Source organism: Neofelis nebulosa, chromosome 6 (genome assembly GCF_028018385.1).
Source record: "Neofelis nebulosa isolate mNeoNeb1 chromosome 6, mNeoNeb1.pri, whole genome shotgun sequence".
Classification (NCBI taxonomy): Eukaryota; Metazoa; Chordata; class Mammalia; order Carnivora; family Felidae; genus Neofelis; species Neofelis nebulosa.
The window spans coordinates 56,750,208-56,811,155 of record NC_080787.1 but is presented as its reverse complement, the minus strand read 5'-3'; the positions used below and the strand labels follow the sequence as shown (position 1 = coordinate 56,811,155).

Sequence of the window (60,948 nt, the reverse complement as noted above, 5' to 3'; positions counted from 1 at the left end):
CTCTCTCTCAAAAATAAATAAAATGTAAAATAAATAAATAAAATGAATGAGATTTGATATGAGAAGAGTTCAATTTAAGCAAGTTAGGTGGAATTAGATGTCAGTGTAGAAAAATAAGTTCAATATTTTCCTTTTTATTTCTTTTTCACTACCCAACCCTTAACTATGTCAGAGTTAAAGGAAATGAATTAAACCTTTAACAGGTGTTTTACAAATGCCAAGACATCAACAGAAGCCAATATTCACTCTTTTAAAAAATAGCAAATTTGTTACTTATTTTCTGGTTTGACAGGAAGCATATATTTATCATATGGCAGACAACTAAAAAACCAAGAAAGGACAAAAATATCCCATTTAAACTACCAGTTAGAGGAAACTACTATTAACATAGTGATGTATCACTTTATAGACATTTGTGTGTATAAGCATATGAAAACATTAGTACTTTGCAGATATTTGTGTGTGCATGCTTTTGAGAGTGTTGCTATTTAAAAAATTGATTCATACTCTTTTTGTAATATTATTTTTTCATTTAATTCCAGGAGATAAGCTGTCTTTGTTTTATTCACTGATGTATCCTAGTGCCTGATACATAGTAACCATCAGCAATTATTTATTGAACTCGCTGGTACAGTATGACTTATTCGTGTATCAGTAAGTATTTTTTGAATATATTATACTTAATGGCTGTATGGCAGTGCATTATAGCTTAAATAGTAAACATACTACTGCTGGGAATTTAGATTTTTTTCCAATTTTTGATGCATAAAATTCCAGGACACCTTTTGTTCATGATTCCTTTTTCTGTACAACTTTGATTATTTGAAACAAATTTAAAGAACTAGAATTATTTGAAATTCTCCATGTTAAAAAAGCTTCTATAAAAAATTGACTCCTACGCCTCCTTCATGGAAATAGTATTTTCTATTTCCTTTGATGGACCCTCCCTCTGATATTCTCATCCAGAAGGTATTAGAGGGATTGGCCCCATCTCTGAAGCCATTCTCTGGGCCACAGTGAATGGGCCATGACTCAGGAATGGATACATAATTTAATTCCAGCCATTGAGGTGAGAAATATTGACTATTGGGAAAATAATTTCTTGGCTCCTTTGTGGAAAGGAGAAAGAATACAGCTATGAGAATTATTGTGTATTGGGGTTAACTTTAGGGTAAACACTACTGAAGCAAAGACATGGCAGAGAGAATCTGGATTTTTGTGCACTGGGGCTAGTTCTCACTTGAAGCTTGACCTAACTTGGAAATTTTTAGTACCTGAACTGAAAAATTTCCTCCTTTCTCACTATGAGGTAAGTTTTCTATTTGCTATAATATAAATATCCTGATACAATGATAATTCCTCACAGCATAAAAAGAGATAATTTTCCCAAAATCTACTCAGTATTGGTTGTCATTATATATTGGCTGATTTCATAGGAAGCACATTATATCTCACAATGTTTTGTGTTTTATACAACTCCTAGTGAAGTCGAATATTTTGCTTATGATCATTAGCACTATTTAATTCTTGTATGGTTCTAATTCCTTGTAAGGCATTCCAAACACTTAGGTTCCATGAGATACATCAATATCCTTTTGTTTATTTTAATCCTTTATTTTGGAATAATTTTAGATTTGCACAAATATTGCAAAGATACTGCAGGGGGTTCCCGTATGCTCTTCAGTCTTCTTTCCCTGACATCAACATCTCACAAAATCATGCTGCATTTGTCAAACTAAGAAATAAACATTGGTACAGTACTATTAACTAAATTACAGACTCTTTTTGGGTTTCAACAGTTTTTCCATTAATGTTGTTTTTCTGTTCCACGATCCAATCAAAAGTTATATTTAGAACATTTATCCTTGTTAGTGAATTTCCCTCTGAAGGTCTTCAAATTCTTGCAATAGAATTTCACTTGCCTAAGTCCATCGTGAACATACAAAGTGCTAAGTGATTTTTAACATTAAGCTAATTTGAGAAAGAACTTCCTATGATAATGCATTCATTACTTTTGTTTTTATTGTCTTGTCTGTAATAACATTCAGCGAGTATCTCGAATGATACAGAGAAGATTGACTCCGTGTTTGGCTAATAAATAGGCTGATGCTAAGTTGTGGGTACAAGATGAGTACCACAATTTCGGAGGTCCCCTCCAAATTTACATTTGCTTTGGAATAAGAAGGGCTGAATTTCAAATACTAGAACATGTACCCGCTGTGTATGATTGTGGGCAACTTACTTAAATATCGACTTTGGGTTCCTTGTGTGTAAACTCTCACTGGATTAGGCATTCCAAACGTAACATGCTGAACTAGGAATATTCGATTCCTTCTCCCTTCGCTTCCTTGTGCTCCCAGCTGTTGCCTCTTAGTGAACAGTATCACCTTCAATCCTCTGGAAGCCCTGTAGGTGTCATGCACTCATTCCTGTCTTCCTCATCCTCCACATGTGGCCCGTCACCATGTCCACCCCCCACCCACAGCTGACTTTCCCAAGAGACCTCAAATTTATCAATTTCTTTGCTTCCACTATTAACATCCCAGTTCACGTGATTTTCACCTCTTATTTGGATTACTGCAACAGCTTCCTCATTATCCTTTCTGATTCTAATTTTACTCTTATAATCCATTCACCACATTGTACTCAGGTACTATTTAAAAAATGTAAATCACAGCTTGATTTTTTAACTTAAAATTTTTTACTTAAAAATTATTTTACTTAAAAATTTCCAATGGCTTCTCACCTCCCTTAGAATAAAATCTGATTTCCTTTTTGCTGTCTGAAAATCGCTGTGAGAGCTGAGTCCTGACTTCCTCCTAATAATCTCCCATTATTCTTCCCTTCACTCAGGAGGGAAGCTGCACTGGCTTTTGGTTTGTTTCTTGAACAAGCTTCACTTTGTGCAACCTTAGGGCCTCTTGTCCTTGCTATTTTCTCCCCTGGAATATGTTTCCCTTAGACTATTTCAAGGCTGGATTTTTTTCTTCTTATTATTACTGAACATCACTTCCAGCTTAAAGAGGTCCTTCCTGTTTGAAATTTTTGTGGTGTATATTTTTACATTTATTTTCTCTTTGTCCGTCTTATGCCTCTAAAGTGTAAGCTCCCTGAGAGCAGGAAACGTGTCTGTATTTTGCTCTTTGGTGCTAGTATAGTGAGTGGGACCTAACAAGCTCTCAACAAATGTTTGCTGACTGAAAAATGAAGGATAAAATGATGCCAGTTTAACATTCTGCTGAAGTTGGGAGGAGAAAAGGGAGAGAAAATACGACTTTAAAACATGTATTTAACGGAGACTCTTGCCTACTAGATTTTTTTCATGACATATCTGGAATGACCTAAATTGGTACCTTATGGCTAATTAATGAGCTTCCCTTCTTGGAAAACACTCACATTTTCCAAATTGTATCAGTTGTGAACAAACAAGGAATTGCTAAGTGATTCAGTTCCAGGAAACACTCTTTGTCAATCAGCAATTAGGGGGTTTGCACATGTAAGGAAAAAGTGTGTGCTTTTGAGGCTGTGGATTTGGTGGTCAGCTCAAGGCATTTTGTTCCAAAAATATAAAAATATAAACAGAATGATGTGGTCCTTTCATTAGCACGTGTTCTTGATAGCAGCCATAATGGAATATGTGATTGCAGTGTTTCAGCTAAAATATACTTTTCATTTGGATGCTATTCTTTTCTGGGAAATCTTGTTTATGTTCTATGGATTGTTAACATTTTAAGATTAAAACTGAATTCTAATCCCTACTATTTAATTTACTTATATACTTTTAGATTTTAATTTTTTTTAACATTTATTGATTTTTTGAGACATAGAGTCAGAGTGTGAGCAAGGGAGGGGCAGAGAGAGTGGGAGACACAGAATCAGAAGCAGGCTCCAGGCTCCGAGCTGTGAGCACAGAGCTGGACGCGGGGCTCGAACCCATGAACCGTGAGATCATGACCTGAGCCAAAGTCGGACACTTAACCAACTGAGCCACCCAGGTGCCCCAACTTATATACTTTTAGATTTTAAAAGAGGCTTTCATGCTTGTTCCTGCAGCTGTTGTCTTCCTCCAAAATACCCCTGTACCCTACCCTCAATACATGTGTATAGGCATCTTTTAATATATTTAATCTATTTTGGTTTCCATGAACACTGGTAGGTAATTAACAGTGTTTGATTTTTGAGAGGATGTTGGCCTGGAGACTTCTTCTGTATCCACTGACTATCAGGCCTTGTGCCATGCACTGACAATATTGGGTGAGAAAAAAATAGAAGCATTTTCTGCCCTCATGTAGCTTATAGATAATAGGAAGTAGGCATTTCTCACAGGAGCACATGAATATCCAACCACAGTGGAGGACATATGCTGTGAAGGAACAGTTCAAGCTGCTCTTAGTTCTGAGAGGCAGGGGCTGGCCAATGGTAGCAGATGTACTTGCGGAGGAAGTTGACATTTGTCTGAGACCTGTAAGTGCAGATGGGAGTAGATGGGGTGTGGAATGGGGTAAGGTGGGCATCAAGGGCTGTGGGAGGTGTGGAGAAATTTCCAGGCCGAGACTAGTATGTGCAGTAGCTTTGAGGAGTGATGAAGGCACGAACTAGGATTCCAAAGTGAGCAGATAGGTTCAAGAGAGAAAGGAAGAGGAAGCTTCCTGTCAATAAGAACCTGAGAGGCTCAGAGAGATGGATGAGAGACATCACTGAGTGCTGGGCCTGAGGACATGGGGTGGACATGTGTGTGGATGTAGTAGGGAATTTTATTTGAGGTCAGCCTTGCCCTGATGTCCATTAGATATTCTATTAAAACTTTCATACATGGGGTCTAATCATGATAAAAACATCAGACAAACCCAAATTGAGTACATTCTAAAAATAACTAACAAGTATTATTCATAACTGACCCATCACAACTGTGCCCATCACGTGTCATCGAAAACAAGGGAAGTCTGAGAAACTGACAGAGCCAGGAGGAGTCTGAGGGGATATAACAAATAAATGTAAAATGGTATCCTGGTGGGATTCTGGAACAGAAAAAGAACGTTAGGTACAAACTAAGGAAATGTGAATAAAGTATAGACTTTAGTTCATAATAATGTATCGGTACCGGTTCATTAATTATAACAAATGTATTTATATTAATGTGAAGATGTGAACAAACTAACATCTTTGCTACACATCTTGATTAACTCAACTAAAATTTCTTACTTTAAGTTTTGTATTCTACTCATGGTAAGCCATTTTCAGTTCTCTCAAGTCGGGCTATCTCAGACATTTATTCTCCTCAGTTCTTCCCTCTACCAGAACATATTTCTGTCTTTTCTGGGCCATAGTAACTCCTACTCATCCTTCAAGGTTCAGCTTTTGTGTTGTTTCCTCCGGGAGGCCATCTGTGATTTCCTCAGACTGGAGTGGGCTCCCTATTCCCTCATAGCAACTTGTGCCTCATGGATTACATCACTCATCACATTATCGTGGGGCCAACAACTTACTGTCTGTAAGCTCCTTCAGCACAGGGGTTCATATTTATGTTTCTATACTCCATGTCCATCACGATGCTTACAACTACCTCAAGACACTCTAGAAGAGTTTGCTGAATGAATCCCTGAATAAAAGCTGCTAATTCTTTTAGGCTACCTTGAATCACAATGCTACAGAAATACCCAAGAATAGCTTCTAAAAAACATCTCTTGTTCATCTTGAGATGCTGTGATGAGGCAATTTTGGTTATAAAAATCAATAGCTCTGTGAGGTTATTGAATGGATCAGTTGATATCCTGGAGTTGGTATTACAATGGCTTTTAGTCTTCTTCTAAAATGAAATAAGCTGGAGAATAAACCACCCTCTTCCTCTCCCCCCAGATGGAAATTGAGAACAAGGGTATTTGGCAAAGTTTATTGTGGACTTGGATAATTATCTCCAAACTCCTTTTTTTTTTTTTTGAAGGGATCCACCCTTGAGAAGTACAGTTACTGCTCTATTTAATGATGTGACTCACTATATCAGAGGAGGCAGAGGTACCACCCAAATTACAAAGCAGCCAGGAGGCAGTTGGGAAATTTTTGTGCTACTTTATGAATTCAAGCTATCTGACAAAAGTCTGATAATTTGTCTTTGCCCTGGAGAGAAGTGTCCTTTGTCCACCAGTCTGCCTGGGTCATAAGGGCCCTATGGGACTTGGGGCACCAGCTGGCTTTTGTCCCCAACTCACACAAGAGCCATGTTTAGGAAAGGAGGGCTGTGCTTCTCATCAACTATGTTGCTGAAGCCCCCTCCCCTTCCTTGAGTATTATACAGATAGAATGAATCCGGTTTATGGTACTGTGCAGGTAGGTTGAGAATGGGTAGGGAAAGTGGTTGGATATTGTGAATAGGAAATTGAGTGTTTCCAAAAGTAGAATGGAGAGTCTCATGGGGGAATGGAGAGAGTCATAGGGGAGCCAAGGAAGAGTTATTTTGGAGAGTGCACAAAAAAGGAGACAGAGGGTAGGGCCTAATTTTTTAGAATTCTCCCTTTGGGCCATAAAAGTGAATGTAGTTTGCATTGTTTCCTCTGGAACCCACAAGAAGATAGCAGTGCTTACTTAGGGGACTTTGGAGTGTGGCAGGCTGTGAGCCGCTCAACTGACAGTGGCTCATGGCTGGAGGTGGGTGTGAGAAAGAAGAGAGCAATGAGGAGCAGGGCAGGGGAGTTTGCAGTAGGTGCCCATGGAAGGTAACTCTGCAAAGAGGTGGGAATGATGTTTGCATTAAACAATAATGAATCTGTTAAAGTCCAAATTGGCATAAATCAATACTAAACCTTCGTCCTTTATCATTTTACATAAGAATAGAAATGAAAGCCAAGATGAACATGGCAAATGAAATTAAGAAACTTTGGGCAGTCTATATTCTTTTTTTGACTTCTATAAGGATTCTTATATTGGCTTTCAACTATGCATTACCAAATTCACATATCAACGTACTACTTACTACTTAGAACATGAAGTTGTCTAAATTGAGACTTCATTTCCTGGAATATACATTCCAGGAAAATGATCAACACTGATGAGTAAAAGCAGTACTTTAACATTAATCTTTGTAGAAGAGAACCTGCACCAATGGGCAGAAAATTGTCCATTTGTGTAGTGTTTGGCTTCTAATTGGCACCATTCAAAGATGGATCTTGCTAGTTGGGAGTCAAGAAGAAACAGGAAAAGACCAGAGGTAGAGGTCACATTTGGGGTTTCAATGAGGTTAGTCTTCCAGAGGATATATTTTCAGATTTCTCTTATGAAGCTATAGCTTTTCTTAGAATTAACCTGTCCCATCCAGCCCCAAAGTAACTGCACTCTTTTTCTCCTTATCTTCTCCATGAAGTGTGAACATGTAGACACCATCTCTGTAGAGAGAGGTTCTCCTGACTTGGGCCCTGCATTCCGTATTCTTCTCCTGCCTGTGTGATCAGTCTTTCTCAGTCACCTTCTTTCCTCTTAGGCTAAAATGTTGTTGTTTCTCAAGGTGCTGACTTTGGCCTTATTCTCTTTGTACTCTATATACCATTCTTGGCCTCTTTGCTTAAATTCTCAGCTATCCATAGATGCCTCTAAATGCATGATCTAGTCTGAACCTGCCTCTTGAGAGCTCCACTGGAATTTCTGACTGCTTTTGAGATATTTACATATGAATACTACATAGGTCCTCAACACAACTCATTCTTCTTAGAATTTATCATCCTTGTACCACATCCTCAAATTATTCCCCTTCTTGAATTTCTAATTTCATTTGCTGATACTATTATTCAACTAGTCCCTAAGCCAACAAGGTAGAGACAGAACATTCATTCCCTTTCACCTTCTACATCTAATCTGTCACCAAATCACATTGATTCTACTTCCTGTATCTTTTCCTCTGTATTTTAAAAATTCTATAATTAATACATAACTATTATTAAACATGACTCAACTTGGAAGTATAGGAGTAGAAAGATAAAATTCCCCTTCCATTTCTCTTGCCCATAAATCTGAGCCTGCACAATGAAACTCTGTCTACATTCTAAAGAAATAGCCTCCCATCAGCTAGCCTTTGGGTCTAAAGGTATCCACACTCACAGCACAATCTGCTCAGGTAAGATGTGCTCAGAGAAGCAGACCACACAGCCTCAGAATGTGGATTCCAGTTAATTCTGTGTCTGAGTTATCCAAAGCGTGATGTAAAAGGGTGATCATAGACTTTAGGTGGCCATGTTGTGTTGACCACTGAAGGAAGAAGAGAGGGTATTCTAGCCTGATGGAGAAGGGGTGCAACTTGAGGAGGGCAAGTGGAGCCTGCAGAAGTGCAGGTCCTGAGACAGGGGAACCTCTTGCTTAAGGGAAGTACTAGTTCCTAGGGTAGTACCAGGTTTCATGTGAATTAATTCAGAAATTGGGCAAGGCTGAGACTACAGATCATTTAATTTCTTCATGAAATATTTGAATTGTTACTATTAACTGGATCCTATACATGTACTGAAGAAACAACTGGTTAACAAGACACAGTTCCTGCTTTCAGGGAGTTCTCATTCATAGAGGGTACCATCTATTTTCATGCAGGTCTTCTGCAGTGGGGCTGTGTAGGCAGAAACTTACATGTTAATTAATATTTATAATTTAGTGGTGACTGTTTCTAGAAATATTCTAAATACATGCCATATTGCTAATATCAGAATAAAATTTTGTAATTATAGAGGTTAAAGTAAACTTATAGTCTATTGTTATTCTTTTTTAATTTTTTAAAAATTTTTATTCATTTTTTGACAGAGACAGAGTGCATGGGCGAGGGGCAGAGAACAAGGGAAACACAGAACCTGAAGTAGGCTCCAGGCTCTGAGCTGTCAGCACAGAGCCCAACGTGGGGCTTGAACTCACTAACTGCATGATCATGACCTAAGCTGAGGTGGGCCACTTAACTAACTGAACTACCCAGGCACCCCTATTCTATTGTTATTCTTAGATAAATTTGACCTTCAAGTGAAACAGCTTTGGAGACCACTGAAGTCCATTATTTAGATTGTACTGCCCTCTGGTGGTTAAACTACAGTTTTCTTTCTTTCTTTCTTTCTTTCTTTCTTTCTTTCTTTCTTTCTTTCTTTCTTCTTCTTTCTCTTCTTTCTTCTTTCTTTCTTTCTTTCTCTTTCTTTCTTTCTTTCTTTCTTTCTTTCTTTCTTTCTTTCTTCTCTTCTTCTCTTCCTTCCTTCCTTCCTTCCTTCCTTCCTTCCTTCCTTCCTTCCTTCCTTCCTTCCTTTCCTTCCTTCCTTCCTTTCTTTCTTTCTTTCTTTCTTTCTTTCTTTCTTTCTTTCTTTCTTTCTTTCTTTCTTTCTTTCTTTCTTTCTTTCTTTCTTTCTTCAGTTTACCAGAGGTTCCCTGGAAAGACCCATGGGTCTTTTGTTTACCATGAGATTTTGACATTCTTAATTTTCTCATTAAGACTTATTTATTTACTACTTGCTTATTTAAAGTTTTTATTTAAATTCCAGTTAGTTCACATACCAGGTAATATCAGTTTCAGGTGTACAATATAGTGATTCAATACGTCCACACAACCTGCAGTGTTCATCACAACAAGTGCCCTCCTTCATCCCCATCACCTATTTAGCCCATCCCCCCACCCACCTCCATTCTGGTAACCATCAGCTTTATTTTTCATTTCTTACTGTTTTCTTGAAAAGATTCTATTATTTTTGAAACTGTGTTAAAATTACACAAAATAACTACCTTGTGGAGAGTTTCAAACAATACTCTGAGAATCCCAGAACCGATTCCAATGAGATTTTGGGAAAAAAGCCTGATTAAAGAAGTTTAAAATTTATCAGAAAAAAAAATAACATTAAAGAATGGTGCAGAAACTGGAATAATCCACCTAAAAAGGGGAACTTCTTGATAAGATATAAACACAAAGAGTATTATAATACAAAAGGTATTAAAGAGATACTTTAATCTCCTTAAAGATACTTAACGATACTCCTTAAAGAAGTATACTGTACACCTGTATACTTCTAAGAAGGTGGTACCACCATTAAAATACATAAATGAGGGCGCCTGGGTGGCGCAGTCGGTTAAGCGTCCGACTTCAGCCAGGTCACGATCTCGCGGTCCGTGAGTTCGAGCCCCGCGTCAGGCTCTGGGCCGATGGCTCGGAGCCTGGAGCCTGTTTCTGATTCTGTGTCTCCCTCTCTCTCTGCCCCTCCCCCGTTCATGCTCTGTCTCTCTCTGTCCCAAAAATAAAATTAAAAAAAAAAAATACATAAATGATATAGAGCCAAAAAAAATCGAGAGATAATCATAATAATTTTTTTGTATTACAAATGTAGCATTTCAAGGCTATTGGTCTACATATCGAATGATATTAGAACAATTAGCTCATTGGAAAACCAAATTTAAATTTATACCTCACAGCTTAGATGCAAATTCTTTCTTGACGTATTGAAATTAAAGTGGGAAAATGCAACTAGGAAAAGTACAGGCAGATAATTTCATGATCTTAGGTCGCTAACGGCCTCTGGTATGACACCAAAGTCAGAAATCTAAAGAGAAATTTTTGTAGGTTTGGTTAGAGTAGATGACATTAACAAACAAACATAAAGATGGAAAAAAAAGGCAATATATGGTAGATAAAGGTACTATATAACAGTGTTATGTAAAGAACTTCTAATTTCATAAAACGTTGGAGAAGGAAACAAAGCCAACTCATAAAGAACAATTAAAGGTCAATGAACAAAAAAATGTCCTTTCTATTTTGTAATTAAAACAATACAAATGAAAAATAGCACTGGGAGATTATTTGTCACATACCAATATCCCAGTGATGAAGTATAAAATAATGTAAACTTTGTGGCAGATGGTAAGTCATTGTACATTACAATGTAAAACATGAACATACTTTAAACACAATTCTAATTATAGCAATTTTCTAAGAAGACAACATTACTGAGCAAAAATATATACTTTGGTGGTATTTATAAAATTGGTCAATTTGTGTTTTTCTTTTCTTTTTTTTTTAGGTTTTTATGCATTAATCTGAATTCCTTTATTAATTCAACTAATCTTTACTGAGTGTCTACTATTTATCAAGAATTGTGATAAATGCTAGGGATACAATGCACAAGACAGACACAGCCTCTGCTTTTGGAGGGTTTTTCTTTATCACTTTAAAAATTACAGGGGCGCCTGGGTGGCGCAGTCGGTTAAGCGTCCGACTTCAGCCAGGTCACGATCTCGCGGTCCGTGAGTTCGAGCCCCGCGTCAGGCTCTGGGCTGATGGCTCGGAGCCTGGAGCCTGTTTCCGATTCTGTGTCTCCCTCTCTCTCTGCCCCTCCCCCGTTCATGCTCTGTCTCTCTCTGTCCAAAAATAAATAAAAAACGTTGAAAAAAAATTAAAAAAAAAAAAATTACAATAGGGAGGCGCCTGGATGGCTGAGTCAGTTAAGTGTTTTGACTCTTGATTTTAGCTCAGGTTATGATCTCACTGTTGTAGGATTGAGACCCATGTTCTGCTTTGAGAGCACAGAGCCTGTTTGGGATTCTCTCTCTCCCTATCTCTCTTCCCTTCCCCTACTTTCTCTCTCTCTCTCTCCCTCCCTCTCTCTCTCTCTCTAAGTAAATAAATGTTTTAAAAAATTAGGAGAACCACGTATGTCTCAGTCAGTACAGCATGTGACTCTTAATCTTGGTGTTGTGAGCTCAAGCCCCACATTGGGAGCACACATTACTTAAATAAATAAAACTTAAAAAAATTAGAAAAAAAGCAATATAATTACTTAAACTTACTTTGGAAATAGCTTTAAAGGGTTAATTACATCTTTATGTTGTTTGTAGAATATTGACATTATTAAAGTTACAAAGCATGAGAAGTCTCTGCAAACCATTATCAGTAGGCTTTATAGGATTTTGTGTTATGATTATGTATATGGATGCCTATTTCTCTCTCCTTTAAGTCATTAATCACTGTCACTACTTTACCCAGAGTTTTCACATAGGAATTTCTTAGTAGATATGTGTTTTGGGGATGAGACAAAACTGAAAAAAATTTTTTGATTTAAGAACAAAGGAATCGTGACAAATAATAATTCAGATTTTACTCTAAGTGTTATCTTAGCTCCAAACACATACCTATCAACTAGAAATCCTATACCCTGGATTCTTTCTCTGTAAAAAACCATTAGTAAGCATTAATCTTGTGGGCAAGTTTATAATTTATGGTCTCGGATAGCCCACCTTTTTCATTTTGCACGTTCTGTCGGTCATCTTACACAGGGATCACATCATACTCAATGGACTTCTTTCTTCTGAGAACAGGTAGAAAGATTTTAGTCTTTGCTGATGTTCACTTAGAGAATCGTTTTTGCTAAGTCACTTCTGTTGAAGATTTTCCTTCCATTCTGTTTTATCTTCAGAATGCTCCATGACAGTTTTACAATGTAAAGAGAATATGTGATGTTCCAAGGTATGGGCATTTGGCCTATGGTCTTTATCTTTTCATTTATAGTCAATGGGCCCTGCACTTAGAGACAATGGAGGAATACTTTAAAACACCCTTTAAGGGCGCCTGGGTGGCTCAGGGCTGAGCATCTGACTTCGGCTCGGGTCATGATCTCATGCTTCTGAGCTCAAGCCCTGCATCGGGCTTGCTGTTGTCAGTGCAGGGCCCCTTCAGATCCTCTGTCCCCTTCTCTCTCTGCCCCTCCCCCGCTCATTCTCTAACTCTCTCTCTCTCTCTCTCTCTCTCTCTGTCTCTCTCAAATAAAATAAATGAACATAAAACCCCACAAAAACTCTCTTTAGAAGTTGGGATGTAACCTGAGAAAGATTTCTTGGTAGGGAGAACCACCATCCCACTTCCTTTGGAAGATGATTATAATATGCCCCTGAGGCAGCAACAAGGGGGTTCCTGATTAAACATTTCATGCCAATGTGTGTGTGTGTGTGTGTGTGTGTGTGTGTGTGAGTGGATCACTGTGTAGGTATATACAAACTTGAGCAATCATTGATTTGGAGAAGTGCTGGCTGACTGACTGTATAGCTACACCAGGTCTGCATATGTATCTGCATTCCAAACATGTGCTTCCTATTCTGAGACCTAGTGAAACATGATCCTCTGGGAATCAGTAAGCAAAAATGTCAGAAAGCTTCACAGCATATATGATTGATCGATTGAACCACAGTAAATCCTCTTAGTTCCTCTCTGTTATTTCTGGTTAAATTTGACTATCACAGGAAGAATCTTGCTGCTTTACTGGAGAGGAATTCTTTCTAGCCAAGTGAAAGGACTATTATCAGGAACTGTTAGTTGTTTTGAGAGTCATCCTTAATAAATCTAACTATTCTTTTAATGACAGAAAAATTTGGACTCCCTTTGAGGGAGAATTTTCCAATATTTGCTAAAATTTTAAATAAGTATGTGTTATGACTGGTCCATTCTGTTTTTAGGATTCTGACCTGTAAAAATATGAACATGTGGGAATAGTTAGACATATGATTAAGGATTTTCATTTTGGTATTTTTGTGATAGCAAAATAAGACAAATCAATATAAATGCCTATCAATAGGGGGATAAATAAATAAATTTTATTATATTGGAATACCGTGTACTCTTACAATGGGAATTAAAGAGGTATTTTTAACTGACCTGAAAAGCTATCCATACTCATAGGTTGTGAAGTGAAGAGGGAGATTTTAAAAATATGTATCCACTGAAAACCTTGTAAATAAGGTTTACCTTGTAAATAAGGACCTAATAAATGAGTTCAGCAAGATTGCAGGATATAAGATCAGTATATAAAAATCAATTGCATTTCTGTACGTTATTGATGAAAAATCTCGGAATTAAATTAAGAAAGCAATTCCACTTACAATAGAATCCAAGAGAATAAAGCTACTTGGGAATAAGTTTAGCAAAAACAAAACAAAACAAAAATCAAGGCTACACTTGAACTACACTAAAAACTACACAATATAGCTTAAAAAAGTTAAAGAATATCTAAGTAAGTGGAAAAGCATCATGTTCATAGATTGGAAGACTTAATATTGATAAAATATCAGTATTTCTCAAACTGATCTACAGATTCAATAAAATTCCTATCAAAATCCCCATTCATGCCTTTTTTTTCTTTGCAGAAATTGGCAAACTGAACCTAAAATTCATATAGAAATATAAGGAACCCAGGCTAGCCAAAAAATGTTCACAAAGGAATAAAGCTGGAGAACTCACACTTTCTGATTTCAAAACTTACTACAGAGCTGCAACAATCAAGACAGTGTAGTATTGTAAAATAAACATCTAGATCAACAGAATATAATTGAGAGCTGAGGAATAAACCCCCTTCATAGTCAATTGATTTTCAACAAGGTGCCAACACAATTCAATGGGGGAAAAGACTCTTTTCCGCAAATGGTGCTGGACAACTAGATACCCACATTCAAAAGAATGAGTTTGGGCCCTATTCTCACTCCATTTGTGAAATTTAAGCTCAAGATGGATGAATGAACAAAGTGCAAGAGCTAAAACATGAAATCTTAGAAGATAATACAAGAACAAATCGTTATGATTTTGGGTTGGTCAATGATGTCTTAGATAAAACCAAAAAAGCACAAGCCATAAAAGAGAAACAAAAGTTGGACGTCAGAATTAAAAACTTTTGCTTCAAATAGTACCCGCTATGAAGTGAAAAGACAACTTACAGATGGGGAGAAAATATTTGCAAATCATATATTGAATAAGAGACTTGTATCCAGTATATATGAAGAATTCTTGCAACAAGAAAACAACCCAATTAAAATTGTCAAAGGACTTGAATAGAAATTTCTCCAAAGATGATAGAAGAATGATTAACATGCACAGGGATGTATGTGCAACAACATGAGTCATTAGGGAAAAGGTACATCAAAACCACAATGAAATACTACTTCATGAGTACTATAAAGTCTACAGTCAAAAAGGCAATAGCAAGTACAGATGAGAATAGGGAATTAGAACTCTCATATATTTCTGGTGGGAATGTAAAAGGGGGCAGCCCCTTTGGCAAATACTTGGGCAGTTTATCAAAATGTTAAACATAGAATTACCACAGGGTCCAGCAATTCTACCCCTAGGTATATACCCAGGAAAAATGAAAACATGTTTACCAAAGACTTGTACATGAATGCACAGAGTGATATTATTCATAAGAGACAAAAAGTGGAACAACCCAAATATGCATCCATTGATGAATGGATAAACAAAATATGTTAAATCCATACAATGGAATACTATTGGTCAACAAAAAGGATCCACATACTGATACATGTAGCAATGTGGATACATTTCCAAAACATTCTTCTGAATGAAAGAAGTCAGACACAGAAGACTGCATACTGTGTCATGGTATGTAAATTTCCTCTCAATAAAGTGGTTAAAAAAACATGTATAATAAGATTCTAGTTCTGTTTGACAGCACATATATATCTAAGTGCTTAAATACCTCTATCTATTTTACTTAAGTATATGTATATGTATGTAAATAAGCATGGAAAAATATGGGGTCACAAACATTCAGTAAACTGTTAATGGTTTTTCCCAGGGGAGGGAGGAAGAAAGGTTGAGAGACAAGTGTATTCATATCCTACTTTATTCAGTTCTGATTCATTTACATAGGTTGTAATACACAAATTGATTTAATGTGTTTTTCTTAAAAAATAGAAATGAATCCATTGCAAATGAAGAAAGAAAAAGAGAGAAAAACAGAAAGAACAAAATAATGAATTGCTGTAATGTATCAAGATTGCAGCTCTTGTTAGTAATAGATCTGTTCATTCATTTGTCAATTAAATGACAAATAAAAGAGGTCCTGGAGATAAACATTATAGGACAGGATTTTAAAGACCTGCATCTAGTTCGTGTATAACTGTAAAAACAAAGACATATTTATAATCTGAACACTGTTCCTTTTTAAAAATAATCCGTATTTCTTTTTTTTTTTTTTCAACGTTTTTTATTTATTTTTGGGACAGAGAGAGACAGAGCATGAACGGGGGAGGGGCAGAGAGAGAGGGAGACACAGAATCGGAAACAGGCTCCAGGCTCTGAGCCATCAGCCCAGAGCCTGACGCGGGGCTCGAACTCACGGACCGCGAGATTGTGACCTGGCTGAAGTCGGACGCTTAACCGACTGCGCCACCCAGGCGCCCCAATAATCAGTATTTCTGATCATTAATGTTATTTGGTGGCAAGAGGGAAAGTGGTATCTTTTTTACATATTGCAATTTAAAATATTTTTCCTTATGATGTTAAATAAACCTTAGATCCATTTTTGTTTTTGCATATGATTAGCAACTACAATGGTCTTTTGGATGTTTCTGTGGTTATACCAAACAAAACCGTGGCATGCTGAATTTACGTCTAGATCCCTTTATTATCACTATTTCCTATTCCTTTAACATTCCAGCTGCCTCACCATTCTTTAGGATGAATTATCAGTTATTTATCTAATAGTTATTTATGTAAATATTTATCAGTATAACAAACCAACAATTGGTTTTTGATAGCAACAGCAAGAGTTCTGAGGTAAGAGAAACAAATGAACTTTATTTGCTTAATTTGCAGTAAGAGTACTTGGGTATTATTCATAACTCTTTTTCAGTAGGTCATTGGCAAAATAATTAACAGTTTGTAGTTCTGAGTTCACTTTAGTCAGAGTAATTGCAAATACAGTTAGCCCTTGAACAACAGGGGTGTTTGGGGTTAGGGGCATTGACTCTGGCTCAATCAAAATTCCTCATATAACTTTTGACTCCCCCAAGACTTAGCTGTCAATATACCCTATTGTTAATAGGAAGCCTTACTGATAACATAAACAGTCCACTAACAGAAATTTTGTATGTTATAACAATAACATACAATATAATAAAGTATGTTCGAGAAAAGAAAATGTTATTAAGAAAACCATAAGGAAGAGAAAGTACATTTACAGTACTGTATTGTATTGAAAAAAAATTGTGTGTAAGTGAACCTGAGTAGTTCAAACTCATGTTGTTCAAAAGTCAACTGTAATGCATATACCATCCTCTCTGCTTAGTGGTTTTCTATGTAACGATAAACTGTTACATTTGAAGAGGTAATGGTATTTTACAAAATTAAAAATATTTGATATAAATTAAAATAGTCCTCTGGAATTGAAACGTGACATATATAGCATAAGAACCAAAATATTTTTAATATGCTTTTTTATATTTTAAAATTTATTTTGTTATAGCCATATTTCCTGCATGCGCTCATTCATTATATATTTATTGAGTTATTCTAATTTTCTGGCATTCTACTAGGTGATGTAGGAGGGAAAGTGAGTAGGATATTGACCCTGCCTTCAAATACTCATGGTCTTTCTAAAAAGACAATCTTATAAACCAGGCATTGAAGTCACTGATAAAAAAGTATAAAATTGTAAACTACCTCAACTTGGATTTTAAAATACTGTGTAAAAAGAAAATATATCTCATTAAAAATGACACAAATTTAAATTATATTTTTAAAATCCAATACTGTGGCATCACAAAGAAAAGCAATGTTAATACTTTCTATTTTCCCTTTTATTCCCCCAGAATTTAAAACAACCATTTAAAAAAAAATTTTTTTTAACCTTTATTTATTTTTGAGACAGAGAGAGACAGAGAATGAACGGGGGAGGGGCAGAGAGAGAGGGAGACACAGAATCCGAAACAGGCTCCAGGCTCTGAGCCATCAGCACAGAGCCCGACGCAGGGCTTGAACTCACGAACCGCGAGATCATGACCTGAGCTGAAGTCGGGCGCTTAACCGACTGAGCCACCCAGGCGCCCCAAAACAACCATTTTAAAGTGAACAGATACTTAAGTTGACTTGGAAGAATATTAGATCCAACTTTACATTTTTAAGGGTAGCTCATTAGAGTAGCTGATGTCACCCAACTCTATTTAATTGTCTGATCTCCAGACCCCCTCCCATTTTCGCTCAAAATAGAAGTAATTGATTTTTTTGTTGCTGGGGTCCTCAGCTCACATCTCTTTGGAAGCTCTTTATCATTTTGAGCTATAAGTATTTATATATACATTTTAGCTCCTTGTGCAGACTATAAGGTTATTGATAACAGGGGCTCTGCCTATTTATTCTTGCATTTGCCATAGAATCCTGTGCAGTTCTTGTACAAACAGGTGCTCAGCATTTATGGCACGCATAAATGATCTGCTACCAATCCAGGAAACTCAAACTTCTGAAATTTACATCCCCTCTCAATGAAAAACTTTGACTTAGAGAATGTTTCTCTGAAATCCCTGGGACAAGTTAATCAGAATCTAAATCTACCATGTCACTTCCTTTATACAGTCCAGTGCAACTATTCTTCTGGCTCCATAAAAGTGTCTGGGACATTTGCCAGAATGTATTGCCTTCAAATGTAAAGTTTCAGCACTTTAGAAATTGTTTTCCCTTTTAAATACTTTTCCAATAATTAGAATTTCCTGCCATCAGGTAGCACTAACAAATGCAAAGCCTTAAAAAAAGAAAAAGCAGTTATCCTTGAGATCCAGAGTCTAGTTTTCAAAATAACCTAAAATTATCAACTAAGCGTAAATAACAGTAAACACATGTATTAACTAAAGGTATTTGAAAAGACCATGAACAACTTTGGGATTTGCTCACTGCATTTTTTAAAAAAGTTTTATTATGTATTTTGAGAGAGAGAGAGAAAGCACGAGTGGGGGAATGGCAGAGAGAGAGCAAGGATCCTAAGCAGACTCTTCACCACTAGTGTGAAGCCTGATGCGGGGCTCGAACTCGCCAACTGTAAGATCATGACCTGAGCTAGAGTCCAATGCATAACTGGCTGAGCCACCCAGATGCCCCTTGCTCACTTCATTTTGAGTATAAGATGCCTTTGATTTTAGCTGGCACCAGTCTTTTCTGTACATCTAAGAAGGAAAAGATATTGTCAATTAAGCAATAATATAATGCTTTCTTATCATTTAGAATTGTTTTCAGCTTTATTGAGGTATAATTGGCAAATAAAATTGAAAGATATATAAACAGTACATTGTGACGATTTGATATATGTATACTGTGAAAGGTGTCCCCCCCATAGAATTATATCCATTTCTTTCTTTTTCTTTTTTTGTTCAGCTCTAGTATATAACATGGTGACTATAGTTGATAACATGACATTATATAACTGAAATTTGCTGAAAGTAGAACTTAAATTTCTCACCCCAAATAATTTATTTTATAATCATTGAAAAGGGTCTTTTGTAATTATTAGATACAGGTGTTTATATTATATTACACTTCTCCATTTACGTGCTTTTTTGGGAATATGGTAACTTTTTATTCAGTGCTGAGTCATACCACAATCTTTTTGAGGGTGTTTTGTCGCAGTTTAACACAACATGCATACTCAAAGTGCACAGAGTTATTAAAATTATGCCAAAATAAATAGGTACCTCAAAGTCTGTGCACGCTTAGGCATAAGTTACATTGCTAGTGCCACAAGAATGACAGCAACTTTAAGATGACTAATAAAAATACTGATTTCAGAGATCATTTACCATTTTATCATGAAAGAATTTGAACTTAAAATCAATGAAATACAATATCCTTAACTTTTACTGTGTTAATTCAACTTGAATTTTAGATGATGCACAAAATCCCTTCTCTGAAATTTGGGCTCATTTTGTTCAGCAATGTCTATTTTTACTCTCTTTTTGAGAGCCCTTATTTCCAACCTAATCAAAAAAGTTCTTTGATTTGCTCTCTCAGCACTGCTGAGTATCTACGTTATAGCCTTGGACCCAAATGAATGCTGCTTCTTCTAATCTCATGAAGTACAGTGTGCTGTCTCTAAGGATTGACAACAGTTAGCATTCATTTAGTTGTTCAGGCCAGAAACCAGAAATATCTATAGGCTTGTGCCATCAAGGCCCATATGGTGTCTTTAATTATCTGCCTGTCTCTACTATGGACAAATGTTTGTATCCCTCCAAAATTCATAAAATGAAATCCTAACCCGCAATATGATAGTATTAGGAGCTGGGGTTTTTGGAAGGAGATTAGGTAATGAGAATGGAGCCTTTATGATTGAGATTGGGGCTCTTATAAAAGAGACCCCAGTGAGCTCTCTCCTCCTCCTCACCAAGTGAGTATATAATGAGAAAATGGCAACTCAGAAGATGGTCCTCCTTAGAACCTGATGATGCTGGCACGACGGTTTCTATACCTGTGAGAAATACATTTCTATTGTTTATAAGCTATTCTGACTGTGGTGTACTATTTTACCTGCCTGAACAGAATAAGACACCCACTCTAGACTTTAAATTCTGATACAATAGAGACCATCATATTCTGTTTGTCTTGCAAACTCAGTTGCTGGTCCATAATATACATATTAAACTAAAAACCCAAATGAGAATTCACTTACCTTATTTCTTTGAACAAGTGAACCCACATATTACTAGTTAAGGACTAAGATTGAAGGGACACTTGGATTTTAATCTCCTTGATTTTAATAAGATTTTATTTTGTATGTATTTTGTGCTTCATAGGGCAAACCATGAGGATACCTAGTAAATGCTTACACTGCTCATAGTTACATAGAATTTTAGAATTAAATTGGAATTTAGAAATCAGTGAATTCTAAATACCAGATCCAAAGAAGTTCTGTATTATGTGAAGTTTTAAGAAGGAACACCAAGGCAGTTGGTTAGGCACTAGACTTGACTTTGTGTCTCCTCAGTTGGTGGCAAAGAGTCAAATGTTGCTCACAGAACAGCTTTATATATATATAAAAAATAATAAAAATCGTTGAGCAGAACTTGCCTCTGATAGAAAGCTAACAAAAAACTAAATATTTAGCTCAAACCTTGTCTGACAAAGTTAATATATTATGGACATTTCAACATTCAAATTCAAAGAATATCCAAATCTGGTTTTCTTTGGAGTATAAAAAGCACTTTGGAGGATATTGAAAGATATAATAGATGGAGTGGGAAGAAAAAGTTATGGGAAGTTAAGTCTTTCATTTGTTACTTTTGACAAGCTAAGCCCAAGTAATAAGAGGCAAGGTAGTATTCTAATAAAGCATGCCTCACTGGTTATAATCGAGTTAATGTGTTCTCATCTCCAGCACATCAAGCTGCCAAGAATTTTAATAATCACAGTGCACAGGAGGATTAGAGAAGCGATATACTGTTAAGTTGGTTAATGAAGTAAAGTGTTATGAGATATGTTTTCTCAGATGGGGAAAAAAAAACCCCGGCAAAAACTGACTTTGGTTTGTATATAATAGCCATTTGCTTCTTATTTTAAAATAAGTTATCTAGAAAGAATTCTTGCAGTCCTCTGTACCTTACGTTTTTGTCTTTGCTGGTGCCAATAGTTTACTGAAAGTGTCCTTGTTAGTAACAAATATTTTGGAGGGAAAGGGAATAAGGATTATTCTTTTTTTATAATTATTCTTTTTTTTTTTTATTTTTGAGAGAGAGGGAGAGACAGAGCACGAGCTGGGGAGGGGCAGAGAGGGAGCAGAGAATCCAAAGCAGTCTCCAGGTTCTGAGCTGTCAGCACAGAGCCCGACTCAGGGCTTGAACCTATGAACCTTGATATCATGACCCTGAGCTGGTCAGAACTGACTGAGCCACGCAGGCACCCCTTGAACAAGGAGTATTCTAATGCTTATGAAACTTCTTGTATGCACCAGGTTAAGTGCTTAGCCCTACAGTGACCCTGTTGGATAGATATTATTCCACCTTAGAGATCAGGAATGTGAGGTTCATGGACATGAAATATCTTGCCCAAAGTCAATTGGAAAACAGGAGAACAGGTAGAATCAAGGCTTGATTTGATCACAGGTCTGTGTCAGCTCCAGCTGGTTTTTTCTCTAGGTCCTCCTGTCATTTCTCACTCTGCTGCTGCCCCATACAAGTTCTGTGTGTGTTTTAACTCAGATTTTGGTTTAGTGTGTGGAAAATTGTGTTTACAGGACACAATAACATGAAGTGAGTCTTGCCATCACAAACAGCACTTCCTACCACAACAGTGATAGGAAAAACATGGATCATGTAAAAGTTATTCTTACTATTTGCCCCAGAGCTGCAATCAAATTTTACTATATCTAAAACTAATAGACGAAATTTAAAAAGTGATTAAAATAAAAACAAAGACATACCACAGTCAAAATATTTATTTTTTGAAGGTTAAATCAGATAAACTAACATACTGGTAAGAGTGAGCAATGGGGAGTCCTTAAGGAATAAAACTTCAATTTTAATGTATTTCCTCATGTGCTTGCCCCCTGCCATCACACTATTTTACAAGAAAAATAAAGAATAAAGCTATCCACTTTATCCCTTATCCCTCATTCCACTCTGCCTTCATTGAAACAGTCTTTTGGTTAGCAAAGCTTTCTCCAGGCCTTTGGCTCATCTGTCATTTTCATAGCTAGAAACCAAATGATCTAGTTAATGTTTCCACTTCATTATTAAAGAGCTAACTATCACTCGATCAGAGTGGAATTTGTTCTTTCTCTTCTAGAAGAACAAATGTTTAAAATACCATAATTTAAATCAGGACAGAGTTAATCAATAAAAATGTCATCAGAAAACTGAAAATAAAGGCCGATGTACATACTGATAAATTCAAACCCATCTATCTAAGACCAAGAAGCTATTAATAACATATGCTTAGCCATAATTTGTACAATTTTATTGAATATAAATACTTGCGTCAACCACTTAGGGAGGCTATCCATTTTAATTACTTTCTATTTTTAAAGTAATGTTTCACAGCCTTATGTCCAAGGTAGTAACTAGGTCAGCAATTTATACAACTTGGATATTATCTAATTTTCAGTGAACTCATTCTAAATCAAAGTGGCATATTTTAAGCCTGGATTTCTTCAGGTCAACATTCTTATCTGAATTTCAGGGAAACCTATCTAAAGGCTAAAGAAGAAAATCAACCATGCTAATGGCTTATGCTTAAAGAGTAATCTTATGACTTGACATGAATCTATAATAAATATCTATTTCTCCAGGCAATTGTTAACATGTTCAGTTAATTCTTCGTTTAGCAAAGTGAGTTAGAAAATACCATTACCTGTAAAAGGGACCATAGCATAGTTTTGATAATTAATTAAAAACAACTCTTCCGTTTTCAGTCATTCATCCACACAATATAAATCTATACACACCCACATTTCAACATCATAATCAATTTTAGAAAATAATGTTAAAAACTCCAATATCCCAAAACTTTAGGACTGATATTTAAAGTTATTATCTTCTGTATTCCAAACAAAAATTACTCTTTTGGTTAGTTCTGTTTATTAAACATTGCCACCAAGAAAGTGTCTGCATATGACCAACAAAAACTTAAAAAAATAGCTGTGGTTCAATATAGATATTATGTTGGATCTTTGAAGGTTTGAGAATTGGTATATATATATATATTTTTAATTTTTTTAACATTTATTTTTTGAGAGACAGAGACAGAGCATGAGTGGCGGCCGGACAGAGAGAGAGGGAGATAGAGAATCTGAAGCAGGCTCCAGGCAATGAGCTGTCAGCACAGAGCCTGACCTAGGGCTCGAACCCACAAACGACAAGATCAATGACCTGAGTCAAAGTTGGACATTTAATTGACTGGGCCCCCCAGGCACCCCTGAGAATTGGTAGATGTTAAACAGAACAAAGCTATAGCTGTATCTCCTTACGGAACTGGCTTAAATTCTAAGATTCTAGAATTCTCTCATAAAGTTTGTGCCTTATCCCTTAATTTCGTGTGGAATTTAAGAATCCAAAAGTAGAAACAGTTTTGGAAAATTTCTTTGTCAGTAACTATAAGGAAAATAAAACCTCTACTCTGGGCATAATCCTATCCTTTTAACCAATAGTGTGGGGGTTTGGAAAGGGTTAACCACAACGATATCCTCAACTCCAAATTTGAAACCAATTGAGAGATAGGCACAAATCAGACAGAAAGAGGCTCAAATAGAAGTTTTAGTGGAGATTAAAACTGGATAAAAAGACTTGGTGCAGGTATATGGCCACACTGGGCTTTCTAAACCTTGACTTCAGAATTAAACAGATTTGCCCACCCAGGGGCTGGCACCATGGAGCCACTGCAGGGCCCCTGCCAGGGGCAGGGTGCTTTCCCCTGCGGTGGGGAGGGCTGCTGTTATTGGAAGATGTGTTGATTTAATGAGAGAAAGAGCCCCAACAGTTGAGCACAGCATCATAAACTCCTTTCCCCAAATTTCCCAGTCCAAGAAGAAGAGTGAGAGAGTGTGCAAAGAATATGTCTACTGGGCACTAAAAAGGTCCTCCCCATCAAGACAAAGGGAGGCATGGGGAACCCGTGTTCCCCCTCAACTCTAAATTTAAGTGGGAGACCACTGCCTCATCCTTTTGGATTGCTCATAGATTCTTTGAAATGGATGGCTGGAAACCACGGCAGGGGTTGGACTGAGGGGGTGGGGGTGCATTCTACAACTGTGTTTTGCAGTAAAAGTTGACACAGGACTATTGCATCCTACACTGATTTCCTCAGAAACAACAAATTATGGTTTAAATCACCATCAGCAGAGGTGCTTAATCAGCAGAGGTGCTGGCTAAAGGGAAGGAAAATAGGAAATCAAGAATGAAGGAGGGAATATCAGTCATAGTTTAGAACAAGTTGCTGAAAATAACTGTGGTCTCTATATATCCTTAGTGCATTTTCTTTCCCTTTTCATTCTTTTTCTGTTGCATCCATGGTATGTTTAACACTTTGCCCAGGATATGGAGGAGATGCTGGCAAGAAACTGTAGGTATGGATCTTTCTTAGAAATTCAGGATTCAGGGAACAGAATTTCTACATCATTCTCTTATGGATGGTCCCTACTCTGTAAAAATTATTTTAAAATTCTAAGAAATATAAACTCTGTATGTTGCTAAGTATAGAAATTAGTACAAGATGGGAGTGCCTGGGTGGTTCAGTTGGTTAAGCATCCAACTCTTGATTTTGGCTCAGGTCATGATCTTAGGATCATGAGATCGAACCCTATATTGGGCTCCGTGCTGAGCACGGAGCCTGTTTAAGATTCTCTGTCCCTCCCTCTCTACCCACCCCTCTCAAATAAAAAAAGAATATATATATATATATATATATCATAAGAAATCAGTACAAGATAGAACAGAGCTCTGCATGTTGAAGGAATTAATGGAACACAGAGAATTGTGGTTCTCAGTGATGATTTTCATTTTGTTAATGCTTGGTTGCAGCAAACTAACAGAAAAATACCAGAAACAAACGTTGGTATAATATTTTCATGAAATAGTAATAAATACAGATTTTGCCTCATGAAGTTCCATTGTATACATAAAAGTTTCTGGCCATTATTAGGAAGTCACATTTTTATTTTTAGAATAATCTTTGTGTGCTACATCAAAAGAGATTGACTGCAGAGGGTGATTGTAATAAAACTGACTTTCTACTTAATCACAGTGGTTCCTTAATTAGGGGACTCTCTCTTCTTTTCATCCTCCATTTTTTGAGGTTGATTTAATATTCATTTCTAGTATCCAAATAATGGTACCATCCCCACCAAAGAAAGAAAAGATACATTTAATGCAAATTCCATCCTATGATGGTATTTTATAAAATGTACCTTCCTAATTTAAAAAAAAAAAAAAAATAAAATAAAATAAAATGTACCTTCCTAATGAGTTCAGATATTTTAACCTGGTGTGTGGCCTCTAATGGATCTAGTTAGATTTTATATGAATATTTTTCTTCCCTACAGAATATATCTTTAAATATACATTTTCCCCTTTTTCTTCTCTCAGCATGTATATTCATTTATACATTTTTTCTTTGTTTTCTACTTTTTCTTTCCATCCTTTCTCTCTCAAGAAAAATAATTATTCACATGGGACAACAAAAGAAAACCCAGGCAGGAAAGAAAAGTTCCATGGAGTCTAATCAAACATGGAAACTGAAAAACAGTGGCCTCTATTCAGAGAAAGATAGAACACCCTTCCCTGATGAGGGCTTAGGACAGAAGAGGCTTTGTGAAGAATTCTGGAATAGATGGCGAGTAGATTGTCAGAGTGGCAATGGTAGCCATTTTCATTCCTGGAACAGGATTCTCTCTGACCTACTCTAGGCAGAATAGTGCTCTTGTGAGACTATTCCTTGAGTCCCCTACTCCCCAAGAAAATCAGGAGCAATATAGGTCTGATTCTGCTTTTCCTTTTTTAATTTTTTAAATGTTTATTTTTTTGAGAGGAGAGAGAGAGAGAGAGAGAGAGAGAGAGAGAGCGAGCACGGGTGGGGGGGGGTGGGGGCAGAGAGAGAGGGAGACACAGAATCCAAAGCAGGCTCCTGGCTCTAACCAACACGGGGCTTGAACTCACGAACCACGAGATCATGACCTGAGCCAAAGTCAGACCCTCACCTGTCAACTGACTGAGCCACCCAGGTGCCCCTGTTTTTCTTTTAAATACGCATTTCCAAATATGACATAAAATGTATTGCAAAAACGCTGAACAGAAATAAAATATGATGGCAAAGATTGTAGGTGATATTAACCATTTTCTTCCGAGAATTTAAGTTTTTTTCAACATTTTTAAATAATATTCACTACTTTCAAAACCAGGGAAATGTGTTATTAAAAATTAAATACAGTTCAAGCATACAACTGCATCTTCCCTTTGGGCTGGGAAAGCTCAGAGTATAAGTGTACTTTCTGAACTCTGTCTTGCTGTTGTGATTGTATGAAGAAGAACTACAATAGTTTCCCATTCTCAGTTATTTGCAGGAGAGTTTTCCAAAGTCTCCAAACTTGATTTTATTTTTTTGTTTTGTTTGTAATTTTTATTGGAAAACATTTAGAATTAGCATTACTTCGATCTTTTGCAACTTAATTTTTTAAAGAATCATATTAATCCAGAGTCTTAGATAATCAATAGGCTTTCAAGGGTATGAAGTTAATTAATTGAGAGGAAGATCTGACTTTTATGATACAGATTTTTAAATAAAGCTGTTTCAGTGATATTGAAGTAATATGTCACTTATCTGAACTTCATGAACTTAAATAAAGCAAAAGTGTTTTTGTATTCCAAGTACTATAGACAGTTATTTAAATGGTGGTCTTCATTTACTTAAAAATATATGATTAGAATTTAATTATTTGTGCACATGCCAGGGTAGTGAAAAATAAGTTCTATTAAAGAGCACATAAATAATAATCAGGGAAAAATTAATTCTTGAGTAAATTTCATTCTAAGGGTCCAGCAGGGAGGTATGTTAGGGCCCAGATAAGATGTACGAGTTGGTCTAAAAAACTAATGGGATTCTCTAAATCAGGAATGTTCTCATCATAATATAAGAGCATAGGTTTCTTAGACTCAGAAGAAAAAAATGTGATTGCTAAAGTGATGTATTAATTCTTGGGGGGAGGGGCAAAGTTTTGTACTTGTGGAGATTGCAGAAAGAGGGAGTCATAACAAGGGCCTTTCCGGATTTGCACCCAGAAAGCGTGATTTTATCCTATTCATGTTAGTTCTTCCCTGTACCTATGTGGAACCCCATTTAAAATCTCATGAGAGTGTTGAGGCATGTCCTTTACATTCAGAGAAGAGACATCTAACTCAGATGCTGAGAGGGACCATATTATTGGTTTGTCTGAGAGTGTCCAGAGACGTGGGAACTTCAGAGCTGAAATCTGGGTAGTCCCAGAAAAATCAGGGCAGTTGGTCTCTCTACTCCGTTTTCAGTAGGGGATTAGACATTTGTCACTCACACAGAGTGGGCAAAGAAATGCCACTGTGCATCAGTGAAGTCACCCTAGTATCCAGATGGGAGACATATATTTTTCTTTATCTCTCAGTCCCACAGTACCAGAGGAGGCAGGTATGAAATCTTCATACAACTTCTTGCCATATCTCCTTGATCAAGAGGTAATTATGTGTTCCACCATTCACAGGAAAAGAACAAAAAACAACTCAACAAAAAGGTGATCTTGATCACATCACAATAATAATTTACACTGGAGCTCAGATCAGAGAAAGATGTGTTTCCAGAAAACTCAGCTGCTGTACTAGACCCAAGTGGGTGATTGATTATCCAGAGGTACAAGTTTATTTTAGGCACTTCCTTTGATAACATTTAGAAGAGAAAGTTGCTGGATTAACTATCAGGTGTAGGTATAATCCACCAGTTTAGGGTAACTGAGCCAACTGATGTTTTGGACATCTTTCTGTGGAGGGGTATGATGACCAGATGTTTTTTAGAATCGGATTTACATTTATTAATCTTTAAAACATTGTATTGCATTCTGTTTCAGGAAAGTAGTTTGTGTATTCTGTCTAAAGCTTTCTTCAGCAGAAATATTTAGTCAGTTGGCATGGACTTTCTGATTAACAGTAATTTGGTATCTTATAATCTCCTTCTATTCTGAAATTTATGGTTTATTTATTGAATGTTGTATTAGCCTAAACTTCTACATTTGTCAACTGCTGCTTGTTTCCTTCCAGGTCACAATTTTCTTGAGTAAATTTCTGGTGCAGAATTATATGTTGACTGATTGATCTTCCTAAGATTCTCTACTTTGACCTGAGGGTTTTTCCTTGAACATCTTGGAGATTTGGCCCATTTCAGTGAAGAAGGGTCATGGTGCATTGTCTTTATTTGTTTTTCATACTTGCAGCTCATTTTTTTCCAGTTTGGACTAGAACATAGTACGGTCTCCATTATCTTCACTTTTTGTTAATATGTTTTGTTTTCCAGAGAGAAGGAAGAAAAAGAGGGAGGAAAGAAAGATCAAGGAAAGAAAGAGAAAGAAGAGAGGGAGGAAGGACCGAAGGAAAGCCGACCAGGAAAAAAAAAGTGCTTCTATCAATTTGGTTACTTCTTCAAAGAATGTGAAAAGTCCCCAACAAAAGTATACAAGACTTTATTATTTTGCTGAAGAAATGGATATGTTCAGCCTGCTATTTGGGGCAGGACTTCAAGGACTGGGTATCTATTGATAAATTCTCATAGGATATATTTCTTGGTCTGGGTGGCTTAAAATCTAAATTCTATCATTTGACTTAGGTATGATCAGGCTGCTAGTGAACTCAATGAACTCAATTAAAATATATTGAAGGACCATGTCTGCTGTGGAACCATCTGGTTGTGAAATACAATTATAAAACACAAGGTCATCTGAACAACAGTTTTAGAATCTAGTTAAAATAGATTGGGTGTCTACTATGTTTCAGGTGCTGTGCTAATTATAGTCGAGGAAGGATATCAATTTGAGGAAGATGCTTCAAAAGGGTATGTGTATGTTAAACACAACCAGTTAGTTATTATGTAATATTTTCCCTAAAAGATCCTTAGAAAGATGACTATATATAAAATCTGTATTCTTACTAGCATCTTGCTAAAAGAGTGACACTTTCAATTCTTTTTCCTAAAAACTCTGATTTAATTTGGCACACAATAGCATGCTGTTAATTATTAATTTTCCTATTATTGGCAAATTGTACTAAGTTTATTTTTATCATCATGATTATTACTAATCTTAAAAAATAAAAACTTGAAAATATTAAAAAGTAGACCAGAGCATTTATCATGTGCCAAACGTCGTGAAAGTCTAGTTATTATTTTCTGTCAATATCACAGTTTTAATAAGGAGTAGAAAACATTTCTGTATGTTAACATATTTCAGCTCTTTCGACAAACGATATTTGGCGACCTGTGAGAGGGTCTATTATAAAACCTGGGAACTGTGAATCACAACAGAAGGGATAAAAATAATGTTTTATATGTTAAATTTTAAACATTGATCATTTTTTTATTATAAATTTATGTGTACCTTTTTTGTTTTCCTTTTCCCCTCCTTACCTTCCATCGCATAAGACTTAACAGTGATGCTGCAGATCTAAACTCGTTGACCTGACACCTACTTCCTAACTAATTAATTAACACATCACACGGTCAACAAGGGAAATCATTTAACTTTTCTGGCCTTTTTCTCTTTAGAATGAAAGACACAACCCTTTTCGGATATGGAATCCTTGGATGAAATGTGCTTTGAACAAAATGCTTTCTCCGTTTAGTTTGTTTGACACTACTCAGCCTTGTAATAGGGTTGTCAAGTTTAGCTAATTAAGAAAGCTTTATGGAGGGGGCCTGGGTGTCTCAGTTGGTTGAGCCACATTTCTCTTGGTTTTGGCTTAGGTCATGATCTTATGGTTTGTGGGTTTGAGCCTCGAGTTGGGCTCTGGGCTGACAGCCTGGAGCCTCAGAGCCTTGGTTGGAATTCTCTCTCTCTTTCTCTCTTTCTTTCTCTCTTTCTCTCTCTCCCTCTCTGCCTCTGCCCCCAACGCCCCCCCCCCCCCCCAGCTCGCACATACTCTCTCTCTCTCTTAAAATAAATAAATAAACATTTAAAAAAAAGCTTCAGGGAATGAAGATATCTCTTCTTTTTTTTTCCAATATATGAAGTTTATTGTCAAATTGGTTTCCATACAACACCCAGTGCTCATCCCAAAAGGTGCCCTCCTCAATACCCATCACCCACCCTCCCCTCCCTCCCACCCCCCATCAACCCTCAGTTTGTTCTCAGTTTTTAAGAGTCTCTTATGCTTTGGCTATTGAAGATATCTCTTCTAAGAGATACAATTCCTGTGTATGTTTAGAGTGAGATTTACTGAGCACAGTCCTAAGAGGCACTTGTGTTAGACTTACATTGACCTCGTTCGCTGGTGTTTGCAAAAGGAGCGTTTAAGTTATCTGTTGTGGGAGATTTGTGCCTTAAACAACTTTCCTTTCCCAATCTAAAAGGGTTGAAAATCTGTGAAGCTGAAATTAATGACAGTTCCCAATGTGATGTGTCCAAATTTTTGTCTTCTGACTGGTTGTGCTTTTATTGCTGTCACTGGTAAAACTTTGAGACCTATTGCTTCTGGGGCAGGTCAGGTGTGATTAATGTGCTTTGTAAGAGTCATTTAATAAATCTATATACTTATTAACAAGTATATATCTATCATTACACAGGCCAAGCCATGGATTCCTTTGCAACCTGCCTGTGAAAAAGACATCACCTGGTTACTTCAGAGCCCTGCTCCCTTCCTGTTAAGGATGCAGAGTTGACTCTTGGCACAACGAAGCTTAGAGAAACCTGGAATGTTTTATGGATGCTGTTTGGCAGTTTTGATTCAGAACTAGAGGAAGACCAACAGGTGTGAACTCGTCTGCATCTGGCATCAAATAGTTCATAACTTGAAGTCTGCAACCTTATTTTGGTGAGACTCTTGAGGACCACAAAGGAGAAAAAGCACATGGAATTCTTAATAAAATCCAACAAAACAACATAGGAATAGGTAGTCACTTTAAATGTGGTAGGAAAACATATGCTTCAAATGAAAGGTCACTCAGCATTATTGCCTTCAGTTTTACGGAATGGAGAGCTGCTGTTATCACCGTTATTAGTCAGGGCTGTTCCAGAGTCTTTGCTCAGGCATTTAAAGGTGCACAGAATAAAAGGCAGGAGTGCAAATCATCAGCCTTTGTAAATATTATCATTGCATACCTGAAAACCATGGAGTGATGTTTTCCAAACTGTAAAAATATTAAAATGATCACAGAATTAAGGTATTTAGGAAATGACAACAAAAAAGGATCATTCTTTATACAAATAGTAACTAGATAGGAAAACAAATATTGTCATAATAAAAACAAATAAGATTGTCATAATAAAAACAAAAATAAATTATCTACAAATACACTTAGTAGCAATTAGGTACTACTGTGATAAAGATAGCTGTAAAACTCTAATGAAAGGAATAAAAGAAACTCAAATGAAAGCAAAGACAAAACCACCTTGTTCCTAGATAAGAATACTCAATATTTATAGCTCCCTTAATGAATCTCCAAAAGGCAGTAACAAATAAAATTAAAAGATATTTTGTTTTATTTAGAGATAAAGTGATACTACAATTTATTTGAAAAGAAATTAACATGTGAAAATTCAGAGGGCAATTTCTCAAAGGGTGAATAGTAAAAGTGCACTAGTCCCCATTGGATGTTAAAATATTTTATAATGCAGCAGAAGCTAAAACTGTGTTTTACTGGAATCTGAACGAAAGACGGGTAAAGGGAAATGAACACAGAGTTCACACACTATTCATGGATGTTTGTGTCTAGATGAGGCGGGTTAATGAAAAGAATCAGAACAGATTCTGTCACTCACCTGACACTGCTTACCATCTTCACTGCAGCAAAACAAGCTGGTCCCAGGTCAGCTGAAAAAAGAGCTCACCAGTAAGATGGACTCCAGAAGAAATAAGCACCATGTAGGAGAATTTTCCAGGTATGTCACTGCTACCACATACATGAAAGCATAGCAGAGTCCCAATGTGGTTATGCTTAGGAAAAAAAAAAAAAAAGGAAGGAAAGATGGCAAAAAGCAACAAAAGTGGTTGCTAGCAGAATAGGGCTCTACATGATTTAAAATATTTTACAGTACCTTAATTATACTTTGGTTTTTCAAATATTGTAAGAAATTTCCAGGTGTCTGTTCAGATAGCGGTCTGTGTTTCACTGTCCCCGCTGGCGGGAAGGGAAGGTCTGGTTGTCCTGTTCTGGTCCAGGTTGTTTAGATTTGGTGATGAAAGGAAGAGCTACTCCCAGATCTGTCATTTCTTTGTACAGGTATATTCCTTTGTACAGGTATATCCTTCCTTTCACCAAATCTAAACGTGTTTGCCTCTCTCTTTTCCTCCCCTTTTATTTATTCCCTTTTTTCCTATGGGCTCTTCTCCATCCTTGATTTTCTTTTAAGAATTATAATCATTTATGCCTCTTGTCTTGAGGACCAGGTATTTATTTTAAAATATATCACATTCATCTATGGGATCTCCCCCTAAGTTGGTGTCCTTAGTAATAGGCTAATAACATGTAGGTGAAAAATGTATAGGGATAGTTCTTTGCTTTTTGTTTAAAATTTATTGGAAAGCATTATATTCTCATGGCACTTGGTTTGATATCATTTGTGAATTAATCAAGTTACATGAGCTGGAACGAAGAGTCCGGTCTCCTGTGCTACACAGTTCAAGAGTGTGAGAAGCGGTGAGCCATTGACACAGAGGACAGCAATATGGTTTCCGTAGAGGCTCTTTGTCTTCTGCCATTCACTCTCCGTTTCTCAAATTCTCCGTCTTTAACTATGCTCGACTCTGTATCTTACAACCTCTCCACCTCCTGTTCCAGCATATGCTCTTCTTGATTCAGTTTATTTCAGAGTCATGCCTATTTGCTCATGGATTTCCTTAAGGACCTCCACTTCTTATGCCAAGGTTGTGCATTTATTTTCTCATCAAAAGGGGGAAATCATCATTTGCCAAATGATTTTTCTGTTTTTCAGTTCATCTCTAAATGACAGCTCATGATTCAGCCTGCGTTGTCAACAGCCTCTATCTTCCACTCTTGTTACTATAGTTATTATCTGTGAGACATCTATCATTTTCAATTTTCTCACACCAGTGGTCTGCTAGTTGGCTGAATTTATTCCATCTCTAGCCATTTCCTTTCTTATTAGATATGCCCTTAGATTCAGAGTCAGTAGCAAGCCCTGTCATCAGTAACAAGCAATTATTTACACTTTAATTTTATTCATTTTGTAAGCTAGAGGTTGGATGTTTGAGACTTCTGGTTTAATTTAGTTTGTTCACTGAGTTCAGTTGATCAGTCCGGCTATCTGCTTCCTGTTCTATGCCTTTCCTAAGCTCGATATTTTCTTACCAAACACAAAGATTTTGTGTTTTATTTTCTCTTCATTTAGTTTAGTTTCATAAGGGGAACTTGCTACTTTTGAAAATTTTATTGACTTCCTTACAAAGGTAGATAAGCAGCAATAAGAAATAATACATTACAGTATAGCACGATATAATACTGGTTCTTTTATCACATAGTTAGAACACATTTAAAATATTTTTTAAAAATTCCAGCTTCATAAAAACCCTTGATGATGTCAGTTGTAAATAATTCACTTTGCAACCTCCACCTGTAATTAATATCAAACGTATCAGCATTACCATGTGATAATGTAAGGTTTTTTACTTCTTTCACTTTAAATATCCAATGTTAATTTTGTTTCCTTATAGTCTTCACCAGTGTTTTTCAAACTTCAGTAAGAATCACCTGGAGGGCTTGTTACCCCACAGACTGCTAGGTCCCACCCCAGAGTTACCAATCCAGGAGATCTGGGTTGGAGGAGAATTTGCATTTCTAACAGTTCCTAGGTGATGTTGACCCTGCATTGTATGAATCTGTGCTAATGTAAGTGTTTTGGTAAAAAAAAAAAAAAAAAAAAAAAAAAAAATTGTATTTTTTTCACTTAATTTAAAATTTGTATCACTGCTCTCCATTTCTTAAGTTTTAAAATCTGATGTTTTATATATAAAGCTATATCTAAAAGCTCATTACAACACAGAGTTAAGTATGTTCCTGACATTCCTTGCATATTTCAATTCCTTTTCCCAGGAGCAAGCATTTTTGGCTCTTAGGGTTTCATGAAAATCAGATCATTCTGGTGCTGATCTGTCAGGCAGCCAAAGAATGATGTCTGAAACTACTGCACAATGAAAGGCACTAGACTTGGATCTTGTTTGTTTGTAGCTATTGCTCTGAGCCTACGGGGGTATCTTTGTTTATAACTATACTTATGACCAAACTTTCCTTAATACTCTGTTCCTGGGTGACTTCTTAGATTACTAGGCATTGATGTCTCTGATCTCCTAAAGTTAAATGATCAGCATCTTTAAGCATGTTGTTACCCTCTTCAGGCATTTTCATTCAAAAGTCTACTTTTGTATTTATCCTGTTAGCCTAGTGGAAAACTATTTTCACCTTCTGTATGCTACTGGTTTGATTTCCTGACATCCTTATGTTGGCTTTACAGTCTTAAGTGGGTGTCACTGTGTTCTTCTATAGGCTCAGCTGTGGCCAATGAGATACCTCCTTCCAGTGAAGAATTATGGTAATTGACAAAACGGGTTAGGGTTTAAACAATATCCAAAGAGGGGGCGTCTTCAGCAGGCTTACAGATAACCTCCTTAATTCTCAGGTTTTGATTACCTGCCACTCTGGCAGCTACCCTTTTTTCTATTAACTCCACAACGTGTGACTTGGAAGAGAAAAATATCTTGTGTGGGCTCACCTACCGAATCAGTATGAAGTGTAACTCTACGGCATGCGGATGTCTTCTATCTGGAGAAACTTGGATACCACAGGTAATTACTGTACTGCTCTCCAAGCCTTTTTTTCATCCAGGAGGGCTTGAGGCACTGTCTGCACTGTGTCAGTGCTTTTGGGAGTCTGGATTGCTAGGTAAACTTTTGTATGTGTCCTTAGAACCGGTTGATGGCTTAAATTCGTGAATTCACCCACGTTCTTGGGGTCCTCTTGGGAGAGTTCTTTCATTTTGGGTTTCCTTTCGTTTCTCCTTTCTCCTTTCCTTTCTCTTCTCCTTTCTCCTTTCCTTTCCTATGTGTTCACTCCCAACATTATTATAACTCTCTTTACCTAAGTGTGAATCTTCTTAAAAATTATTTTAATTATTTTTATATAGTTATTTAAGATTTTCTTTTTAAGACCGTGAGTCTTGTATGCTGAATGGTTCTGTTTGCAAGTTTTCACACTTCTTCCATTGGAGATCATAACAGAAGCAGTGTATTTCACAGATTATGTATCATGATAATTATGAAACTAAAGCCAGGTCAGTCTCAACAGTTAGGAAAAAAAAGAAATCATATTAATAATCCATAATGGCGTCTGAGGGGGCTAATAATAAGAATAATTTCTTTGCCTCCAAATTTCAGAATTTACTGAGAACCAAGACACAAGCATTGTCAACTCCCTGTCAGTATATCAGCTTATTTCAAATAAGGTTTAATGGGAATTGTGGCTGGGATCTGGGGCCAAATGGATTTTTCAATACTTCATTCTAAATTTAAGTTACTATCCGTAGCCAGAGTTGGATGACGACTGCTCCCTTCCCCACTCACTCCAGCCTTGGTGACAAAGGATGCCTCTATAAACTTACAGCTTGATAGAGCAGAAAATGTGTGTTTCTTGAGGAAAAGCCATTATGAGAGAGAAAGAGAGAGGATCCCAGAAGGGGGCAAGTAGAGTGTGCTTAATTCCTTCTCTTGAGTTCCCTAGTCAAGATGAGCTGATGGGATTCTATATGAACAGGAAATTTACTTCTGTCATCTCTAAATTTTCTGGGACACATAGCTGTCCAAGAAATAGTAGGTATAGACCATTCATGTCATAGAGGTCAGACACAAATTGTAAAATAAACTAAATTTCTTAAGAGTAATAATGCTTTTTTTCTCTTCCTGCATTTTTAGTATCACAAGATAGATGGGGATAATGCCCTGGGAAATACTCAAATATGATTAACAATCCAAAAAAAGTACTCAGGTTTTTTTTTGTTTTTTTTTTTTAAAGCAGAGGTATTAAAATTAAAATAAAAACAGCTGCACGAGGGAACAGAATTTGGTAATTTCAATAAACCACAAAACTGGTGAGGTCCTTATTTGAACTTCTTAGAATGAGCTTGGATATAGTAAAATTAAAGAAGTTAAGCATGTAGATAAAGAGGCCGTGTAACTATTGTATAGTACTAATATCAATAGAACTTTTAGCACAGATTTTATGATTTTGAGGTTTTGTTCATAATCATTATCCATAAGGCAGTGAAATACTCTCTTGGGAACAATTTCATTTGACAATCTGAAATAGCATGAGTTTATGCATTCTGCTGGCATATGATCATGCAGGATAAAGATATCCATAAGGCATGCTCACTTTGAGATCATTTCAGCATTCAAGTTGAACAGATGGACCGCAGAGATCTGCCAAGTGAAAGAAGTTGACGAGGCTGGGAATATTGCCATTACCTATAAGGACAAATTTCAAAGGAGGATTTTTGTCTACCTAACTCCAATAACTCTAATGAGCATACATCTATATTTTAGGGCTCTGTGGGTACTCAGGCAATATGTTCAGTCTTGTCTCTGTTAGGCTTAATAAGGGAAGATGAGTGCAGTGATTGCTTATTTTAAATTATATGTGAATTTAATTTGAATTAGAATTAATGACATTATAAATATCTGCCATTAATTCAATTGAATAATTTCAAATCATTTATTCATTAAAATTTATTGAAAACAGTAGGTACTGTACATCATGAATTATAGGAGATATAAAACTGAATATGACATTGTATCTTCAATCAGGAAATTCATAGGTCCTTTGGGGAGACAGGCTTGCAAACCAATAATTAAAATCTGTATATGAATGAAGTATGATAAGTAATACCACACATTAGCAACACAAAAGTACATTAGTTCATTAGCTGCACGAAAAACAAGTAAACAACTCAGGAGAAATCAATGAAGCATTTATAGAAATATAGAGAAAACACATTTTCATGATATTCTTCCACAACATTCACATACAATCTCTAATGCGTCACATAAGACAATTTTTCAGATGATGAAGTTTTGATAATATTATTAAGCATAGCTCATTGAATGGACAAAGACTATTTACTTAAGGATATTTTATGACAAAAAGAAATTAGTAAAGATTTTGTTCTGTGTTTGTGTTTTTATTTGGTGGTTTTTAATGGTGGAACGGGGTGGCATAACGTAAAGGAAATTCCCAGTAATTTTCCCTATGATTTTAATTACATCAATTTTCAAGATGAGCCCAAGGTCAAATTTTGGGATTTAGCTGATAGGATCCATACTTTCATTCTTTCCTCTATGTTTAAAAATTAGATAATTATGAGATTGGATTTTGCTGAAAATGTGATGCATTTTCAGGTTACTTTTCTATGATGTGGAAACTCTAAAAAGACATCTGATGAGAAGCAAAAAAATTGTGTTTCTTTGTTCTGAAGAACCAATTCACAGGCCAAGTTGCACAAATAATTGTTGTTCACTAGATGGCAGAATACTAAAAGAATACTCTGGCATAGTGAGGCTAGTTTCCTAAATGTGCTGGGTAATTTGATTTAAGGGCCTTTGTGTCACTGCAAAATTCAGTGACTCATTGTTCTGTGACATTAAATATATATGAATCTTCTGAAATGTCCCCTACCACAGATGAAGGTAGTTTCAGTAAATAAATAATAGAATCTTAGATTTGTAAGGGACTTTTTATCATCCTTGTTAACTCTGGCATGACCGCAGACCTATGCCTTCTTCTGTGTTTCCTAGGCCAGTTATTTTCATTATAATTCTCCTGGCTTCCTAACTCATAAACCTAGGAAATATCTAGGAAATATTCTTGAATCCTTTCTCTCTCTTGCCCACCTTTAACACAATATTAAATATCATGAACAAAGTTCTGTGGATCTACTTCAACAGCTGGTCTTTGTGATATGCTCCCCCTTCCTCTTATTTTTCCTCCTAATACATTCAAGGCACTGCTCTGGTTAAGCCATCCATTTTTTCCACAGTCCGTTGTAACTGTTTCCTACCTGTCCTTTCTGCCTTGAGTCTTGGTGTGGCCAAGGTAACCTCCAGACTGCCTCAGCTTATCTTTCCAAAACACACATTTCAACACATCAGGCTATTTTTAAAATACTGTGAGGATCACTTTTCACCCATCAGGCAAAAAATTTAAAAACAAAATTTGATGAAAACTCCCATTAGCAGGAATATGGATTAGAAGGCATTCTCTTACACTGATGGTAGGGCTACTGAACATCTCTATTTGTGACAGGCAATTGTGCAACATTTTGATATTAAAAAAATAAATTTTTTGAACAATTCCTCTGCTATTAATTTTGTTGCAGCATTATTTCTAAAACCCAAGCCCGTAATGAACCTTAATATTAATCAATAGAGAAATGTTTTTGTTTGGAATGTTTACATAATGGACTATTGTGTAGTCAGAATAAAGTGGATCAAATGTGTTGATAAGGAACCATCTTCAAGGTAAATTACTACTTGAAAGAACAAGGTGCAGAGTAAAATGTAGTGTATGAGTCATTTGTGTTAGAATACTTATTGCATGGTTTTCCCACATATACCCATGTAAGCATGTGACACATCATAGCATAGTGGCTAACAGCATAGATCCTGGCGCCCTAGCTGCTGGGTTCAAAGCCTAACGTTGCCTCTTACTAGTTCTATGACCCTGGGAAAGTTAGTGAGTCTTTCTGAGCCTCAAGTTCATCTTTGTGAAACGGAAATGATAATAGTAACTACCTAATAGCACTGTGGTAAGGATTAAATGGGTTAATACATGTAACTTGCTTTGAATGGCATCTGATACATAATAAGCTCTAGTGTTCACTGTGAATTTATACAGTAGTCAATATCTTCCTAGAAGGATCTGTAAGCAACATTTCTGGAAGTTAGGTCCAAGGGGTAAAGGATATCTCTTTTTTTTTTTTTCCTAATATACTGCACAAGTACTATTAAAAGGGAATACCTCTAGAAAAAAATCTTTTAGTGGTTCTCTGTTGTTTTGGGTGAATTTGAAATGAATTGTGTCATCAAGACCTTTCATGATCACTTCTGGTTTCCCTGTTTGGTTTCAATTTGTGTGCCTCTCCTATCCTCTGGTCACAGATTTTATCCAACACTCTTTGAATATGTTATGTTCTCCTGGATATTCTTTCCTTCGATAGAATGCCCTTCTCACCCTTACAGAAAGCCCTCACCTGGGCCCTGTGCTTCTTCACAGGCTCTCATAGCACTTGGAGTGCTCCTGTGTTATATAGCGTGTTTACATGATGATTGCTAGTCCAAATATTTACCTCATCCATTTATTGTGAACACTTAAAGCCAGGAATTATGTCATTTTTTATCTTCTGCATTCATTGTTCATGACAGTGACCTAGTATTTGCTTGATAAGTATTAAATTAATGAATAAATGAACTGTAAACAAAATCTACTCCACCTACAGACACACCCAGAAATTCCTTCTAAAAGAGTTATCAATGCTGGAAAACAGAAACCTTGCTGCGTACTTCAAACTGAGTGGATTAGGGATGTGGTTACACAGGTGTAGGCAGGCTTAATGAGTAAAAAGGTGATACTAAGATATCTAAGTTTAATAACTGTGGGATGTGAGAGCCCTACCGGGAAACAGTAGGGTTATGGTACCTAGGGGTCTGATGGAAGGACTGGATGGGGATGGTGCTTTGGAATTTGAGGGAAACTACAATTTGTCCTGGGAATCTGGACAGGGGGTGTCTGGTCCGTGTCAGATCTCTTAAGGTGGTGTGGCTTCGTGGGCACTCACATTGCTGATGTGGAATGATAGATAGGTGTTGAATTGCCCCAGACCATGGCCCAGTTGGTAGGCCTATGGCTTGGCTGGCTCTCCAACTACCAAGGTGGTGCTGCTGGCTATGGTTGGTAGCCTGTTTGGAGAAGCTGGGTCTAGGAGGGAGGATTGCTCCACAGTCTGCAGCTACACAGGCAGCGCAGAGAGGAAGTGGAGAATAGGAAGGCAGTCTTTTCTTCCTTCCTCTTCCTTCCAGTTCTCCTTCGCGGCAGAATTTCTTGCATCTTTTCTTCCACTGCAGTTTTCCTCCATTGGCAGATCTTAACAGGAAGCCAGTTGATAAGGGAGTCTGAAAACTAGTTTGAAGAATTTCATCTCCACCACCTCAGAGGAGTCTACAGAAGGTTAGACTTGTTTCTGAAAGACAGCAGCTGCTTCAAAGTGGAATGTGTTAAAGATTCCCTATCCTTCCCAGAGTTGAATTTGTAGACCGGCCATACAATTGACAATATCTATCTCCCCTTTAAGTTCCTGCCTCAGAATTTCTGCAAAAATACGTCAAATTTATGTAACACTTCATGATTTTTCAGTGTAGTTTCACATATATTTCCATCTCACATGTGAGTTTAGATCATCCTGTAGTTCTTAGGTGTTCTTGGGTTTTGTTTTTGTTGGTTGTCTTGTTTTCAAATTTTATTTAAAAAATATTTCTAGAGTTAGAAAGAATTTGGAAAAATATACAGAAATGTATTACCAACAGCAATGTATGAGTGTGCCTGTTTACCCCACAGCATTTTTATCAGGTTGTGTTTGCATACTTGCAGAACTTTGCCATTCTGAAACACCTCAGTGTTGTTTTAATATACATTTCTTTAATTATCAGTGAGTTTGAACATTTTTTCATGCTTTGAGAATTATTCCTATTTATTTCTTATGAATTGTCTGTTTATATGTTTTTTTTTTCTTATTTTTCTGCTTGATTGGATCTTTGTCCTTCCAGTTTTAAGAGTTACCTATATATTGGAAATTTTAGCCCTTTGTAACATATGTTGAAAATATTTTCAATTGCTTTTTGACTTTACTTTTGATATTCTTTGCAACAAAACATGTATTGTGTTTTTAAAATGGTATGTAGTCAAATTATCATTTTTTAAAATCATCCCTGGATTTGGACTCAACATCAAAAAACCTTTTCCTACCCAGTAATTAAAGAGGACTCTTCGATGCTTTCCTCTAGTACTTGTATGGTTTCAAATTTTACATTTAGATCTCTAAACTATTTGTAGTTTATTCTTGTGTGTGATGCAAAATAAACATGTAATTATCTCTTTTCCCAAATGACTACCAAAATGAGAAAAATTTATTAAAATATCCATCTTTCCCCTGATTAATTTAAGATGCTACCTTCATTATATACTAAAGTTCAGTGTGTGTGTGTGTGTGTGTGTGTGTGTGTGTTTATAAATATATTTGGATCTGTTTATGGGCTTTCTATTTATTTCACTGCTGTATGTGTCTCCATAAGCCAGTACCAAACTGTTGTAATTATACACACTCTATATTACGTTTAAGTATCTGATAGGGTTATCCCTCCCTAATAGTTTTTATTTTTCATTTTTGCCCTGAATATGTATGCATTTTTCATAGGAATTTCAGTATCAACATTTCTAATTCCATTGAATAAAAATACTTCTTAATGTTTTTGTTGAGACTGTGTTACATTTATAAATTAATTTAAGGAGCACAGACATCTTTATAATGCTGCATTATCCTATATAAGAACAAGTAGTGTTTTCCCATATGTTCAAATTTTACTTTTATGTCTTTGGAGTTTAAAAAAAATTTTGTTAGAGAATGAAATACATTGGACACATTTCTTTTTTAAGTTTATTCCAAAATATTTAATCTTCCCTTCTGTTATTATAGGTGAATCATATATATCTACTATCATATATAACTACTTGGTTATTGTTTATATATGTAAAGACCATTAATTTTTTGTCAGTTTTTAATCCTGCTACCTTACTGAATTATTTTTGAGTTAGTTTTATGATTGATTGTAAGATTTTCTGGCTATATTATTATGTCATCTGTAGATAAAATTACTTTTACAGCCTGTTCTTATGACTTTAATTTATTTTGTCTATAGCAGCTAATACTTCTAGTACAATGTAGAATAGTTGTAGAGTTAATGGGCATACTTGTGTTGTTCTCATTCTCAGAGAAATGTCTCCAATGTTTCTCTACAAAATTAGACACTAGCTTTAAGACTAAGTTATACATATTTTACAAGGTTAAGACAGTATCCCTCAATTCCTATTTTTGAGTGAGTTTTTTTTATCATGAATGTTCTTCAATCTTAACAAAATCTTTCTTATTATCAATGGCAAAAAATTGTATGAATTCTTTCCCTTAGAGTTTCATCAATGTGGTGTACAATATTAATCGATTTCCTAATATTGAACCAACGTGCATTCTTCAAATAGATCCGGTTGTTGATTATTATCTTCTTATTCTGGTGCTGGATTAATTTGCTAGTATTTTATTTAATGTTTTTGCATGTACATACATTGGTGATAATGGCATGCAATTTTCTATATTTTTACTATCTTTGGGAGATTTTGGCATCAGTGTAATATTTGTTTCCTAAAAGGAATTTGCACCTTTCCTTCCTTTTCTCTGGAATAATTTATAGAGCATTGGGTCTATCTGGTCTTTGAAGTTTGGTAGTATCCTCATGTGAAACCATTTGAGATTCGTACTTTTTTTGTGGAGTAGTTCCTGTAGTCAGTTGAATAATGGCCCCTCAAATGCTGTTTAGTCCTAATCCCCAGAACCTGTGAAGGTGGCCTTATTTGGAAAAGGAGTCTTTGAGTCTTTGCGGTTGTAATTAAAGATATCAAACTGAGATCCTCTCAGATTAGTGTGGGCTCTAAATCCAATGGTGTGTGTCCTTACAAGAGGTGGAAAAAAGGGAAGGGCACACAGAATCGGAGAAAGCCAGGTGAAGACAGAGGTAGAGAGTGGAGTTATCCTGCTGTGAGCCAAGGAATTCCAGGAGCCACCAGAAACTCCAAAAAGCAAAAATAGGTTTTCTCCTAGAAACTTTAGACGGAGCATGGCCTGATGACACTTTGACTTCAGATTTGTGGTCTTCAGAACTGTGCTAGAATAAGTTTCTCTTGTTTTAAATGACCCAGTTTGTGATAATTTGTTACAGCAAACTTAGAAAACGAAGACAGTTCCTTAATAACTTTATTATGTTTATGAAAATGGTCTTGTAAAGCATTCTAACTCTCATGGGGTCAGATTTGGTAGTCTGTGTTTCCTTAGGAGACTAATTCATTTTATCTAAGTTTTTCAATGTATTTGTAAAGATATCTGTAAATTATTCTCCTCTGATTTAATTTTTTCTTCTGTTTCAGTATTTTTCTCATTGACATTTATTATTTATTGTATTTATACTTTTATTGGTCAAGTCAGCTAGTGGTAGCTCTATTTTTAATTTTTTTCAAAAAAATAAGGATTTTAATTTACAAATCAGATATACTGTTTTCTGTATTCTGCCTCAGTTTTCACTTTTGAAAATTATTTCTTTTTTTGCACTTTCTTTTGGCTTACTTTGTTGTTCTGGTTTTTCTTTTTTCCAGTTTTTAAAAATGGGACATAAATGCATCTATTTTGATTTCATTTTTACCAATGAAAGTGTATGGTGCTATACATTTTCCACTGATTGCTGCTTTAAATGTATCCCACAGATACATTGTCATCAATCACAGATGTCATTGATGTCATTGTCATCAATCACAGATACATTGTCAACATCATTATTTTCACCCAAGTTCTTTAATAGTTTTGCTTTTGCTTTTTCACTTTCTGTTTGGGAAGATCTGTGCTTGGAAATATAAATAAAATTAGTCTAAGCCCCCAACCCTCATACCATCCAGTGTGTAATGGTTGTCCTGTGGCTCCTGTGAATTCTCAGCATCCAAGGTAAGTGCTACCTAGTCCAAGGTAGGTCAGCCACATCTAATCTGAGAAGCAATGCAAATATTTGGGGAATTTCTTCTCTTCTATTTAGAAGGGAAATATTAGGGAGTGAGACAGTTGGTCCCATGTTCTTTCCCCTATTTTCAACTGCATCCAAATAAATCGACTTTGCCCATGACCTTTTTCTCATAGTCCCCCCTGGGAAGATTGTTTATTTTGTTAAAACATGTAAGTGGACCGTGGAAAACTAAAACAGGATAGATTTAAATTACAAAAACTACCTCAGAAGTCAATTCACAAAATATGTTTATTAAAAGGGTAAAAGTTTTTTTTTAACATTTAGAAATGAGTTTTTAAAGAATCTATGGTTAAAAAAATTTTAAGGACCCCTTTGTAAGAAATGGTGTGTATTAAAGTTCCTGAGTAATTAAATTGTTTGACTTATAAATTAGCAAGCTTTATAAACTAGTGAGTTTAGCTTTAATTTTAATATTTGGATGAAATATAAAACCAATAATAACCCAAGGCATCCTAGAAAATTTTAATTGAAACCTAAATTCAAAAGGTTTAATTGAGTCATCTGAGAATATTGTTGGCTTTTTAAAATTATTGTTATGAAAAAAATAGTGCTAGTTACCGTAAATAACACCTTTCTTTCCTGAATCCTAATATATAACATGAATGTTAATTTGAGAGTAGTTCTAAATGAAGTGAAAAATCAGAAGCTAAAATTATTAAGGTACAAAAATATTTTATCAAATGAAAGAATATGCACTGAATTCTTATGTTTACATAGGAGAACAAAACAAGTGAAGACAATCTTGGCCTATTAAATTATCAGTACAATATTGTGGGTATTGACTGGATATGATGAGTGGAATCAAAATAGTTTAAAAAAAGAATAAATCAGCAACACACTGAGAGAATGCAAAATTAAAATGAATAATTAGTAATTTCTATTGAAGCTGATTACTAATAGTAACTTCATCTTTAATTGTATAATGGAAATTTAACAGCTCAGTAGCATTCTCAGTACTGTGCACTTTGATAATATTCAAATATAAAATCCATGAAAAGTGTTGAATAAAATACAGAATATGTACCCTTCTTTATAAGGAAAAATAACTCCTGGGTAAATATGCCAGGTTTACAATTTACAACATTTAATTGGGCATTAATCAAGTATAACATAGCACATTAGCTCTTGTGTATTTTAAATAAATACTCTGAAAGGGAACATTTAAACAAATCATCTAAAGTTTATTTGGATGGCTTGTGGGATTTGGAAACTGAGAACTAAAATTTATTATTTAGGATCTTTAAACCTAATTCCTGCTTTGAATTGTGTTGGTAGAACCATGTAAATTTTAGTCCACGAAGGGTGATTTAAGTCCCAGTTTCCAGATGAAATAGAGAAAGGAAATAGAGTGAAATCTATCTCTACATAAACAAATCATGTCCCTTATTAATAATGCTTCAGCTCTACAGGATAAACTGGTAGGATTTATGATACCTCAATCCTATTACTCAGTAAAATCAAAAGAAAATGCAAATCGTAATCCAGGATTTTACTTGGCTAAATAAGAGGTTATTTGGTTCAAGGGACCATTGTGTGTAAGATGAGGAGGAGAAATGGCAATTCTAAACAAGAACTCCAAGGGTGTAAAAGGAGATCATTTTCACCATCTCACATTTAATACTAGAAGTACATGGGAAAAATGAGGAAGGCAGACCGAGCAATGGTACTTTGCTTGTCAACCTTGCAGTTCACCTGCTTTCATTAGGATGATGATGAGTTAGCATGTTGGTCTCCAGATGTTTTCCAGTGGTTATTTCATTATTATGTACATTTATATATAGTATATTTTATACTATATATAATTTTCTAGAAATTCTTGGAAATTATCAGACTCTTGGAGATGTAAAGAACTGAGCTATTTTCTGCAATTTTCAGATGTAGTCCCTGCTAACACAATTCTGTGACTTGAACACTTGCTAGTTTTAGGTGAGGTACAGGGACAGTAGTAAATCATGCAGTTGCTTTAGAGTCATTCAAGCCTAAGACATCTCGATTCTGTGAAGTCAATGCTTCCCTGAACACCTAATTTGAACTAAAGTGCAGATCTAATATGTACCATGTAACCATTTAGAATTTTAACATAGAATTCCCTGATTTCCGAAATCACACACAACCTCTCATTTTACTCTTTACATTTCATTGGTCATCTCCTTCTTTTTCCACTGTGGAAATGGTCAGAAAATTGGACTGAGTTTGCTGCTACAGGATTGGGAAACTAAGAAGAGGAGATTCATGTCTTCAACAAATATTTACTGAGATACTACGAAGAGACAGGCTATAGGATGATGTTGAAAGGTTGTTTTAATTCTTCAGAAAACCTCTAGTAATGCCTCAAAGATTTATGAAAGAGGGAAGAATTCTAAGCAAAAATCATTAAACCCACACCCAATGGGCTAATCCTGTTTTGGAGGAAAACAGTGACCAGTCATCTGAAACTACAGCAAACTTGCCAGATGTCCAGAAAAATGAGGGCTGTGCTCTGTTTTCTAATATTCTAATATTGCAGTCTAACCAGTCCAACACTTTAATATATATGTCAGCCCTTTTTCTGAAAGGAAAAGTGAACGTTCACACTTCAAGAATTTTTATGAAATTTAGCTTCACCATAAAAAAGTTGTTTATTTTATGTTTATTTTTATGTTTATTTTAGGGATTTTAGTTGATTTCATATTTTTGGCTTCTTCTGTTACTAACAACTTTCCCCACGACATGGATATTATATCATTTGCCAAATTCATTGAATACACTAACCTTTCACAGCCATGTGACATGGTGAATCAGTAATATGTAGTATGTAATATGTAAATTGGTCCTTTTATATGTTCTTGTATTCTCAGGATTTTTTAATATTCTGGTGCCAGATAATACGAACAACTATTTATTCATTTGTTCATTCATTCATTCTTTGACAGACTAGACTCCAATGGGAATGTCTGTTCATTGTTTTCTTCTAAGACTTGCTGCCTCCCCTGCCCAAACTCTACTAGAGAATCTGGACTAGGGACAAACTAAAGCATCCTTGCTACTTCTAGTGAAAAACTACAACATTTAGAATTTTGCCTCTGCTAGTATCGCTGTGTTCTTTTGTATGAACTAGAGAAATGGATAGAGAGGGAAGAAATTAATGAGATGTGTAGAGAGGAACTAAGAAAAAAAAGATGGATGAAGAGCCTGATTGCATTCAGATTCCAGGTATGTCTGAGACTCAGTTCTAGTCCTACTTTGGAATGGTGAGAGGTTCCTGTATCCTTTCTCTAAAGTCCCTTGCATTTAACCTACTCTCAGTGGGAGAGCCTCTTATGTGTAAGCTATTTACTTCGAGCCAATACAGTACAGTATTACTAAATGGATATTATTAGACTGCTAATAGTTACTGGGCTATATAGTAGGTGCTGGGAAACAAAGACAAATGAGATATGGCCATTGATCTCAAGCACCTCTGATTTATACAAATGCTCACTGTTGGAGCCCCGCGTTGGGCTCTGGGCTGATGGCTCAGAGCCTGGAGCCTGCTTCTGATTCTGTGTCTCCCTCTCTCTCTGCCCCTCCCCTGTTCATGCTCTGTCTCTGTCTGTCTCACAAATAAATAAAAAACATTAAAAAAAATTTAAAAAAAAGAAGAAAAGACAAATGCTCACTAGGACAGGGGAACGCAAAGAAAGTATTGTTGTAAATAGCGATGGATTTCTCATAATACCTAAAAAGGTCAATAGGGGTCTCTCATGATTCACTGAACCACTCTTCACAATGACTTACAAAAGCACTAAGTATTAATGAACTCAACACCCTTTCTTTTCATGATCTTGGAAATAAGTTATACTAAGCAATTGTATATGAATAAATGAGAAGGATTTGACTTTATGGTGCTAAAACAGCTTTTACAATCCACTACAAGTCTGAAAATATTTTCCTTGTAATTTAAAAGTTCAAGTTTCCATTTCAAATACAGAATTATCATTAGAACTTTTGTCTTAGTTGTTAGTGATGGGATTGCAGTATACTCATGGGGTGCTAGAAGGCACTCTAAGATAAGAGACTGTCTCACATAAGGTACTTACATATGTATCAGGACTAAAGAACACATAATCTGCAAGAAACAGAAGATGTAGATGAAAACGAAAAAGTTGCCTATATTCCTATTGGCAGTATTCTCACTGGGTATAGGATGAATTACTTGCCTCATTTTTCTTCCTCTTCTCTTGTATGTGCTTTTAACTAGGGCTATGTGAAATTCTTAACTATTGGAGAGAGCTTAGCTCTTGATTTTCAAAAGTATTTTGCTGATTTCCCTTATTCAGTTCTTGTTATCTGAAGTTGCATGTATGCTATGGGCTCAGGGCCAGCTTAACTATATTGTCCTCTATAGATTATCAGCTGGGTAGGTGATTATAATTGGCTTTAGCCAATAAGTTAATGAAAGATTGGTCATGTGATGTGCCCTAGGATAGGTATCTGTGAAGCAGACCTGTATCTGTATACATTGGCTAATCCCCACTGGGTGGATTACACAACATAAAATTATTTTTTCACGGTTCTGTAGGCTGGAGGTCTAAGATCAAGGTGTTGTCAAAGTTGATGTCTTCTGAAGCCTCTGTCCCTGGCCTATAGATGGCCATCTCCTCCTCTGTGCTTTCACATGGTCTTTACACTGCGCCTATCTGGTGTCAGTATCCTAATCTCACTTTCTGATAAGGATACCAGTAATATTGGATTAAAGCTCCCCTGTATGACCTCACTTTATTTTAATTACCTTCAAATCCAGTCACTTTCTGAGGTAGAGGGGCTTAGGACTTCAACATAGGAATTTGGAGGGACCTGATTCAGTTCACCTAACTGGCACTTAACTATAGTGCCATCTATAGATGATTAACTGGTAGGCACTTAAAGATCACAGGGTAGGTGCCATGTCACGGGATATGCCCTGGGCTAGGAATCCCATGAACCGGACCTGTTTTGATATTATGTTAAAAAGAGAGGCAGACGACTAGATATGTGGCTTCCCAGGCCTGGACTTGGGCTTAGAAGCTGTGTGGGGATACTGGTTTGTCTAAGATCTGGCCCTGTTTTAAATCACAGTGGAAAATTTCTTTCTTAATCCTTTCATGTGTAAAAAAATATTGACAAACCTAATTAATGTCCTAGATTAAAGCGTGCGTGTGTGCGCACCACTTTCTAAATTAAGTATTTCTTGGATGTTCATTACTAAGTACTCTTCAGACTTTTAGCTTACAGGGAGTATGACACTAAAATACACATAGGTAGCTTTTGTGTTTCTCTTTAAGGGTGGGTCCTTAGAGAGTTGTATTCTCGGTTAAACACCAAAAGCAGCCCACTAGGTTCAGGGACTGCTAACCATCAGCTATTAAGTAGGACTGCTTCTAAAAAATGAAACGCAAAAGAAGAGGGCCATCTGGGATACAAGAAAATGTTTTTATGAGTCTCCACAGGATCTTAACAAAAGTGCATGCAGTGAGAGAGAAGTCCAAATTTTTGGAAAACCAAAGGGTAATTGAGAAAAAAGAAAAATAGTTTCTGAAGAGAAGGCTGACAAAATCACTTAATACTTCCCATATGATAGATGTTTTTTTCCCAGTTAAAATCAGTTTTGTTGTTAATCTGTTTGTGTATCTAATGTGTAAGTAGTTATTTTGAAAAATTTCTTTCTGGCTTTCCAATGTTTTCTCAAAGATTATTCTATGCACATGCCATGTACTTTACTACTAAAATCGTTAATGGATCAGGTGGTTGGTAGAGCTTGCATACTGAATGAACCGCTAGGCTGTGTAAGGGGACCCTGGGAAGTTACAAGAGGTGCTTTATAATCACCAAAATCTCTAGTAGTTTTGCCCATGAAACTGTAGCACATCGACAAGCATTTGAGGAATATAGTATTTTCCATTAACTATAGAAAGACTATTTAAAGGTGACTGATTAATGCAATACAGATTTCACTAATCTGTTGTAAAAGTGGAGCATCTTCCATTGAATTAGCCATTAAATGTAGGTCTGGAAAAAAATTGGATGAGCCGTATTCTATTGGGAGGGAAAATATTGGTCAAATGCCGTTTCTCTTAATCATTTGTAGCAGCACAGAAAGAGACCTGAATTTAAGAAAAATTAATGTAGAATCTTAGAAGTTGGACTAGCTGCTTGGAAAGCCTATGCTTGTTGGCTTTCTGAGAGTAATGATTTCTTATACCTTGGTTTGTAAGCAGGGAGGGGGTAAACATTCATTGGAGCACTGTTCTTGGGTAGCTGTAAATAATAATAGACAGTAGAGTATGTTCCCTGGTAGAAATCTTATAGGCCTGACCCCAGCTCCCAGTTGAATAATTGACCCATGCTTCACAGGCACTCCTTGCTTTAACTCCTGGCTGCTCTCAGTATGAAAAATCATTTCACTGCCGTTCCCAACTGTTTCCTGATGGTGTGTGTGTGTGTGTGTGTGTGTGTGTGTGTGTGTATGCATGTGTAGTTTGTGGGGATTTTTTTGTTTGTTTGATTGTTTTTGTTTGGCCCATCTTATAAAACAAACTAAGAAGTATTTTTACAAAATGCTAAGCCAGTGATTCAGCATTAACAGAAGTAATTAAAATTTGTGCTGCATGGTGGATTGGAGTTCAGGCTCGTAAGTCAGGCTTCCTTAGGTTCAAACCTCCACCTTGCCAATGTACTCTTGAGCAGGTTATGTCATCACTCCCTGCCACAGGTTTCTCCTCTACAAAACAGTATAAAAATAGCGTGATTGATCTGGATGCTCGTAAGAACTGAACTGATGAATACACATCAGGAACTTGGGGTAATATTTATCATCTTGTGAGCCCGGTTAAAGTGATAGTTAGCGTTGTTTGCCATATAAAGTATGTTATAATTAGCCATCCTAGCAGACATTTTTGTTCATGTTCCAAATCTGTATGGTGCTCCTGATCTTCCTTGATGATCTTGATCAGAGTCTGTGCAGATCTGATGGGTTTGTAGGGACCTCTGGGGAGTATCTTTAGACTCTGGTTGCTCTAGAAATCCAGCATCCCTCCCTCTGTCCTCCACTTTTTCATCTCTTCTTCCCTCCATCATCAAATAGATACGTTCCAAATTGTAGGCATTACACTGGGGTTACAGGTATTAGTAGAGCCAAATCTTGACTTCAGTGAACTCACAGTTTAGGTGGAAGAGGGAACAGAGTTTGGGAAACAGATAAGTAAATAGACAATTTCAGTACATTCTTGCACTGCTGTACTAGAATTCAGCCCAAGGTTCTAGATGAGCTGCTATGAGGGGCATCTAGTCCAGAGTAGGGCAGTGGTCTGGATGGGAGGAGAGACCCTTGGGGGAAAAGCTTCCTGGAAAGGTAAAATCTGATTCAGCCTGGGTACTGAATGATGAATAGGAATTAGCCAGGCTTGAGGGGAAGGCAAACAGGTGGGTAGGCAAGGGAGAGGAAGGACATCATAGTATAGGGAGATGCATGTTAGCATGTTTAAAGATCTGGAGGTGAGAAGGTGTTTGGCATACTTGGAAGGTATAAGTAGATCAGGGAGGTGCCAGAGTTCACCAAGGAATGGGGGCATGGAGTATCTTGTAAAGGCCTTTTTCATCCATGCTAAAAAATTGGAGTTTTCTCAAAAACCTTGAAGAGCCATTAGAGGTTTTAGGAAAAAGAATGGTAGGAACTGATTTAGCATCTTCCTATTACTGTGGAGAACAGATCTGAAGGTGCTACAATTAAAAGTAAGCAGGTTGGATGTAAGGACACTACAACAATGTGCATGGGAAAGTATAGCCTGAGCTAAGGCAGTGTCATTGGGTTAAATGAAGTAGACAAGATCAGGAAGGTAGTTCTAAGAACTCTGTGGTTGTTCAGATTTGGTAAATGAGGAAAGAGCGGATGCGTGAGGATAACTTTCAGTGGCTCAATTGCAGCAACTGTGTGATGATGAAACCAGTCACTGAGATAAATAACTGGGAGCTGGGGTCAGGCCTATAAGATTCCTACCAGGGAACAGGTTGGCACAGCTGCATTCATTTCTCAACCTTTGAATGTGTTTAAGTGGAAATATCTATAGGGTCTGGAGCTCAAAAGTACATGGAGTAGAAAAACTTAGGAGCCACGAGCATATAGATTGTACACGAAGACCTGGGATTACATGGTCACATGCAGGGGTGTGGGGCAAGGTGATGATAAGCCAAAGACAACAGATTTAGAAGCAGTAACATTTACAGTGTGGTAAACTTTACACTGGCAGGTGGGATGGATACTATGGGTTTGATATCAAAATCCAAGTGAATATGGGAATATCCTAGTCATAATGATCAGGATAGCACACATAAACTTCAGAGGAGCAGAAGCTTTGTACGTGAACATGGAGAGGCAAAGGACTAGGTTGTGGGAGAGAAGTCACCACCCAAGAAGGCTGTGGCAGGAACTACCTCTGAGAAGAGCCAGGTTTTACTGAGAAATGTAGGTGCAGGGTTATGTAGGGAAAGTCTGGTGAGGAAGATCAATTTAGTTTAAATAGAATGAAGCTCTTCAGGAAACAGAAATAGTTGAGTGTCAAGAGAAGTGGGCAAATGGATTTTGGAAGCATAGCATAGCAGTGTAAGAATGACGGTATGGGAAGAGGGAAGGTGGTCAGAGAGGTGATCATTTGGTGGTAACCAAGCATGTCAGTAGAAGTCTGATATAAAAGTGTTCCTGGGCAAGTCCAGGCTGAGGTGGAGTTGAGTGTGTTTTGACAGTAGGACTGTAGACCTTGATGTCTTAGAACTGCAGACTTCCCTCCTGGCACTAGAGCCTTGGTTCGATCCAATGTTCTTGTGATTGGGTTGAACTAGTGGTTTTTTCCTTGATTCAGAGTTGAGGAGCTTAGCAGAGTGTGATTTTGAACAGGCCCGTTCTGCCCCTCTCTTCTCCCTACCTGTTTAGGGATGAGACTTTTTTTAATTTAAAAAAGGATAAAGCTAACTAACCTTTCTTGAGTATCCACTATATTCTCAGCACTTTGAATAGTTTATATTACCTCAGTTATTTTACAAATAAGGAAACAGCCTTATCAAGTATATAAGGGACTTACAGCCACATGGATATGAAGTCACAGAGCAGGAATGACAGAGTATGTCTGTTACTAAATCTTGTTCATTCTCAATTGCATTCTGGGCAAACAGCTTTCAAGTGCCATCTGAGTTTCCTGGATGCCTTGACAACCACTCAAAGCATCTTAGAACACAAGCGTAAAGAACTAGAAACTGAGTTGCTAAAACTTGACCTCTAGATGGTTGGAATTCTGGACCAGCCTGGGAGCCATCCTGACACTCTCAGGAATTGTCATTATTGACAAAGAGCCAAATGACTCATGACCAGCCCATCTTATCATTTGACCCTTAACTCACTGGGCATGTAAGTGCCTATTGGTTCAGAAACTGTCTTAGGTGCTCTAAATGTGAACATAATGACAATAATATTGACAATATTTATCACATTTGGCATTTATTCAATAATTACTAAAAACTAGGTGCTGGTAAAAGTGCTTTATTCGTTGAGAATTCAGTGAGTTACCATACGAAGAAGGAACCATGCTCACCACTATTTTACAGATAAAGACTCATCTTTTTGTATTGTATTGATACTTAATACTTTTTGCATTGTTTGTATTTTCAACAATAAGCATGTGTTAACTTCCTAAAGAGAAAAAATAACTAAAAGGTAAATCAGTCATTGAATATATATAATATTGTATCCACATACTTGAGGTCAAGGTTTGTCCGCCTGCCTTGGAGGAAGGAGGGTCTGGAGTATGCTTTTCCACTAGGTGCATTTATCACATAATTGGCACTTCGCTAAGCCCATTAAACACCTTGTTGATTGGCCCAATAGTCCTTAATTAGAATACCAGTTACTTGTTATAAAAATAAGGCTGGGACAAAATAATCACTGTTGTTGCTTTAGATCACTGGCATATAGTATTTGCCTACAAGATTGTGCTACCCATCCATCCTTTTTTTTATGGGTAAGCCTGTATTTCTGAGAATAAGTGTCTCCTTTTAGGTTTGGGGGCTTTATAGGCTTGAATTCAAAGTCATAAATGACACTATAATGAATTCTACAGGTGTTAGGTAAGTATTCTGGGACGAGGCCAGTGTGTTCAAAAGATAGAGAAACTAGAGAAGGAAAAATATTTACCTAAATGTAAAATAAGAAGTGTTAAGGTGATGTGAAGCTGCAGAAAATTTAAAGTTATTTAGTCTTTAGAGGTTGCTCTGCCCTGGATATTCATATGGGAGGTAAAGTATTCTGTTACCCTAATAGACTGTCATACCTGATGTTTTAGTCTTTTCTCTTTTTCAGTATACTATAGGTCAATATCATTGTTAATATTGGTAGCATTATTTTGTCATTAGTTGTAGAAGTAGGGTTTTCTTCTCATAAATACATCCTCTAAAAAGATTTCCTCTTTCTCTAATAAGGTTCAATTAAATTTAGAGGTCATGATATTTGGTAAAATATATTTCTGGTTTGCCTTTATACATAATGACACATGATTTTTATGGAAGTAATTTGGGGAATATATAATTGGGAAAGCAATTATAAGTCTATCTGACATACTGAGAAAAAGAAACTGGAAGATATTAGTGAAAGTTATATCCTACTACATTAAAAAAAGAATAGGTTATCCAATAAATTCAGAAATATTATATGGACTATTCAGAAGCCTATGACTTAGCATACATTGTATATCATTTATTAGCTATTAATTATCTTAATATTTCACTTTGACCATATGTCTTTAGTGTATAACACGTTTATGCAAAATCCTCCATTAATCAGGCACCTTTTGGGATGAGCACTGGGCGTTGTATGGAAAACAATTTGACAGTAAATTTCATATATTAAAAAATAAATAAATAAATAAATAAATAAATAAATAAAAATAAAGTATCCTTAACCCAAAAAAAAAAAAAAAAGAAAAAGAAAAACAAATACTGTATGTGGAATCTAAAATAGCAACTCCCAAGAAGCAGAAAGTAGAATGGTGGTTGCCAGGAGCCGTGGGGAGGGGACATGAGGAAGTTCCAGTTATGCAAGATAAATAAAATCTGGAGATCTACAAAAAAAAAAAAAATCCTCCATTAATCAAAATCTTTATCACTTTCACAACAATTTTACATTCGTTACCTTATTTGATGCTTACAAAGATGTTCTTGAAGACTGGGGACAAATTATTAGTCCTGTATTATGGTGTTCATGTAATTATCATGAATAATTTGAAACTGTAGTTAAAAAAAAAGAAATGAGAACCCACCTATCATTTCACTACATTACAATTATTCCCATGTATTTTAATTCTTTACAAGTCTTTAAGCCTATGTGTTAGTAATGTGTAGCATATGCAGATAGATGTAGTCTAGTTCACGTATTCAGTAAATAGACCTTGTATGCTAGGAGTACAGAAAGAGAAAGACCTTGTTTCTATCTTTGTGGGGCTTATGTTCTAGTAGGTAAAATAGTATGTGGATCTATTTATTTTGTTAATATTAAGTAAGGATATAATATTTATTAGGTAATTATTGGTGCTTTGAAGAGAAATAAGGGAGAACAGAGGGAACAGAGTGAAGGGAGGTTATGTTTTACAAAAAGTGGTCAAGAAATACATTTCTGATGGGTTAATATTTGAGCAGAAGCCTGAGTGAATGCAGAGTGTGAATTTTGTGACATGTAGGGTATAGGGCATTTCTGGCAGGGGGGAACAGCACGTGCAAAGGCCCTGAGACAGGAGTCTCCATGAAAAACTAATAAGGTCAAAATGGTTGTAAAGGTCTATAGGTTAAGACAATATTATTAAAGGGGATTATTTACCTCATTTTCTATTGCTGGTCACCAGAAGCTTGACTCTGATTATCGGAAATATCTACCCAATTCAAGTATTTATTTATAAAAATATTTAAAGTGAAAATTTAACTTCGACTTTTCAAGGACTTCTAGATATTTTGAGAGTGACTTAATCTATACCCTGTAAAGAGATTTATATAAATTATATTAACTCCTTCAAATTTATAAAAGGGTATATAGTAGGTTATTTTCCTTAGAAATGAGTTATTAACCTTAGATATGATGATGACAATAATTTCTGTGATAATTTAGTTAGGTGTCTCTTCTGTATGTTCCACTTTAATTTGTCTTAGTTTTATGATAGCTCTCCATTTAACCTCTATTGCTAAATCTTTGCTTATGACTTTGTTCAGAGTAGCATCTCAGCATTGGGACTTTTCAAATTGTTCACTCTACTTAGTTGAGGGTGGGAGGTATCTATTTTCTTTGGAAAGATACTACCAATGTTCGTATTGTTCCAAAAATTCACTATGGAACCACTTCTTACAGGGATAGTGAACCTTAAATGTTCATTACCTAATTTCTTCTGTAACCCCTCAAATTATTCTGAGACTGAAGCTCACTTTCATATAAAAGGAATGCATCATTAAGGAAATTCTTATCTTACTGGCATGAAAAATGGAAATCCTTTTCCCTGCTTGGAGATAGACCTGGAGATAAAGAAAGTAAGCATCAGGGATAAGAATTCACCCTTCCCTGGGAGGAGGACACAAGGTCCAGGAGAATCTTGGACAAAAGGCACATTCATGGTTCATCCCTGGATATACCTTGAGAAATTCCAAGCACTATACTGAGAGTGGTTTGAAAATGATAAGGCAAGGCAATAAATTAGAATTGGTTGAGGTAAATGTCTAGGTAATTGGGACTGAGACAGTAGTCTGCATATGGAGTCTAGGCAACCTAGTAGGTTCCTGTATCCTACTGGCTGAAACAGAAGTGCCTAAAAGAACCAGATTGTATGAGGGGGCTACAAAGATTGTGTCTTGGTGCAGTGGATAGGCAACGACTTCTGCAGCTGACACTAGCACCGAGATGAAATGAGCCAGATGTGGCCAAGTACATCTGAGCAGATATGGGCACAGAATTCTGAGAGACTAATTCAGTTAAACTTGATTATAGGAGAAGCTAGTTTAACTCCTTGAGTCCAGAGTTTCCCTTGGGAAGGAAGCAGGAAGAGTGAGGAAGGGAATAATAAAAAATTCAGTGAGTTTATATAATGAAAAATCTGAGTTACTAATACCAAAAAGAAACTATTTTAAACATAAAAGGACCAGGCTCCCTTGAAAGTATTTAAAAGATTTTTTTTAATCTACTGAGTGGAAATGGAAACTTGAGACAGATGACATCATCTTTGGATTTTAAAAGAGCGTTTTTTGTATATCTGAGTTATAGTGTGCAAATTTCAACTCTCACCATAGTGGTATATTTGGCATACTACAGAGTAAAAGACTTATTATAAGGCATACAAGCTGCCATGAGTCCAAACTGATGAATTTGTAGCTTTTCAACCACAAACAATCCTCAAGAGAGGACATTTATGAAATTTCAACAACTCTTCCTTATTTTTAGGTCTTTGAAAATTTCTACTCCCATCATCATATGGTCAAATTATGGTTGGAATTCCTGCCAGGGCACCCCTAATGTATCTTTGTGAATCTTTTAGTTTCTAGAATTTAGTAACATCTACCTTGTTTCTCTAGTGTCTGCCCCAGCTCAGCAATCCAGGGTCTTGAGGTGGCCTCCTACATACCTTGAGCCTGTCCCAACTAGTATCAGCATATCATCCATGGACCTATCTTCCCTCTCAAAGCTAATGTTGTTGACTCTGGATAATACAAAGCAGACTGTACAGCTAGATAAAATCTTAGTGGTTTTTTTTACATTGCAATCTGAAGCTGGTTCAATGATTCTCTGGTAAGCAGTCACTCAAGAATTCCACCATTTTCCATCAACGTGACTACCATCTCAGAATCCTTTGGTCCTAGCCACGTAGATAAAGAGTATTCAAGAGACATTTTGGGGGTTAGGTCTAGAGGGAACATACATAAGTTCCGTCCACACATAAATGGACTTGCTCTCCTTCTCAGGAGGTGATAGGACTTTTTAAATTAAGTGCATGCCTGAAGAGAGGCTGGGAAATATATAATAGCATGTGTGGGTGGGTGTACAGTTGTCTGTCCTCTGGACTAGAAGATCAGGTAACTTTTTACCTCTGCTCACATTCCATTCTCAGAGGAGACAACAGGAAATTCAAGCAGTCACTGAATCCAATTCAAAGCTCAGGATCTTAGGGCTCTGTCATCCTTGCCATCAAGCCCAAATATACTTTCTCTTGGTCCTTTAATCAATAAACGAAAATAAGGAATCATCCCTCCCTCCTCTCATCCCTTATGTACAGTAATGATCAGGATAGGATAAACTTGGTAACATTCTTATTGCTAACATTCTTATTTAAGGAGGAAGACCCTCAGAAGTCATAGATCCATGGCCATGATGGACTCTTGTGCAACAAGCACTATAAACTATTTGGGGTGGTGGGGAAGACTCTTGGTCAGCCTCTTGTTTGTTTTCCAGGAAGGAATCTCTTATCTGGTATCATTTGAGCCTCTTTGCCCTGTGAGAGGATTTTCCTTATCGATTTTCTCCTTGACCATATCTGAAATAGCTGCTGGTGTCTCTATCCCTTTAAAACCTGCCTCTTACTAGTAAAAGTTTAGGAGCCCATGGAAACTTGTAAGTCTTGATCAATCAAGGTGTTATTATTTTTTCATTTGGACTCTTGGTTGTTTAGATAATATATTTAAAAAAAATTGACATATATTTATATCTGAGACAGCACAAGCAGCAGAGGGGCAGAGAGAGAGAGAGAGAGAGAGAGAGAGAGAGAGAGAGAGAGGGAGACATAGAATCTGAAGTAGGCTCCAGGCTCTGAGTTGTCAGCACAGAGCCCATTGTGGGGTTCAAACTCACTTGCGAGTTCATGACCTGAGCTGAAGTTGGGCACTCAACCAACTGAGCCACCCAGGTGCCCCTGGATAATATATTTTTCTAAAAACTTCAGTGGGCTTCTGAAATCTCTGCTTCCAGTCCTTTCCATTAGGGAATCATCATACTCAAAGAACTCAAAGTTCTTTTCCATACATGATTCATTGATTGATTGATTTCTTTCTTTTTTTTTTAATTTCTGATTTATTTCTTTGTTTCCTTACCACTCTACCTCTCAACTTAATGGGTGCTTGCTTGAGACTGTCTCAAACATTGTATTTGGGTAGGGAAGTCACACTTGTATTATGATCATTGCTACAGACTTAAAGATTATTGGTTAAGATCTTTTTTTTCCCTCAAAGTTTCTTTCAATCTTTTTTTTTTTTTTTCTCTTGCTGTTTGATGTCCAAAAACAAATGGTCTTCCAATGCTTCTAGGCCCAGTTCACAGTCAGGGAGAAAATTTCGAGGCATGAGACCTGAATTCATATGGCTTGTTCACAAGACTCAAGAAATGTACTAATGAAATTATTTTAAGTCAACAGGCAGGCATTGCCTTTGTGCCGAGGGAATATGCTAGAGAAATTTACAGAATTTGAAAGTGGAGGAAAAGCAGTGTCTTGAGGAACATGTGGCATCAGTCCAAAATCTCAATGTCCCTTGGGGCACAAGCATCAATTGTAACTTTAGTTCACATATTTGCTGAAGGTGATTGTTCACTTGAAACAAAGGTAGAGCAGTGAGCATCTTCTCAAATAAGAAAATTCCTGCAGGGCGCCTGGGTGGCTCAGTCGGTTGAGAATCTGACTTCGGCTCAGGTCATGATCTCACAGTTTGTGGGTTTGAGCCCCACATCAGGCTCTGTGCTGACAGCTTGCTCAGAGCCTGCAGTCTGCTTCAGATTCTGTCTCCTTCTCTCTCTCTGCCCCTCCCCCGCTCATGCTCCGTCTTTCTCTGTCTCTCAAAAATAAATAAATGTTAAAAAAAAATTTAAAGAAAATTCCTGGGACAGCTGGGTGGCTCAGTCAGTTAAACATCTGACTCTTGTTTTCAGCTCAGGTCATGATTTCACGGTTTGTGGGTTCAAGCCCCACATCAGGCTCTGCACTTATTGCACAGAGCCTGCTTGGGATATTCTGTCTCCTTCTCTCTCTTCCCCTTCCCCACTCACTTTCTATTTCTCTCTCTCTCAAAGTAAATAAGCATTTTATAAAAAAAAGAAAGAAAGAAAGAAAATTCCTAACAAAACATAGTGACGTTACTTTTAGGGTATATTACTAAATGGCCATTAGCTGAATTCCTCCTCCCTGAATTCAAGCTATTTGCAATGACTTTGTAGTTTCTCTAATCAAGAGAGGCTCGCATTCAAATGTCATCAAAAAAATAAATAAATAAAACAAATTACCGACACTGAAAGTAAGCAAAAATAACAATTAGATTCTCAAGGGCCTAATAACCTAAAATGACTATTTATAACATATTTGAAGAAATGAAGGATATGATAGAAAATTGGGAAACATATTATAAAATATCCAGCAGAAATTAAAAAGAATCAGAGAACATTTAGAAATCAAAAATGAAAATTTTGAGATTGAAACTTTAATGAATGGGTCAAACAACACATGAGACACAGCTAAGGAAAGAATCCTTGGACTTACACTTTCCCAATAGTAGATGATCCTAACATTAAATGTTACCACAATTAAAAATATTTACAAT

The 60,948-nt window shown here is 36.4% G+C and overlaps 1 long non-coding RNA gene across 1 annotated transcript; it reads left to right on the top strand.

The window, feature by feature from the left end:
* The first annotated feature begins 14,115 nt into the window (after positions 1 to 14,115).
* On the top strand, positions 14,116 to 30,124 carry LOC131513452 (uncharacterized). Its single transcript, XR_009262593.1, has 3 exons — positions 14,116 to 15,370; positions 28,775 to 29,005; positions 30,017 to 30,124. It is a non-coding gene; the product is annotated as an uncharacterized LOC131513452 (long non-coding RNA).
* Positions 30,125 to 60,948: the final 30,824 nt, after the last annotated feature.